This window comes from Ptychodera flava (assembly GCF_041260155.1).
Source record: "Ptychodera flava strain L36383 chromosome 23 unlocalized genomic scaffold, AS_Pfla_20210202 Scaffold_23__1_contigs__length_28996876_pilon, whole genome shotgun sequence".
In the NCBI taxonomy this organism is placed as follows: Eukaryota; Metazoa; Hemichordata; class Enteropneusta; family Ptychoderidae; genus Ptychodera; species Ptychodera flava.
Window position 1 is genome coordinate 12,032,035 of NW_027248277.1, and position 72,089 is coordinate 12,104,123.

Consider the following 72,089-nt stretch of genomic DNA (forward strand, 5'->3'; position numbering starts at 1 on the left):
AAATTAATATGATTTGATTTGGACGCCTTATTTGTCTGTGATGGGGCCGAGTTGTTCTATCGAATTAAGCAGAAAACAATGAAATTATATACACTTTACATTACTGTACAATTGCAATTTCGTATAGAATATGTACTCATTAATTCAACACTTGATTCATAAAAGGTACACCAAGTTGACGTTGCTGAGTTCTGGTCGATTGTCTGCCTTAATTTATCGACAACACACTGTAGCAAAATGTGATGAGTGGCGACTCAGATGTTCCTTATTAACCTCTCTCTCTCTCTCTCTCTCTCTCTCTCTCTCTCTCTCTCTCTCTCTCTCTCTCTCTCTCTCTCTCTCGTTCTCTCTGTAACTAGCTCCAATTGCTTTTGACCAGTATGATCAAGTATAGAGCCAAAATTAAATATTAACCGCTCCAAGATTGCAATATGAGCCCCATAAGCAGTCGTGTTTTGTACCTGTTGCCATGTTGTCTGTAGACATGTACACATCAAGTTAAAATACCTTGCAACCTGCGTCTCGACTTTGAGGAACTGTGGAACAACAACGAAAGCTTCATTCAAGGCAATGTTTACCAGTCATAGTTAACTGTTCTTTCAATAATCATTGCACACTTAAGAATTTGACTTTAACCATGTATTTGCGGCAGTGTAGGACATATAGCACTTTCGTCCACTCAAGTTCAAGTTCTATAGTCTAAGTCTCTTGTTTTACCTGACCAAGCCGATGTGAATTTGTGAAGCAATATTGCACAGAGTCACAACGTTTCAAATAAGTTAATCAGATTTTGATCCCTTAATTCAACTTACTGAGCCAACCACTCTAAGACTCGCCATGGAACGAAATGTGCAATAGCTTAACAGATCTTAGGATAACTTGAAATGTTTTATTCTGAGTGTATCTAGGCATTTGCAAGTGTGAGGTTTCAGAGGTCAACATGATCATCAGGCGACGCGCTTTTGTCCTTTTCTTATTATGCGCTGCTGAAAGGAATGACAAGGTCAATCTCCGGTCACATACTTTGTGAAAAGAGAACGGTAAAATAGGACGCTACAAAATACAGTAACCGTGCCCTTGTAGTGAAATATGAAGCGATCAGCAAAGGAAAATATAAGGAGCTTGGACTCGGACACTGAATAAATAGCTCAAGAGAAGCAATCATATACACTCATCAGCCGACACGTTTTTGTCCTGTGCTTATTATGTGCTGCGGAAAGGAATGACTAGGTCAATCTGCGATCATATACTTTGCTTTATTTGTGAAAATAGAAAGGTAAAATAGGACGCTACGGTAACTATGCCCTTGTAATGAAATGTGAAGTGATCAACAAAGGATAAAATTATGAGCTTGGACTCGGACACTGAAAAAATAGCTCAAAATAAAAGTAGCAATCCTATGAACTGCATTTCCCCTAGTTTAAATTTCAGAGAAAGTCACTTAATTAAGAGAAAGGTCAACATTGTTGAAAGCTCTACTTAGGACGCAAATTTAAGTAAGCATTTACTTATTTGCAAGAACGCTGAATTATGAAACGATGTTAGATATTAAGCCACCGTGATACATGGATTTTGCGATATTTTAATGGATCGACCAAAGATATGACTCGTTGTGAAAAGAGTCGACAAAGACCAAAAAGTGCCTTGATTGAAAAACCAGACCCACGTGTCACATATCTAGTTGTTCTAGCAGCTAACATAAATAGGTGTCTGATCGGCGTTCCCTGATATCGGTCACATGCTACTGGTTGCTGAGTAATAGTCGCGAGGCTATTTAGGTCGTATTTAAATACTCACAATAAACGACTACGAAGGCAAGAGTCAGACACAGAATACAGTGTCAGGTCACGACATGGGACAATGAAGTCCCCTTTCTTTCGACATTTCAACGGGACGGGCAAAATAGCTGTTTGAGCGACGGTACAGTGCCTATGAATAGACTACCGACATCATGCGCCCTGGCGTAATTTAAAATAGAGTCGTATTGAGTGCACCGCCATTACTTCCGGCACAAGAACGTTTTAATATAGTTTGCGACTCAAAAGTGAACAACTTGAACTGTGAACTGTTACTAAAACTTTATTCAAGGAAACCTCAAATTATTGTCTTAGCTATATCAAGAAAAAAAAATCAAGTGTTACCATTCAAAGTTTGGTGCAAGAGGAACATATCCCTAACATTTTCCGATTTTTGAAACATGGGATGGTCGCCGTATCTGTGATTACTCTATGGACAATGAAAAAAGATTTAGGGAAACCCAAGACAGTGACATTTATTTTCAACTCTTCGAGTTTTAAAAATGGGCATCAAAAATGGTGCATTAGGAAGGAATGGCATCAATTTGCGAGTGCAGAGACCTGTGATATAGACGCATTCCGCCATTAATTAAAAATGAGATCGGAATCGGTACTCATCGGATTATTACACACCATCCAACCCTAAACGCGTTGGTTTATTCCTTGCATTTCAATACAAATCCCGCAGGTTGCAATACTGCCGCCTGTGGCATGCTCTTAAGTCAGGCGTGTGTTTTGTTACAGAATTCACGCCAAACCATAAACCTTGTGACAAGTAATGAAGTAGTGAAATTCAAAAATATGACATAAATTTATCCATTCTTTTTATACTCTGGGGTATGTTATCGCATTAGAGGATCCCGCAACGTTTACATATATGGAAAGCGGCACGTGTTGTCTACCCGCAGTGTAAAGTACAGTTGTATCTAAAGAACGTCCATGCTTCAATAGCAGCGTCACGCTCGGTGCCACCACGTTTCAACCTGTGGAGCTACAAATCCGCAGGCATGAAGTGTCACCCTGTAATCGAATATATCAAAGCTGCAGCAGGCTATACTTGCCTTGGTGGGTTATTTAAGAAGAGGCAATGGGTAATGTGGACAACGGCTTCTACAATCACTCGTTCGTGGTGCAGTCACACGAGTGAGAAATAAGGGAGCTTATATATTTATCGCGTGCGCTGACCAAGTTTTCCGTAAATAAGCCTTTCAGGCATGTTATCTCAAACTGACACAGGCAAAGAACTATAGGACTATTCGACAGGAATTCATGCACTTGTGTTATGAAGTCATGGCTAGGTCACAGCTGACATGGCTGTGCTCACCTGTGTATGGTCTTACGCACCAAACATCGAAACTGCGATTGCGCCAGATCGGCCGAAGTGCGACACAAGCGGCGAAGCCGCGAGCTGCGAGGGAGCGTCTAATTGCTCCTGACAGGAATGTGATGACGTCAAAAAATAGGCGGTCTTTTCTATGCTAATAAGTATATCTTCTGCCTGTATTTTACACATATAGTTTAATACTCCACATTCCCTTATGCTTCATTACCCTCCCACTTTTGTTGGAGCATTTTTGGCGATGGAAAAAAAGGTGTGTGGCAATGAAGTGACATCCCTTGGGTAAAGTTAGGCTGTATTGAATTTTGCAGCACATATGTCTGGTTCGGCTGTATTGAATTTTGCAGCGCATACTTTGTTCTTTTCGGAAAATAATATCAACAACAACAATAATAACAAAACAACAACAACAAATTTACAGAATCCAAATATATATTTATTTTTCTCCATTTTTAAATATTTAATCATCATCATCATCATCATCATCATCATCATCATCAATATCATCGGAGACTGAGGACCCTATGATATTAACAACGCGGTTCATCTCTGAGTCGTGTTTCTTCTGAGTTGTGTTTCTTTATACCAATTGCAAATCTGACAAAGAAAAATTAATAAGTAAAACGGTAGGTAATGTTTAGAGTGTCGGTGTGTACAAAAAGTGTAAATCGGCAATCAAATGACAAATTTCACCTTTGGTTGACCTTTGGAATGAAAAATCCAATAATTGGATTGTTGACTCGGATATATGTGTAGAACACATTGTATAAAAAGATTTAGTGTTGTTTGATATACCGTCTTATCAAGGCCATAAAATAATTTATCAGAACATTATTCAATGAATAAAGGGATGGTAAATTAATTAATTAATCAATTACGAGCTTTTTAATTAATTAAGAGCTTACGGTTATGTTTAGGCAATAGAAATAATCACATTCAGGATCATTACAGCCAGTATCAGCATGACACTGCACACATGGTGACATCCATCGTCGCAAGGGTCAGCTACAGAAAGAAAAACATATGATATAATCATAAATATTTCGTTTCTTAATCGTTTTTAGCAACGCAAGCACCTTCTTCATGTCTTGTATAAACATTGTTTAGCGATGTTAGCGTAAGGATATGTCATTGTGCGAATTTAAGCAAAACAATTCTGGTATGTTATCAGGACAATGACAGTGAATTTGCTACGGATGACGTAAATAAGGTTTTTCACCGCTCTTGGCGGAGGCAGTTTGCAGAATGACTCCGTACCCGAGATTTACTGATTGATGGTTCTGTTTCAAATATTGCATTTTTCCAGCACACATTCACTTATAATTTTTAAGATCATGAAAAACGTCCCTAGTCAATTGCAACTTCAGTAGAATTACAAATATTTCACTTACATGTCGTTTCCATATCAGCTTGGCTTGTGTCTGGTGATTCTGAAGCTGATGGAAAAGTCAAACTTATTAAAATGTCAGAGAATAATCAGAAGAAAGCCATTATTACAGGCATACACAGTTGCAAGAATCCACATCAAGGGAGTGAAACGGAACTTGAGATACGGGCTATCTCTAAGAATAAGCTGGCATAAGATGATGTAGCTATTTTGCTATTTAAAAACTCATAATTGCTAATTTACAAGCTTCCTACAACTAATACGTATTTTTGTTTATGTAGGGTGGTTTCCCGTAATTTCGAACTCATCAAATAACATAATATTTTGTATCTTACGTGGTGCTGGTGTTGGGCAATCTGTCTTTCCTGTAATGTCAATAGCTTGAGTATCATCCCCAGGTGAGATCTGAGCAACGAGTTGGACAAAGTCTGGACAATCTGCTGCACTGGGAATGGTGATAGTTGCTTTAGCGCCTGTTTCAGCCTTTTCTCCCTTTTCAATTGGAGGGGCATCTCTTGCGACGGGTACTGTGGCAGGAAACGTAATACCAGTGATTGCGTCTTTGTCAGCCACCTCAACCATTTTTGTGGCAGCGCTTAAATCGGCATTATCCGATAGAAACAGCTTTAAGTCTGTAACATCGTCAGTTCCACCGGTGTCATCATTCTCGAAGGTGATGTCAAAAGTTATTTCAGTGCCTTCTGACACCTTTAGTGTGTAGGGAGATGGCCCTGTCACACTGAATGATGCCGCCTTGATGGTCAGTGCTGAAACAAAGAGACAATTTGTCGTTATATTTGGTTAGTCAACGAATGAAGACAAAGAAATGTTTGTTCAGTCGATCGTTTCAAGAAAACTAGAAATTAAATGTACGAGTATGTAAATACGAAAGTGAGTGAGCTCAATTCCCCAGTAAGTACACAGGTGAAAGGTATGCAAGTGAAGAAAGAATAAACAAACTTCAAGTAACGCAACATGTCTTTTGTTGGTTATAATACAGGTCTTGTACTTTTAAATAAAAGGAATATCAAGTTGACATACTCGTAAGGGAAAAACAAAAAAACAAACCTTATAATAATCTATAAAAATGTGCCCATTTCTTAAGATGAGAGTTCAACTTATTCTTTTGTTAGGAATATGAAATTCAAAGTTTTTTTATGACCTCTAACTACTGTTACTACAAGATAACCATGTGACATGTAAAATACACTCTTGTTACAATTGGTTAACGACCTTTCTGTAAACCTCAAGTAACCCAATAATATGTTAAATACAAAAAACAAACAAACAAAAAAGCAACACAATTTGTTTTACTGGCTGTTGACTATATCCTGGACGGTAGCATGTAATGAAAAGCTGATACGTTGTCTTGACATTCATTGATCTTTTACTATGACATTCGTACAAGTTTAGAATTATCGTCACCTATTTACGCGACAAAATGAATGATGTCATTGGCATACATAGTTGTCAAGTGAATTTTTAGAGAAACTGTGGACCTACCAGCTTGAGACAATCTAGCAAAGACCAGAGTAAATAACAGCACGGAAAGGCCGACGGTCTTCATTCTCTGTGATGTTATAGTACTCTGAAAATGAATGGAATTCCACGTAAACTGTCAATATTCATGGGATGATCATGATTGGAATATAATTTGTAAAATATTATTCTATCTGTGATTTAAAAAATTCGCCATCACTCTGTCTACTTTGATCAAATATGACAAGCTATGTAAGTTAACAAATCTAATATCATCAAACTGAATACCTATATTAGATGATGACGGACTTGTAAAAACAAGCTAAACTAAATGCCTGTAGACTTTGGCCCCAAGAATGCAATTGAAAGAAAAGAGGAATACCCTCCCTTTTATAGGCAGTACAGAGCAACAGCAAAATACGTCATTGTCCGCCATTGGATCTTTGCTACGGAAAGTAGTGTTCAAGATGCAAAAACACTTTTGGTCATAAAAACGTAGATTGGTTACTTCGCTCTAAGTCAAAGTACAGGCGGACTATGAAACATTGATAATCCATATGCTAGGATTATCATTGGTAAAATTAAATCCCGGTAATGACGTATTTAAACTCGCAAAGCCCCAGCTCCAGTAATATAATGATATATGTTACCGACAACTTAGTCATGTGTTAAAGTTGCAATATAAATCAGCATTGACCTTCATATTTCGGCCATTTAACTTTATAGAAAATCCGTAGCAATTATCATTTGCAGATTCGTTTATTAACAGGAACACGGGGATGACTCTAATTTGAGTAAATTGATTTAATTACCAAATAAATTGCTGTTTTGATACGTAGGCTGTTTGCGAGAGTAAAGCACATAATTAGAAACGTCATTTCTACTATTTGAATATGTACACATGCGTATTTGGTGCATGGTAACTGTTGCGAAATCGCAACATCGTGTCGATACATGCCGAGCCTTCCCACGGGCAAGCGGTCAGGAAGGCCTCTGCCCGCGCCCTGGGTCTCTGCTGACTTACTCAGTCTAGTAAAAACGGAAGAAATCAGCCAAAAAATGTCGGCGAAATAAACATTATTTGGTCAGATTGAAAGATGAAACCAGAAAAAGAGTGACAAGCGACTAGTGCAGCACGTGAGGGAGGCAGACTGTGTCTACAGTTTCTCGCGAAAACACCAGCGTTACCACTGTGTATTATGCTTTCCCCGCCGAGCCACTGGCCGAATACTCGAGGGAGAGTGCGAAAGCACGAGTTAATTTTTTAGATGCACTGACAACAACTGACGCGGGTGCCGGCAATCTGCGTCGATGTAGGGCCCAGCGAGGTTTTTAATCGATTGATACTGGCAAGAAGTCGAATCATAGACCCTCGAGAAGACGAAGGTCTGTTGAATCTGCCAGTGCAGTTTCAATAATAATATCAGCATGGCTTTTTTGCTAACCCAGCCATTTCACCTCGTCTCAGTGTAGTCTCAATGATATCCTGAGCAAGCATTTCGGGCATTAAATGCGATTTTGATGACTACTCAATCTAAAGTTTTAAGTCCATTTCTAATCGGAGTTAGCAGACGAATTCAAACTTAATATATGGCGAGTGCAGGTGGCGTTTATAACGGCAGTTCCGTTTGATGATCAACTTCGCTTGCCAGTGGCATGAGTGGTGTTTCCTCGGGCAAGGACCCTATAGTCTCCCGGAACGACTAATATGCAACGCCGACCTACCAACACCGTGCGGACCCGACGATCTGTAATGTGAACCGGGCCATAGTCCTTCCGCAAGGAAATAGTTGATTATTCAATAGAGCTAACAAATCACTTAGATCCGTTAGCATTCATTTAAAATGTGTAATCCTTCAGGTTACAGAGGCATTTTTTCGGAAACAAAGAACAACTGCAGTCTCCATCATCAATGGTCTCATTTACGACGCGTCGACACGCTGACATGGCTATGCAAGACCAGACTGAGGGCAAGACAGTCAGTTGCCGATCTTCTGCAGTGGCGGGTGATACTGAACTGTACAGAGCTGACAAATAAATATACAGTGCAGATAACTCGCCTTTTACATTGTAATATGAAAAATGTAACAGCATGCATAGAGGACAGGATTGCCGAAACGCTGTCAGGCACGCGGTGAACACAACAGAAAGGCGTACGTGGACGCTCGATCGAACATACACAGTACTGTGCATACGGGCGCGGCGCTGATGTATCGGTGAGAAAAATCGATCACACAATCATTTGTAGAGCTGTACTTTATCATATCGATATACGTGCATTTCCGAAACATTATAACGCTACCAAAGTTAGGCAAACGCAAAATTTTCAATGATTTATTCATTATATATGTCAAGTTCTGTTATTGTGTCAACATCGCCCTTCCAATGTGCACTCTATGGAGACGTCATCAATCTTGGTAGTACTTGTCATGTACACAGCAGAAAACGCCAATGGTTTTGTTTTGAGAGAAAAAAACAGCTTCTCTCAACATATCTAAATGAACGTGTGTACGGCACCTATCTGACAAAACGTTCTTATCTGACAAAACTCTTTTCACCAATAGCTCAGGGAGTCACATAGCCAGCGCACTTCTTCGCCGCCATTTAGTGAATCAATACGGTACATGTTGCCCTGCGTACCATGCAGTGTGCTCCCGCCGGCAACACAGCATCGTACCCAGTGCTACAGTACATGTACACGGAGTGTGCCGATTTAACCTTAATGCGAAGTATCTGTAAACTATTCTCAAATTGTTTACATGCTATGGTTGTTCTTGCTTCGGCCGGGATCGCTCACTGTCGTGAGTTAGCTTCATGTTGAGAATGAGACACTACATGTAGGTGCTTTTCTTATCATCCACTTTCATGTTTATTGAGTATAATTTATGTACTCAAATGTCAAAATTAGCGATCGAAGAAGGTGATGAAAAACAAAAGCAAGAAGAACTCTGCTTGCCAATGTGATGATTTTGATACTCGCGCCACCGTGACGGCAGGCGACCTCATGTGACCGTGGGGCGCTCTCCCCTACCCTTGTGTTAATCGTGGGATACATACGAGGGGCTTGGTAATTTTACGCAATCATCGCAATTTACTGTATTTTATAACTATTATATGGTCATTTTGTGATGTTAGCTATTTTATACTGCTTTAATTACGATTTCATTCGTGTGTTATGACAGGTGAAGTATTGTGTGAAGGATTACTTTCCACAAATGAGTAAGGCTACAAGCAGTAATTAGTTATTTCGTCAGATAATCACGTTTTGTCAGATAAGCACCGCACAAACGTGTTTGTGTGCCGGGATTGGTCAGAGGCTTAGCGAGGAAGAGTGCTTAAACGTAGTATGGTCTATTTGCTTTAGTTTTACGAAAAACAATCGACAATTTTGATCCATATTGCAACTTTAAAATAACGCAGTATGTCTAAAAATGAATGAATCGACGCAGATCAGCTTCTACACTATTAATTGATTTTGATGGACGTAAGCAGTTCGCGAAATGGTAAAATGTATTCGCAGAACATTTTGGTTGAAATTTTACTTTTCGTAATGACTGAAAATGTGTTTGAAGTCCAAAAATGACCAGGTGCAAATGCGAAAATCTAGCTGTGACCGAACTTTTATGGCCCTGTTATACCTTGACGATTAAGCCATCGTATGCCAACGTAACGAAAATTTGGCGAATACGCAGGGCGTACGTTGAATACGTTATGGGTAAGTTTTGTATAAGTTAAGCGCATGCTGAAGCGGACAGGTATACATCGTGTAAGGAAAGGTCGAAAGTTTTCGACGTCACCGTATGCCAGCGTGTGGCCCATACGTCCCGCACGCGTACACGGGTCATAAGTTGTAGGGAGGTTATGCGTTCGTCGACACACGTTACCTGTAAGTTAAGTTTACTCATAAGTCGAAATGCGTCCTGATAATTGTCTAGCGCTCCCAAGACGTATTTTAGCCTATGATTACGTTATGAATACGCTATAAATACGCCCTAAATTGAAAAATACATCGTTAGCCAGCGTTTTGGAGAATTTTGATTTTTATACGCTGGATAAATCGACAGGGTGTGACAGGGCCCTTATCAATATACAAATCTAGTGCAACAGCACTTGATGAAATGTGATGTCAAAGCAGAGCTCGTTTCGTGTATTACAAATGCAGCAAGTTCAGATTTTATCTTAAATAAGCCTGATCGCAATTTGCCCTCATTTAAAGGACAGGGACAGAAAGAGACAGACAGAAACCAATAGATAGACAGCAATTGTGACAGAGAGATAGACTAATAAGAGAGTCAAATAGAAAGCAACTGACAAGAGACGAAGCTGTTGTGAAGATAGATGCACCGGAAGGTATATAAGATAGGAAAACTGAAGACTACTATCATTACGGTGATAGCAGGTAGAAAGAACGGGGAAATGGAAATCTAGATAAAGAAGTGCAGAGAATTAGAGAGAAACGCGGGAAGTCAGAGTCACACATAACCTGGAAGATATACCCGGGAAAAATCTGAAATGAATACGACACTTCAGTTAATACACAGGAAAAACTAAAGTAAAGACAATAAAACTATTACAATGACATGGCGAGAATGGAGGAGGGAAAAGCGACATTGCAACTATATGACGTTATTTCCGTTCAAATCATTTACGACTCATTTCTAATAACTAAAATAAGTAAAATTACTGATAACTGGTCACATGTATGACAATAAAATTTTCGGAGCCAAAAAGTAAAAATATAATCAATTTTGGAGATTTTCCCTGAAAAGCGGTTTTATTCATCGATGCCTTTGGTCGGTTGAAACGACATTTGTCTCGTACTTTTTAGTTGAAATTGCCAGCAAACTGTTATTTCTCGCTCCGTGTTGCAATTTTGTGTCGATGTGTTATGTATCGTTGGGCATATCCGTCACTGGATTCGGCGACTATAGCGACCGCGCGTTGAGCTCAAGAGAAAGAACCGTCGTCCACGGCACTCGTTACATCTGTTGTCGAAAATTTGTGCCAAGAGTCAGTGCACAGTGTTCAGACATCTATTTCAAATGCCAACTGAATCTGCACCTTGACATTTTATTAAATTTGATTCTACGTTAACCCGTGATTATTGTTGGATAGTGTCATCGTAGTCAGCTTAGCAATTGTAATAACGTATGATTGCACATATCTAGAGATACGCTTCAAGTTCACGTTAAACTGCAAGACGTATGTATTTACAGACACACTGAAGGGTTCAAAGTATTGAATGACTAACAAATACCTTTGAATATATTATTCTAATTTCGATCACAAAAGTTGTCTTAATTATTATATCTACCATATGTACCTCCCTTACAGTGTGGTGGTTTTAAAATTCGATTGAATAAACAGCGAGAAAACAAGCTCGCAATTCTTGTAAACTTTAGGTATTCTTGATAAAACCATTACTTTTCTAGAGTTTTATGATTAAGATATTTATTTAAAGCTTCAATCGCATGACGCTAAGACGGTATCATAACCTGTAATTTAAAGGCTTACCTGAAAGTTTCTGTTACAACTGAAGTTTTCTTGAGTAGCCTATGACACTGTCGGCTTTGTCCTATGCGCCAGTGGTACAAACATTGATGTGAGACATGCTTTATACATTTTGCATGGCAACGACTGAAGCTTTCAATTGACTTGCAGCCATTGGTCAAAACGAGTATGTAGTCATATACGGACGACTTTCATTGGCTATGGGTTTAGGTACACAGTTAGGGAGTCCACTTTGGCTGTCTACCAGATTAGGTCATTGTTCTATTCAAACAATATAAGGAGAGGCGTTGGCGTCACTTCCTTTGAATGTCGCTACTCGTCGCTCTTCGGCGATGTCCTTTGCCTCATAAGAATATTCCAAAGCGTCAATTTAAGGCAAAAAAAATGCACTGTTCCGATAACATGGTTTTCAAAAATAGGGTAGATATGTTGGCAGGAATTTTGCCAAAGTATTTCTATTTTTAAATATGCATTTTCAGGGCTTCAGGGTGGTCAAACACTGGCCACAACAATTCCTGAAAAATGTATCATACTATCAAAAGGAAAAAAAAAACGTAAATTAAAAAGACATTCTCGTTCAAGCAAAATTCAAATCCCAAGTAACTAACGCGTGATTTTACGGGTTTTCTTTCTTATTTTTTAATCCCGTGTTTAAGTAGCTCTAAAAAGTTTAGGGTCGGCAGGTAAAGAAAAAGGGTAGGTCCGGTTATCGGAACAGCACAATTTATTTTGTTAGGCCTCAACGACTGATCCAAGTAAGTGTTTGTTTACTGAACATTCCAAACAATCTGAGGTCAGAATAACCAATCAAAGCATAGCTACGCCCCTCTCTCCAGGGATGTGTTTGCTGTATGGGAAAACAGAATGTTGACGAAAAACCGTACAGTCACATATTATGGTCTTTGAATGGTTGCGTAAATATTCTCGCCTAATAACTACTCAAAGAACAATTTATCTTTCATGAAACCCACGCACGACTTACTTTTAGAATGTCAATTCGTGTTTGAATATGTTTGAGGTCATTGGTGTCGTGAGAATCGTCTCGGAATCGTCCCAGATGAATTGCCTTGGGTACCGCAGTTCGTCAACCAGCAGAATGCAGATAAACGAAAATACAACTGAATAATAACCATGAAATTTAGTTATTCACATTCTTTCAGATTATTGCAGATAACAGATAGAAAGTTCTCCAAAATCATATGTTGCTTTTCATGTTTCCAAATTATCAAAATGATGTAGCAACACTTATTTAGAATGAAGTTTGATCAGTATTTGTATTTATACAGTAACGTTTAAAAAATGTGAGAGAAATTTCGATGTCGGTGGAATTGTATATGCCTTGGAAGCTCAGGCAAACTTAAATTCATGATTCATCGGCGATACGTATTTTGTTAAACGGGTATGCTAAAACGCATTATCAGCCTTTAATATGTTTTATCAGGGTGGATACTACAAACCGGACAAGGTGACAAAGGAATCCATATTTGTGTTGTAGCCTACAATCGCTTTTGCCATTTCTTTGCCAAAAGATTTTGACAGAGTAGTTTTCTGATCACATCAGCAGACTTATGTTAATAAGCAAAGTGTCAAAATAAGTCATATATCAACCGGTATATGTGACAATTTCTGGTCCCATGTTGAGTCAATTTTGCTAACAGCAACCCTCTAGCCCTCGTAGGTAGCCGACAAATGGCTGTTAGGATAATAAATAACGGGAACACAATGACGTATGCCTACTGTGGCCGAACCACTCGACATATCATTTATTAACTCGCAAACTGAGAAGTTAATGCATAACAAATTACACTGTAAAAATCGTTCGTTAAAGAAAGAACAGTTTTAAAGATTTCAAGGATATGCCAACGCCAAGTATGAAGAAAGCAGTGAAATCAAGCACTATCACAAAACGCTGAGTTAGATTGTTACGCTACTTGCAAACTGAAAAAGTATTTAAGTAGCTGATGTCATGTGAAAATTTTAAAGTTCATATGAAATCTCATTTTGAGAAGATGTTTTAAGTTTCAACAGAATTCAAGACAAGTGCCTGGTAACGTGACCTATAAAACGTCAGGGTATGGTGCAGGGATAAATATGGACGCTAGAAAGAGTTGTTAATAGAGCTTTGCACGTCACTTAGAAACATTATAATCATTTAATATTATTTCTAAATGGTTGTTAACTCATCCTCACATGACAGTTGGAAAGAACGTTTTTGTAAATTCACTGTAAACCCATACTTGAATACATTTTGAATTTCTAAAATCTTGACGTGTTTAGGGTTTCTTAGCCTAGGAGTGAGTAGTGCTTGCATATATGATTTAATCAGGGGTCTATCAGGGTTTTGCAACTGCAACTTTCGAAAATCAACAAAACGTTACCCTGTGTAGTTAGTCAATGTAACTTGCAGTTTTTAAGGTCTCGGTGTTTGGTTTAATGTTTTGTTGTTAATTTTTTTTAAACATGATTTAATAATACTCTTATCTAGTTAAGAAATAATCACTACAGCGTTGAATTGAATCTTAAAAATCACGTTGTGTCTGTTGCCCTAATTACAGTTTACCTTTAGCCTTTTTTACCGTTCAAAAGTCGCTTTATCGAAACAATGTATTTTCAAAGGAATGTACCATTCATCTACCTATCTGTACTGTACGGAATTAAATATGTTGGCTCCCTAAGAGGCACACAGTGTGCTATTTAAGGTAGTACGAACAAGTTTCAAACTTTTGCTCAAGCTTTCCTTAATGAAACTTTCACCCATTCTCTTACCAAATAAAGAACAAATTTTAGGGGTCATTGTTATGTAGGTCATTTTCCCCCACACTCATCGTGACCTGAGTTTAATTAGTCTGGAACATTCTCAAGGTCACTGTCCTTCATGACCTCACAACCTTTAATTCAATTAGTCATGTTTTGAATGTTCTGAAAATTTAATTAGAGATAAGAGAGAGATGTAAGTGAGATAATTTTAGAACAGTAATTAGCATTTCAATGAAAGTTCTAGATTGTTCTTATATGCTGTTATATATGCACATGGGTATAAATAGGGGGCGGGGCACAGCTTGCAGTCAGACATTTTGGGATCGTGTCTCTTGCGTGTTACTTCAAGTCTTTGGAAACTCCAGCAGTATTAATTTCAAGAGTTTTCAAAACCTTCACTGCCACGCTGGATTTATACTGTGGACTTTGTGCAACTTCAAGCCTGCAAGCCAAAGGACTGTTCATCATCCGACAGACTGATAAAACTCTGAGACTGAAGGTTAGCCGTCCTAGCTGAGATAAGTAGCCTGGACACTTTTACAGTTTGTGTTATATACCTTGACTAGGCGATTAGTTCTATTTTTCGAAATAAATTTCGTTTTATACGGAAACTGCAGAGTTCACCTTTCGTTCGTTTTCTTTCACGTAACAGTCATCATACCAAGTTTGGTATTAGAGAAACAAATTAACCAATAATTAATGATATTTGACATCAATAGCCGCCATCTCTGTGTTAACTATATGGGAAAAATTAAGTTGTCGAATTTCGAAATCTAACGATTTCTCTAATCTTAGAGCTTTAAAATGAGCCCCATCAGGCGGCAGATCATAAAGCAATAATGTGAAACATCGAACATATGTCAAAGAAGTGCCGCTCAAGGATAAAAAGCGACCTAACGGCGGATAGAGCCCTGCTGTGCTAAATAAAGAATAATTATTTGTGACACATGTGTTGATGAAGTTCGAAGTCTTTGATAGCTTATTTAAGGATGATCTGACCAAAACTGGCAAAAACACCTGAAAAATCCAAAATTTTAGATTTCATTATAATTTAAACATGCAACATTATGATCATCGCTAACAACACGTCTACCAAATAATTAAGCTATCAGATGAGTAGTTTTTGAGAAACAATTTTTTGACCAAAAATGGCAAATAGTGCCCCAAAATACAAAATCGCAGATTTCATCATAAATTTAAATATATCACATTCAGATAACCCCTGGGAGCCTACAAACCGTATATGAAAGCAATCAGAGTGGTACGTTTGAGAATTTAATATTTTGACCAAAATTACAAAAATTGCCTTAAAATAAAAATTTACATATTTCATCACGACTTGAACAAATTTAAATAAGGTCATCCTTTGGAATCTGTATACAAAATATAAAAAGCTGTTAACAAGCCGTTTATCAGAAGATGACTTTCGACAAATAGTGACAAAATACCTTACTAATATAAATGTCCATATTTCACCACAGCTTGGCCACTTCTAACTCAAGTCATCAGTGGGGACCTGTCAACCAAATATTAAAGGAATCTCACCTCCGTTTTAAGAAGAAACTTGTGTAAAAAGTTCATTGATGCTAGACACTGGATGCCAGACGCCGCCACATATCCGCCTATCATATAAGCGCCACATTGCTCATGGTAGTCTGATATTTTATTGATGCGTTTTGATTTTCAGTCTTCAGTTTTTAATAAACCATCTCATTCTATATTGTATGACTATTAAGGACCAGTTTCATTTACTGTTTTTTGACGGTTTCGTTTATAAGTACTGTTTCTTGGCTGACTGACAACCATATTGTTTGGCACCTGGTTAAACTTATAAACGCTAACTATGGAATCATACATGCATATGTGCGTAATAGCTGGCAAGGCAGGCCGTCGAAGAAAGCTGCAAGCCACTCACTGACAAGGGTGTGTCAGTAGAGTAGGATAAGAACAAATTCTTTACAGCATGGTTGTTGTCATTGCAATACCTTTATTCTTTTTGATTACGTCATTATGTATAATGGCAAGCCCTAAAAGTTTTCATTTCGAGCAAAATTTCCAAGCCTTAAAATACTAAAGTTACTTAATTATCTGAAAATGGAAAATCATGTAAAGCACTAATACATTGACATTTTGGATAAAACATATAACGCCATTCGGGAGCATCCAGTAGTGGACGCGCTGCTGATGCTGGCAGCTTTTTGAGTCATGGGTCAATTCTGTGGCACGTACTACACCAACGCACAAGTAGCAAGCGAGGCTGTCAACACCTGTGACAAAGGTGAGTATCTTTAAAATACATTCATCCTAAATCGATGATCTACCAACAGTGAACTGTCACTTTACTGAAATTACATAGCTTATGGTCTCGACCCTGGTGTGATATTAGCTCGTGCAGTAGTATGCCAAATGCGGCAACAAGTTGCTCACTAATACACTTACTTACGATAAGAATGAGGTTTTAGACGGCAAGTTTGCCACCATTGCATTTTCATAATTTTTATGATTACATCATCGTATGTCATGTCAAAGCTTCAATAGATTTTGAGAGAGATTTGCAAGCAACAGAGTTAAAAAAACTACTAAATTAACTGAAAAGAAATTAGAATACCTTAAAAAGCATCATAGATATATAGTCGTTTTTCAGAAACTCTCACAGAGTTTAGTCAGATAGCATCAGCCATTGCTCCTCAATGATAGACGTAATGTACATCAGTCCTTTGGATTGCAATCTGGCGTCCGTCTTCTGTAAAGGGTCATCGTCATCGCACAAAATACTCTGCGGCAGCAGGGAGAGTCAAATGGACTATTTATTCTCTAAAACATGCTCCACGCAATGTTTATGGTAGGGATAAATGCACTTTTATCCTCCCAGCACACCCCTGTTCCCTGCTTTCTTATGTACCCCACGCCTGTCTCTTGCAGGGGGGGGGGGGTGCTAGTGGACCTTTGATACCCGCTGCAAAAACGCTCCCTACAACGCTCCTAGAAATTTGACCATGCAAGCATATTGGGAGTTCCGGGAGGGCCAAACAACTTTCACCTGCCAGGGCTCTAAGAGCACGTGTTCAAGCTGGAACGCAGTATCCATGGCAAACAAATCATCGTAGCAATGGTGTCATATTGTTGGCTGGACTGTCCTTTATATAAGCCTGTCGGCTAAAGTATTCATCAGGTAAACATGTTGCAATATGCATGACCATAACAAGTGTAAGTGGTTGAAAGTCGGGAAGACCAAGGCTTTGGCGAACAGCGGCTGCAAAAAATATCACAAGATTCACTTTGCCAGGATCCATAAAGAAAGCAAAATTCCATTGCCTTGTAGGTCTTGTGAGAAGGGTGTTTAGAGCGTAATACATGTTTGCCTGGCCTGTAGTCAAGATAACATTTATTACAAGCATGTAGTTTTTGAGAAAGCTGTCAAAAAGAAATGTAGTCTGGTAGAGGCTAAGCCTCCTGTAGTCCAGACGTTCATTTAAAATATCCGTAGCTTCTCATATTCCGACCCCATGTAAAGAAAGCCTTGCAACATGCATACCAAATCGATAGCTTCTTGTAGTCTGAGCACTCATATAGAGATATCCTTGCTACTGTATACTAAACAAATAGCCACTTATAGCCAAACCCATTTTGAAAAATCCGTACATTCTTGTAGTCCAAAAACCCATTTAGTTAGAGAAAATAAGTGCAACTGATATACCCCATTGACAATATGGCCACTATTGAAGACCTAATGGAAGATATTCTTGCAGAAATGCCTGGCCTGGTGCCAGAGGGACAGCAGTTTATCGACCTCGGTAGCAAGGTCTTCCATCCATCGAGGCATATAACCGACAAGTGGGTTGAGGTCCTTGCGAATTTGAGGTCGATGACGCCACCATTATCTTCTCTTCCTGGGGGGTTAAAACGAGGACCCACTTGACATTGGTATCCTTGAAATCGCTTATGGTATGTATATTAGGGATGGTCGACACTCCCTTGATGCTCGCATGATAGACAAAAGGGCAGTTTGGCTACTTGCCGCTCCTCAAGTGGGTAAGTTCATTCTGAAAATCAAGTTCCTCTGTTAGAACAACCAAGACGATTGGGTTGTCCAAGACAAGTTCTACCCAGTTCTTGCTGACGTACAGACATTGTTTATGATATTCTCTGTATTGGCAAAAAACATGGAATTCTCCACAAAAGCATACATCTTGTCAAGAAAGGATTGGCCGTCGCCTTCTTCTGCCTGTTTAGCTCTGGAGAGCATGGATCCATAGTATCTCATGCACGTCTTCAGTTTCTACTTCTGAGTGAGTTTGTGGGCTGGAAAAATCAGAGGGACCACTTTCGGCATGCTCAATAGCCCTACAAAGGCTGCTGATGTGAGCTCCATAGCGACGTAGATTATGATAAGACTGGTGATCAATGTTCCCTTGCTGTACATATGCTGTACAGCACCCTGACTTGTATGATTACTTATACTCCTCCAGTCCGTCTTCCAAGCATGAGATGAGCTTGTCTTTGTCCAGTGCCCTATAATGATGGATGCATATTTTAGGGCAAACAATGAAACATCCCTCCCACAGCCACTGTAACAGCCAAATCTCTGCTCATTTTTGCTTCATGTTCATCGTCGGGTTCTGCTATTGACTTGCTCCCCTCAACCAGTGCCCCTGCAAACATAGGGGAAGGCTATGGCTGTGTGAACGAGGGACTTTCCTTTTCCCTAGCAGGGGTTCTTGCATCATACATGGCATCAGAAGCATGCCATCCTGCAAACGATGGTTCTCCATATGCAGGCTTGGATCCCTGGAACATAGTAAACATACATGTACACAACGATGCTTTCATCCAGTCTTGACTTGCCTGCCTGCATCAATCCTCTTCGTGCTTCCTCACTGCCTGGTGCAGGGACAAACAAGTTGCACTGCGCTTCTGTCCCATCATTTCTGAAAAAAATAGTACGGGGCTGACTTGCTATCCGAGTCGGAAATTAGAGTTTCTGGCCACAGAGGTTTTTGGTGTATAAATGTTTGTCATGGCTGATAAAAATGTCCTGCCCGTCGATCTTTGGGCCTTCGCTCAGCAATGAGCCTATTTAGGAGACATATATGTAGCCACTACCAAGGCCCCGTTTTGCTTTCTTCTTGCTATTGAAGTCTCTGTTGTCACTGATGCCAAACTCCTGGCAGAGGGCTTCGTAAGGCTGCGTTCACAAAAAAAAAGGTGGGGGGAGGGAGGGCTTTGAAATTTTTGGGGTAGTTGAGGGGGACTTGAACATTTTTTGGATCCCTTTTATGTTTGACATTTTCCAATTCCAAGTATTTGTAAGTAACTCAATGAAAAATGAATACCATTTTTATGCCATCCACATTTTGTAATGTTAGGAAAAAATTAACTAAATCTAGTACAATTTTGTCGCATTTCATGACTTTTATCTCGAAAAACTCTAACCATGTATGATTTGTCGTAAAAAACAAACTTGAGCCTAGTACCAGGGCAGAAGCTGCAACTGTTGATGAGTTTTGCAATATTTCTATGCAATATATCAGCTGCAGTTTCTTGCTGTCTCTCTACAGCATGCTGAAAGACAATATTCAGTTTTTCGAGAAAGCCTGTATACATAAATATGTATAAGGTGATGATTTAATTAGAGTCAAGACTGTCAGTCAGTTGTCAGTGATAAAAATGCATGGGACACATACACAGACTGTGATAGCAAGATGAATGCTGTAGTGAGTAGAACAAAAACGCAGTTGCATGAAGTGAACAAAAATATTGCCAAAATTATCAAAGTTAATACAGCTACTCCCTGCGGGCAGTGTCACTGTCACTGCATACCTGAGCAGTGACAGAGATAGTTCTGACTCCGATGTAAATGGTAGTTGAAGAAGAGTTTGGATCAAATGAAGCTCATGACAGTGAAAGATACTTGTATACAAGATCAAGCCAGAGAGCAACACATGGAAGAACAGATGGAACGTGTTGAATTCTGGCATATGAAAATAATCAAATATTAAAGAAAGAAGATGGGGTCACCATGCTTGATTTTCTAATTTTAACATTCTTTTTATAAAATAATACAAAATTATAAACTTTGAACAGTAAAGACTAAATGAAGAAAAATATGTGACTAAACGGAATTATTTACTTTTTAACCAAATTTGCAATTATTAAAACAAAAATTTCTGAGATAAAAACATTTATTTGATGGAATATTTTAACTTTTCAGTATTGTCAATTTTGAGTAGTATCTAATTTATATTTGTCTTGTACTTTTGAAAAAAAGGTAGGTCACTGTGCTCAGTTTTTTACAATATTGCAATTAGCCTTAACTCACAATTTGCCCACTCTCTCATGATTGTCATTTTGTGTGCTCTTCGGCAGGAGCAATTGACCTCGCAAGAGTTGGGTTTACTGAAGTTGGCTTCGACCAATAAATCCAAAAAGTTCACTGATGCATTTAAAGAACTTGCCTTGGGAATATGACTATACAATGTGCTGATAGTAGGTAGTGTTGAACGCCTATGAGTGGAACGGCACAATATGTGTTTATTTTTCTGCGGCTCGGGCATCATCAATATTTCGATCATGACCACCATCCCATGGGCAGGCAATAAATCGTGATATTGCCCTCGCTTCCATGTGTTATTTTTTAACTGTCATCGCCAAACACCGTATATAACTAGAATTTTATCTTCTGAGTGTACATAGACATTTACCAGTATTAGGGCTTAGGGGTAAAAACGCTCATTACGCTGGACTCTTTTGCCATGTGCTCTTTGCTATTAAATGGATAAGTGGGTCAATCTTAGGTCACAACTTGTCCTTATTTGTGAAAGCAGGACAGGATAATAGGACGTCAGGGTTCCCGTGCACTGAGTTATAACATGTGCAGCAATTTAAAAAGTACAAACTGCAATAAGACTCTACTATTGAAAAATGGATAAGAAAGAGCATGACACTTAATACAGATGACTATCTCATGGCTCGAGTTTTCCGAGATGGAACTTTGTGGGATCCAGCAAATAGATGCATGAGTATGTATTACTGATCGGGACGCAAACGTGCCTCGATTGACAGACCAAGCCCATACCGTTCATATTAATGTTCCCTATGGACTGGTTTTGTCCTCTTATATCGATGCGTAATAATTCAAACTCGCTTGATGGTACAAAGCATTTCGCATTTTCTTTTAGGTCTGACATCAATGGATCATTTGAATAAAAACCTTAGGCTACTTAATAGCTTCAACACACCCTTGTTCAACCAGAAAGAAAAGGCAAGACACTCAGCGCTTTTTCAGGTCACGGTGGTGCATTCCTTTTCGAGATATGTTTAAGCGCTTTTTAAGCGCTTTTTGGGTAAAACCATCAGTACTCAGACATGTTGACACGAGGACACTCTGCTCATTAAAGGGGATTTCTTATGGCTTATGTTTGCTTGTGTTCTGGATCTGACGTGGCGTCGATGGCCTTTTTAGAGTGCTTTGTATACTGTCAATGTTTTTTTAACTAGATCATTCTGTACAGCACTGACTGCAGCAAACTTATGTGCAGTTTAAGATGTCACATCCCCTGAGCAAGATTAAAGTCAAAGTAACAAAATGACACGACCAATGAATGACGCCTTATGATCCCTTACTGTGAACGTTCAAAGCAACAGAAGCACCTGGATATGAGCATATTTAATGAGCTTTCACAGTATGGCATATACAGCTTGAAGGGCATGACAAATGCCAATTTTTCTTACTATGTCAAGCGGTGATACAATGACAACAATTGAAAAAATAGTGGTTTCATTTCAGCTAATTACCTATTTGTATTCTTAATGATTTTCGAAATTACTTTATTTTTACTATTGTTCGTGATGTATATTCTAGCAGTTTCAAGTAAGTTGCAAACTTAGGGCAGAAGTTTCAACTTACGGACAACTGCAATATACTGAAACTCAGGAGCATTTTCAGCTCATATCAAGTTGTTCAATTTGACTTTTTCAATCAAACAATCAAGAATAAATTTTTGTTTTATGTATTTAGTATAAACACTTTTAAAGTCAATGTGTGTTTGATGTGATATCAACTCGTGAGTGGTGCATGAGTTCATGAGTGTAAACAATGTCAAGAATAATGTGTGAGGGAAATTCAGTTTGGTTTCACCAACATGTAACTGATTAGGTTTGGTTAATGTGCCTTGCATATTAATGAAGTTATGAATTATCATTTTTTATATTATGTTTTCCCATGGAGACAGTAATCATATTGTGGACATATATCAGAAAATACCGCACACAATTTCATGAAATTTTTCACATATGACAATGGCAGAACAAATGATGAGACTGTCACTGTGATGTCAATTATCTACTAATACGCATATTAACTGAATCGTTTTGTTGCTTTTATAATCCCGAAATCCCTACACCATACTTGATGATACCTGCTACAAATAACAATCTTATAGATATGTAAATGTCGCGTGAACCATTGAGCGGTGTCAAGTTAATAAATGACTCATTTAAATATTTCAGGAACTTGTGCAATTAGTCATATAACTCCAAAATAACTGATGAAATTTGCTGAAGATACTGATCCTACAGATATCTGACTGTGTTGTAAAATAATTTAGTAGTATGAAGTTAATTAAGGGTTCATTTGCATATTAATGAATTTTGTTATAAATCATATAACTCTGATTAAGATATCAATATTATTCCCTTTGGAATTCGCTACACTTTTAACTCTTTATAAGTTTCAATTTTTTTTCTTTCGTGACAAATGACTCGTGTGATCAATCAATGCAAAGAAACGCGAATAGTTGGCGAAAAAGAGAAAGGGGCGAAGGGGATACACAAACATACAGAAAGTCAGTCAGTCGGTAAGTAGACAGATAGACAGACAGACAGACAGACTAGTCGAATAGTCGAAGAAAACAGAAAACGAGGCAAAGGGGGATACACAAGCATATAGACAGTCAGTCAGACAAAAAAGACATAAAGACAGATAGACACCAATTTAATAAAAAAAGAAAGACAAACATAAAGGCGGAGAGAGTATGACAAAACTGGAAATACTGTGATTGACGGAGAAGTAACAGAGAAGGGGCATCATTGAAAAGTAGACGCATGTCAGACCTACACAAGGGCAAAGTATGCTAATTATAGGAGGAGGACAAAAAAGTGTGCCTAGGGAAGAGCACTGACATAAACTTCAGACTGGAATTGAAGATTAGTTCTGAATGTTGTGTTCAGTGGTAGATCAGGCCCATCAGCCTTGTGCTTTGAATAAATTACAAGAATCATCTTAGGCTTGTGAAGTACCTCTTATTTCATGGCATACTTATCAATCGAATGATTCGCCAGGGCTCTCTTTGTTAAATACTAGTTTATTAGCATTGTCAGCTATGATGAGAATTCAAGATAATGGTAGTGCCCATCCAATAGCTGTACAATGGTGACACTGCAAGGCCGCCCTAAATTTTTCTGTACCATTAAACAAAGTTAAACACTGCCTGAAACAACTTGTCACAGCATCAGGGCATGATGGTAAAATAATTCAAATTCAAATTTCCCATTCAGCTGCTTTTCATGCTAAAAGGTGAAACAAACCTATATTTTAATCTTAGATTAACAAATTTATATAAAATTTAAGTGAATCGTTGTAAAAAAAGTGATTTTGAGCAAAATAGGCTGTGTTAAGTTCAACACCATTTAATGTATTTCATAACTCAGAATACTCGGCCGTTCCAACTAATGGGCCATTTCCATACCTGGGGGCTAGTCTCTCGTTTTGTTTCTTTGCTTCTGTTACGGGAGGGGGGGGGGGTAATCAAGGTCAAAGGTGTTTCCCTAATTATCAATCCATCGAACTTTTCGAGGTGGGGAACATGAAAAAAGGAAGGCTGATAATCCGTTCATGACATAAAATTCAAGCTGACAAGTACATAGCCACATTTCGTTTTACAGGCTGCATTTTGCCGCAGTCTCCTTTCTGACTTAGCATGAAGTTAAAGAATATATATATTATTTAAGGATAAAGCAACCCTATACGTTCAAATTATTATATAAATAAGCACTGTGAATATAGTCGATCTCGTAGACATGTGAATAATTATAAAAGTTCAACAAATGGAGAAATGGAAACACAGAACAATCCTCAGCCATGTCTTTTTGACCTACACGGGACAACACGTTCAGAAAAATGTTTGATTGGTCGTGTACTTTGGCTCTACTCTAACATTGCTCTATGTAAGCGTCATTGAATGCACACCCTTTGTCCATAGGGGCTGCACAAAATGTCCCGTCCCAGGGGCAGGATAGAGGTGTCTTAGGCTCAGCACAGGGTTCTTCTTGCTATGGTTTGTTTTATTTTAAAACGGTTGACTATGGTTTGTTTTATTTCAAAACGGTTGACTATGATATGCATTGCCAATAAAGAATATTGCCAACCTTTGGTGTCTTGGTCTTATGTAAGCACTGGTTTTGTACCTTCCTTTTTTTCTCCTTCCCCTTGTCACGAATTTGTCCTTTGACAATCTTACGCGAAATTTTGTCACTGTGTTGCGTCCTTATCTGGTGTATTTGATTGACTAATGCACCAAGGCAAGCACGGGTAAATTACTAATCTGTGGACGCTGTCACCAGATTATCACCGGATTAACTTTGACAAAGTCAACAACGAACGCACCAGCAAGGTATCTTCTGTTATGCCTTGCTGGCGCGTTCGTTGTTGACTTTGTCAAAGTTAATCCGGTGATAATCTGGTGACAGCGTCCACAGATTAGTAACTTAACCTTGCTTGCTTTGGCGCATTAGGCGATCAAACTCTTCAGATAATGCAGCATGTTGACAAAAGATGTCAAGGTCGGTAGAATAAATCTTTATTAGCAATACAATGAAACACTTACTCACCCTAAAGGGACGGACATGTAGGCAGCCCCCAAGCTATTATTTGTCTAAACTACGTGTAGGGTCGCAGGTTGGCAATGAAGAGCAATGTCCCATGTCCAAAATGTAATAAAGGTGTGCATTTATATGCAAATCGCCAAACGCCTGAATGAATAGCTTTTCACAATACAACAGCGATAAACTTGGGACAATTGTGTTGATCCTCTGCAATTACAAAAATAGGACAACATGACGGTGCACTGTGTAAACTTTCCTCACATTTAGGGGGGCCAAAATTTTTCTGCCAGAGTCCTATTTGTCATTTGAGTGGTAAAATATCAACAAAGATCTCTTATTCATTGAGAGTTTAAGAACATAGGATCCAGTAATTATCCTGTTTACAGGGCGCTTAAATTTCCATTGCTTATGTCTAGTAGAGTGTGAAGAGTCACCACTCTGCCTTCAAGTTGTTAAGTGGCTGCACAATTGTTGCATTACTATTCTTTCAGTTCGGCGAGGGAAGATATATCAAAGAGCTTTCCCACGGGCAACAAAGTGTCTGATGAAAACATTCAGTGCATCTCGACAATAAGGTAGCTATTGACATTGTCCTGCGGCGCTCCATTGTCTTCATTCAAAGTCCGACTAATGTACTTTTAATGGTTTCAGATAAATTTATATTTCCCCACGACGATAATACTCCCACGGTCGCACAGGTCTGATTTTTTTATAATTGGAGTACCTTTTTAAAAAAATCTCAGCAACGAAGGTGTCGTGCAGCACACTGTCTTCTTTTTTCGACAGCCACGTGACTTTGAACTCGGTGTGGAACGGTCAAAAGGATGTTAAATATCGTCAGTTAGCACGAAGCAGACATCCGTTCTATCTATGTCTCAGATTATGCATCCTTAGAATTGATATCAAATTGAACTAACATTCAGATTAACAAAAATTGCTGTAATTATATCTTGCATATATACCATAAGCTAACAGATCAGGTCAGACACAGACGGTGATTTGTAGCGAATGTAGAGACATACTATAAAGATTCATTCTAGCAAAACTTCTGGATTCGCCTTTCTGTTAGAGAAAACGTGTTGATAAAACGCTATGTATTGAAATACATAACGTGCATATAAATCAAAATTGCCAATCATGGAAAATGTGTTAATAGAAACTTAGAAAATTTTGAGGGGATAGCTGTTGAATCACACTACAATTTCAGCAACTGTACAGGAAATTGACATCCAATATCTTTTCAGTTCAGAGTTTACGAGGATTAAATCCAGAAAGCATACCGCATATCGTGCTGACATGTCTCGTTAATTCGCACTGTTTGTGACTAGAATAAAATAATAACTCTCCTGAGCTGTCATACAACAACAGACAGCCGTCAAATCTCATGACTAGATTTCAAAATCGTCCAGCGAAAATCTTTGCAAAGATACCAGGGAAGCATTAAACATTAATGAGAATGCAACACTTCGACACAAACCATCTATGAGGAATGTGTAGAAAATACACATCGACTCAAGCCAAATAAAGACATATTTCTGAATTGGCTGTCCTGCTTTTCACTTTGCAGTGAGCAATCCAAAATGTCTTCAAAATACAGAATTATGGCAGTTGATTCATGAAGGAAAGACACACACATGATAGATATATGTTATCTTAACAAGTACACCCAAGGCCTAGCCTAAGTCATTCACTTTCACCGAGTAAAGTTTAATGAACAAGTAAATATTAATTCGTGTAAATTAATAACACAATCAATATGTTGTTTTGGCATACTGATTAGACCATTTGAATCTATCTTCATATTCCGGCGGGAAAATTTTACTCATCAATAGCCAAGTCGTCGTCGTCGGCGTAGCCGAGTGTTCTCTACTCATACCGGCCGTCGGACTAATAGCTGACCATTGCACATTGGTTGGTACCGTGGTAGAAAATTACTTGAAGTAAATACAAGTAGTAAACTCTTTGGTTTTATTTTTCGGTCACGCGTATGTTAGTCAATGGAGGTAAAAGAAGTTCTCTTGTACCTCCGTGGTCAGTCGTTCGCTACGATCATGGAGCCAGGAGCGAAGTTGGTACCTCCACGCTCCATGCTCACTGTGTTTCGTCTGTCATTACACACGCTTACTAGGTCTGCATTGTTTTCCCTCTTTGATGAACGTTAGTGTTGTGTTTGTAGATAAATTTGTGAAGCCAACAAATTTGTCTTGCTTTATCGGAATTGTAGCTGTCTTACAAAGAGTATATTACTTCACTGCCCACATGTGGGGGTTATCAATCTGATGTAATAACCATTCCCCATATTTCCAATGGATTTTGAGTCTGTGCGGAAACAAGAAAGTAACTCATTAATTTATAGACGTGGTTGGTATGGCCGATTTACCACAAATCACCACGTCTAAATCTGTGTGGGGAAAAAGTGTCATGTATATCCGAATGACAATCATCAAAAAGTGAAATAATCTATATCGTGGCTAACCTTTAACAATATGCGGGTGGTTTCATCACTTATTTCATCGATTACAAAAAAAATATTATCTCACATACAGTAAACAAGCGGGTAATTGGAAGATTACGGTAGATAGTCCCTGGCACTTACAACACAATTGAATATGGGTCACTGATCTGCCACCACATGCGAAACCGCTCAGTGTCATACACAACGAAAAATTGTACTTACCTATTAATGAGGTAGATTTTATCTGCATAAATCCTTTCATTCCTCTAGGCTGCTGTTGTCTACTAAGATCCTATAATTAGGGAGGATTTGTTAAGATAATATCCGGGAAACTAAACACGTATGGTGTAGTATCGCTTTGATTTATACTAGCCATGTATCGACTAGCATAAAGATTCACTTTTAAGAACAGTCACACGACCGTCACGTCTCATTACTAGATTTCAAAATCGTCGCAGAGAAGACGTGTGTTTAAGTTTAAGTACCGCCAAATCCGTATACGCCAATAAAAATTCACGCAGCTGACATCCGGTGACGTGTGCACTCCATTACTCAAATTGTTCACTGCGACCAAACTGGTCTCAATGGAAAGATTAAAGACACGTGTTTTCAATAGTTATTTATCCCTGAGGCCTTGTTCAAGGAATCGTTCACGCCAGAGTGACATTTTCTTTGATATTTCCAACTAGAACACGAGTGACTTAAGTGTCGTAAAAGACTGCTTCTCTGTTGGACAGTTTTACAGACACTGGCAGACCGATTCAGTGACTTGTAAGCTAGCTGACAGATAATGAGAAGAGGACTAGAACAAGCCCACAGGGACTGATTAGGAAAGGAATCAGGGTAAAGAGTGTTAATGAAATGAGTCAGTGTTAATGAAATATCAAATTATATAATAAAGTTTCAAGATATAAAAATACAAAGAACGATATGATTTTGTAAAAATGGCTATCCCGCCCTCTGTGACGAAACAATCCAAAATTAAAAAATCCTACATTGCATTTTGAAAATATGCAGGAGAGTTTACAGGGTACTCTGAATGGCGCGCTCTTCTCTCTCTCTCTCTCTCTCTCTCTCTCTCTCTCTCTCTCTCTCTCTCTCTCTCTCTCTCTCTCTCTCTCTCTCTCTCTCTCTCTCTCTCTCTCTCTCTCTCTCTGGGAAAGCTTTCGTATGACAGAGCAGTCTCAGCGACACGAAATGAACAAAGAAAATGACTGAGTGACATTGACTGTCCGTTGTCTGACCTCTCTTTAAGCCATGTGAGCCATGTTATCTAACATACAGAGTGTGGAAACATCCCAACAAACACAAAATAGGACATCGATGCTATCAACGTTGAAGTTGTTTGCACGGCTTCACTTGTAAGTCTCCGCTCCGACTCTGTTCTTCAGCGATGGTATTTAGAGTTGAAATGACGATTATTATCTATGTTTGTTTTGTTTTTTTCAGACGTGACCTGGTGACCGTGGTGACAGACTATGTATCCCTCCTTTAGCATGTACGGCAAGGACTTAAAATTAAATGTTTTTTCGTTGTTCATTCAATGTCGACATGGGATGCTTGGTTCGGGAAACCATGGAGGTAAAATTACACAATGGGCATACAAAATCTAAATTCGAAGGCAGCTCTACGTTGGAAATGAATTCAGCGTTATCACTGCACTATGCCTACAATAGCCCATACCTGACTCTAAATCCTGAGCAGCGCAGCCAGCGGTAGAAATGGGGCAGGGGACCAGACAAGCATTGATAAGAGCGCCCCACTGCTCAGAATGTGAACTCTGCATAGTGCATGTTGACTTTTGATTCGTCGCACGGATGACGTCACGTTTAGTCTGGTGCCGAAGCACAAAACCCAAAAATGTCGGCCCCACAATGGTTCTCGGTGGTTTCTGTATCTTCAAAGCCTACTGAATCAGGATCTGCATGATGCCACCCTGGCACCCTTGGGCATTTTAATATATTCAAGATGGCCGCCGAGATGGCCGCCAAATATGTAAATAGTGATATCTCAGCTCTCTGAAATGTTATCAAAATGATTGTAGTGTCGCATGCCAGGTAAACAATGCCAAGGAATTCATTTCTTTCATTGCTGAACATGTGCAACCCTTAATTTGCATAACAATCCAAGATGGTTGCCAAAATGACCTCAAAAACAGGTAAAATGCCATATCTCAGCTCCATGAGAAGCTGTTGGAGTCATTTTAGTATATCCTTTGCCAGGTATATTGGGTCAAGTAATTCATATCTTTCATTAGCAGACATTTGAAACCCTTCATTTGCATAAAAATCCAAGATGTCAGTATGTCACAAGTCATATCTCAATACACTATGCCACTGATCTTGGTGTCTTTCGGCATGTTTTACGAGTCAAAGAATTGGTATATTTTGTTATATTTGCTGTAAAATCAACCATGAAAATCTGAAATTGATACTTACAATCCAAGATGGCAGCTAAGCTGGTTTCCACAACAAATATCAATTTATATCTTAGCTGAAATTGCATCCTAGAGACTAATACATTAAGGGTTCAAGGCTGAAGGATAAGTTTCTTTCGTTGTATAAAATGTAAAATATTTCATTGAAAGCCAAAATGACAACCCAATATCAACTATGGCCACACAAATTGATGCCACAAAAACATTGAGTCGCATCTTAACCAACCAAGCATTCTTTGGACCTATCTTGTTTTGTTTCCACAACAAATATCAAGGTATATCTTAGCTGAAATTGCATCTTAGAGACTAATACATTACAATATTGGTCGCAGTTTTCATTTCTTGTTTTCTGAGCTGGAAAAATCTTACTTCTAATTTAGGGATTTTATCCCGCATAGCTGCTATAATGGTTGCCTAAAACATTACACCATATCTTAATTTATCTAGCATTTTCGACACAAAGAGTTGTATTTGTTTGAGTCCGTTTGTCAGGCCATTGAATTCACATATCCACTCAAATAAATTGTTGAGCTATCCATTTACATGAATTAAATTATTCTTTTTTGACAATATAGATACTTGTCATTTGCTACTTTTGACGAAAAGATTTCATGTTATCCCTTTACAGTTGTACTCTTAGCTTTGCAATCATCATGCTGCAAACAATTTTATTGTTTCTGCGATAGGGTCATCAAGAATATGAATGTTTTTCGCTTGACACCCATCCGAAGCACTTTTACCAGTTTAATAGCAGTACAATTATCCAATCTTTCATTGAATTGTTGTTGTTTTAATAATTAAACATATTGACACCTTGCTCCTCCGAAAGCAATCTTCATCACTAGTTCAAATCCACTACCTGACATCAAAAGGTCTATGCATGTGCATTTTTCCTTGTGTCTCGGAATGAAACCAAAAGTATATAACAGTGCTGATGTGTTTCCTATCACATCACTTCTCCAATAGATGGATTGCAGACTAACCTGTACTGTTTTGATGGCTTGTGCCAGTTTTTATTGGACTCTGATAAGAAACATATCAACAACCAAAATGTATGCAGACAAAGAGCCACAACTGCTAGGTGCCCATGCTGTGTCTTGTTATGGTGCAGTGGCCTACATGCTAGCCATGGGAGCCGCAACACACTAAAACTGCTTCTACAAATAACAGGCATAACAACTGGCACACACATACATACAAACGTAGAAGAGAAAAAATGAAAAACGTAAAATATTGATGAACATGTACAGATATTTATATTTATCTCTTATCTAATATTATTTTGTTGTTGATTTTGCAAAACCTTTATTCTACTTTATGATCACAATCCAAATTGGTATGGACTTCAAACGGATTTCTGTGAGTTTGGTCGGCTGAAAGATGAATCAGTCAAATCACTTTGCATTTAACTTTTAGTCAAGGCTAACCCGCTCCCCAGAAGTGCATACATTCATTTCTAATGGATATGCAGATGACCCTCCACATTCCACAGGAAGTTACAGATGCTCTTTAAATCAACTGGCTGTGACATCTGTATTTTCTGCGAGTATAGTATAACAAGCAACTGTCAATATAAATGGCCCTGCTAATAACAAAAGCGATGAAGGATGATTTTGTGCAAGAATCTTACCGAATCTTACAGTTCTGGTCGAAAAATTGTAAATTAGTATTTTGGTACATTGTTACAGGTAAGTATTATAAACGCGCCACCAAATGCCACCAAAATCAATTTCATTAAATACTCAGTCAGCTGAAGTATTACATATTATATGATATGGCAGCTTTTCCTGAGATCATATTTTCATTTAATTTATAAATGTTACGTAAACGTTTCATGTAATGGGAAAAGTGAGTTCCTCGATACCTAGCATGCTGCCAAATATTAAAAATCAATCTCAAAGATGATCAATGATAAGATAAGTTAAGGCTATATGCCTCTTTTGCAACTCTTTTTAGGGCATCGGTGATGTTTTGACTTCACTTTTGATATATATGTTGCATTGTACAGTATTATATACAATTGACCCATCAAATGTATCCAAAGACGCAAAAATTGGTCTCGCAAGTTACTTAGTAAATAGAGACATGATGTAATATTTTGACACCATTATAAGCATTAGAAGATAAACTCCCTCTGTTTGCAATGTTCTTGAAAGTTTTTTTCTCAGGTCAGATAACTAGAGATTCAAATTCTGCGACTAATAAAACATGACCATACTCATCAAAATAGGTCTTAAGAATGCTTGATTTGCAAAGATGCAACTCACACCTCACTAAATCTAACATTGGTGTTTTTAATGCAATTAAACTTCTTACCAAGTGCTCTGAATTGGTGCCAAATGCAAGAGGTTGGTATTCCTGCTGCCTATGAATGACACTTTAGCAGAAACTAGACACTTGTTTGCAGCATGACGGTTGCAAAGCTTAGGGTACAACGTCTGACGAATGACATGAAACCTGATCGTCAAAAGTGGCAAAAGACAAATATCTTCATTGTCAAATCAGAAAACTATACCCATAATGATAAAGGTATTTATAGAAGGACTCTGCCACACCCACTTGCGGTCATATATTTAAAGGGCAGCAATATTCAAGATCCTACTGAAATTGATCTGAGTGACTAAATTGGTGCAAAGATAAACAAGACAGATGACTCAGGATGGCTCAAAGATGACCAAACAAGTCACTTTTCTGCAAGTGCAAATGCATGCTCAGCAAATTCGCCTCGAATAACTGAAGCTCATTTATTGTGGTTGATTGACAAATGATAAAATGACCCTTCACGTTTCAAGGAAAGGTACAGTTCATTATAATTTACTTTAAATGGATGGTTTGACAATTTATCTATTTGTGTAATGTTTTATGAAACCATTATTGCGGCAATGTGGGATAAAATCCTTCCATTAGAAGTAAGATTTTTTAAGCTCAGAAAACAAGTAATGAAAAACCTGCGACCAATAAAACCTGACCAAAAACAACAAAGTAGGTCTCAAGATTGCTTGGTTGGTTAAGATAAGACTCAATGTTTTTGTGGCAATGTTTTTTTTCTGTTTTTGTGGCATCAATTTGTGTGGCCATAGTTGATATCTCCTTCATATATACTGCCGTATATATGAAGGAGAAAAAACGCCAAGAACGCTGGGATTTAATAGTTGAACACCCCCCCCCCATTCGCAAATGCTCACAGACGTATGTGTATCACCATAAGCGTCAGTACCAATGTTGACTTGTTTTTACAGCCATCAGTGATCTCAGGGACGTTTGTCTGTAGCACGTCTCCATAAAACTGAGATTCAGTTCGATGACACACATTGCATGTTTGTTTGTGGCCACACCGCTGCCGTCACCGGTCTCCGCCAGTGTCAACTCGGATCCCGATCTCTCGTCAATGTTTTCTTGTGACGGACTGTTGTGTTTGCAGTGACACATTTCTCGCCCATAGATACATCCTAACATTTTTACTTTACGGAAACTCTGTTCTGTTGTGAGTGACATTTTGTGTGATGAAGGACATTTATCGTTGTTAGTTGAGTGACTTTATGTTTTTGCCTCCTATGTCATTTTCATAAGATTATGCTTTACTCATTTATTCAATTGAACTTACGTTGAGGTGTAGGTTTTTGGTTTCTCCAGGTGCAGCCAACGGAGCTATTCATCGAAAAAGCTATTCTACGAGCAATTTTTGAGGGCAGGGAAATTTTAATTTTGCTAGGGCAGGGGACATGTTTTTAGGTGGCAGGGGAGCAAATTTTAGTTTTATTTGTAGGACAGGGCGGATATCGGTTGATTGTCCTGGGGACAGGGCTTGGCGAAAAACTTTTTGAGGGAAATTGTTTCCAGGGCACGGGAAATTGGCAATTTTTTTCCGCCACAGGGTGAGGGAGATTCAAAAATTCACAGTGAGGGGGGGGGGGAACAGGCAAAAATAAGTGGAGAGTGGGTAAAAATGAAGTTTGAGTGTGGGAGAGTAAGTCGAAACATTTTCTGTGGGAGGGCAAATTATGAACAGCTTATTAATTACCCTCTTGACTTAAAATTAGTCAGTTCACATTATTTGTCATGCACAATATATCTAATCATAGTAAGGACCTTATGAAAAGTGCATTGTTCGTTGGCTGCACCTGTTTCTCGCCAACCGGAATCGCCAGGTACGACGTCCACATTAAGCCTTGCCTTACATGACGACTCGACTGAAGCCTAGCCGCGACGTTACTGAGCCATTAAAATAAAACGATCGACGGTATCCCCATTCGATTCTCGGGAATAGCTATAGTTTTAGCGACTCAAAATTTCGTTGGACATGCCTTATATGTTTCCATGTGTGGTGGTTTGGTTTATTACCATGAAAAGTAGTAGAACACTTCACAAGTCATAACAAGCAAATACAAAATTTACATTTCAGTGGTAATGTGGAGCCAGAAAATATAGCTGTTCGCTAGTCGAGCCTGGCCCATTTACAAAATAAAATATTAGGTTAACACGTACGCTGTTATACAAAGAGTTCTACAAACATTATTTTATATTTATATGATACAAGTTCGATATCAGAGCGAGGTATTCCTGAAAATTCTTACACATTGATTTGACGACTATTATGATTTAACTAGTTCACTGTAGGTATTCCTGTAACAGATACTCTCTCAGTGCTTTTGTAAAGCTATGCCTGGAAGTATGAACTTTAATTACATTAGGTAACGAGTTCCATAATTGAGCACCCGTATACGAAATTGCCGATTGACCTTTACATGTGTACATTTTCGGCAATGTTAAATTCATCCCTACTTTTTGACGGGTGTCATAACAATGATCCACAACTTGGAAATAGTCTATCATGGGATGTGGTACATTTTGCTGATATAAATCAAATACAAAATTACCAACAAGCAGCTTGTAAAGCTTATAAACATCTAAGATGCGTAATTTAAAAAATAAAGGTAATGACGGCGTTCTTAATCCGGAAAAAGTCATTGTTCGCATACACATTTTCTGCGTGATAAGAATGGAATTTAAATAGGATGAATACGTATTTCCCCATACTTCTAAACCATATGTAATGTATGGTTGTATAAATGATTTATAAAGTAATACTAATACATTTTGTGGTACAAAATTTCTTATTCTAAAAATTCTAATTAGTGCGTTGACTCTAGTAATATGTTGTTTCCAAGCTAGGTTCTCATCTATATTTACACCAACAATGACGCTTGATCAGACTGAATTAAAGGCACACTTTTAACACAAATATTACCATGTAAATACACCGATTTACGTTTCTGGTGAAAAAATACATAGGTGGTTTTCTTAATATTTATAGTGAGCTTGTTTGCATCACACCAACAGGTTACATCTCTCAACTGGCTTTCTACTAGTGAAAGGTCTATACATTTCGTATCACTCGAGTATGTGTGGAAAAGATTCGAATCATCTGCAAACAATCGAAATCAAAGTAGTCAGATGAATTAGGTAGGTCATTTATGTAAATCAAAAACAGGGTCGGTCCAAGTATTGATCCCTGAGGCACTCCACACGTAACTGGCAATTTCATAGAACTAATACCATCTGCTGACACATATTGGAATCTCTGATTTAAATAATCAGTAAACCAACGAATGGGTTTCCTCTGACACCATAATTATGGAGCTTTGATAAAAGAATAGAGTGGTCAATGGTGTCAAACGCTTTGGCGAAGTCTAGAAAAATTCCTATTGTAGTATTTCCCTTGTCAATTTGTTGCGTCAAATTGTTCAGTAAATTAATTAATGACAGTTTTGCACTGTGTTTCTCTCGAAATCCATACTGATGTTTGTAGAGGAGATTATACTTATTTAAAAACGTAACTAATCGATTATTTACAATCCTCTCCAAGATTTTGCTAAGAAGTGGTAGCACAGAGATAGGTCGATAATTTCCAGGAATGTCTCTTGACCCTTTCTTAAAAATTGGAACTACTCGGGCTACTTTTAGGGCATTTGGGACTCGACAACTTGTAAAAGATAGATTGAAAATATAACAAAGAGGTCCAGAAATGTGTTCTGCAGCATTGACTAACAGTTTTGCAGACACATTGTCATAACCAACAGCTTTTTCATGTCAAGCCTGTTCAGTTGACTAACAATTTCAGCTTCACATGTAGGAAATAGAAAAAAGACTGATTTGAGGGGTGTGAGAGAAACTCCTCATATGAAGAACTAGAGCTACAAATTTTACTCGCCAAGCTTGGACCAATACCCGTAAAAAACTTGTTAAAACCATCTACAATATCTTGAGGGTTATTGTAAGTTAACGGAGTACCCTCATCTGCATTTACAATGAGCTGGTCAGGCAAACAAGTACATGGCTTTCTGTTACGAGAGCCAAGCACTTCATTGATGGTATTCCAAGTTGCTTTTGAATTTCCATGATTTTCCCTGAAAAGAGTAGCGTAGTAATCTCTTTTTGCAAACCTTAAAACTGTTGTCAGTGCATTTCTATAACGTTTATACTTTGAGACTTTGCTCATTTCATGACCTGATTTAATAACCTCAGCATATAAAGAGTGTTTTTTGTTAATCGACTTTCTTATTGATTTAGTAATCCATGGTTTACGTTTTAAGACCGATTTAAGTGACCGTGATACTATTGGAGCATGTCTATTACAGCATTCAATAAAAATTGAAAGAAAATTATTATAAGCTTCATTTACATCATTATGCATGTAAACCTTGTTCCAAGTTTGTCTTGACAGCTCTTGTCTGAAATTATCTGGAGAAAAATTCTTATAACTTCTATAAAATACTGTATCGGTCTGAGATACACCACTATTGGTGTGGATATTCTCAAAGATTGTGAACACTGGTAGATGGTCGGAGATATCTCCAACTAAAGTACCAGAGTAGACTGGACAATGGTTTATATTGGTAAAAATATGGTCAATAATAGTTTTGGAGGTATTTGTAATTCGTGTTGGCGTTAAAATGAGCTGTTTAAGATCTAAACATGTCAATTTCGTATAAAACTGTTCTACACTATCTTGTTTTGAGAAGTCCATATTTAGATCACCAATTAGAATGCAATGTGTTTTGTCAAGTTTGATACTATCCAGTACTTCTAAAACACTATTTTCAAATTTTCTTATGCTTGTATTTGGTGTCCTATACGTAATACATATAATGAAAGAGTAATTTTTATCACAAACTTCTAGCCACAGTGACTCCGAGTGCAAAACTCGAAAAGATAATACTCTATATTTTAGAGAACTATGGATGTAAGCAGCAACACCACCTCCCCTTCCCATTTCTCGACAGTTGTATTCCAATGCATAAGAGTTCAGATTGAACATGTCACTGTTAGTCATATTCCAGGTTTCAGAGACTCCTATAATTTTAAACTTCTCATTCAATAAGTCCTCGTACAAAAGTTTGAAATCTTCGAAATTTCTATTCAGTGAGCGTACATTTACATGGGAAATTGCTAAAGACTGATCGAGTTTGGAATTAAAAGTGTCATTGAAATAGGAGGGAGTAATGGGAGCGTCCATACATTCAACTCTCTGGATATTCTCATTTACAAAAGTATCCATACTAAACTTAAATCACTCAAAAATTTTAGATAACTATTTCAATTTTTTTTTTTGACAAATTTCAAGTCTAAACTATCTTCATCAGGTCCCTCTCGTTACGAATCACTATTGACCGCATACCTTGATCTTTTTTCACATATACAATACCGTTGTGTGACCATAAGAATTTATATCTCAAAGCTTTCCGCTTTTCATTAGATTGTCTGAGTAAATTGCGTCTATATGTTGTCAAATTCTCATTAACAAAAATATTATTCTTAACTGTGTAACCCAGCATGTCCGTTGTCGTGTTTTTTATCTTCTTTCTGTCCTTATATATCTTGTCACGTTTCTGTCGCCTTGTAAATCGTACAATAATCGGTCTTGGTCTTGGTCTTCGTTGTTCTGTGTCGCCTCTTTCTTGAGCTTGTGCATCTTGTCGTCCAACTCGATGTATTACTTCTATGTCTTCTTGTACAATGTCTCCGTCGATTTTTTTCAGTACTTGCATCGCCACGTTTCGATATTCTATGTTTCCATGTGTGGAATTGTCGGATCAACTTTTTGTAAAAATGTCATGAGCAGGGCATCGATCACGACGAATCGGTCTGTGTCCATCGCGATGTGCATGTATAAACGGTACAATGCAGGAAAAAAGCTCCGGTTGGGGGTAATATGTATGTATGTATACAGACATACAAACACACATAACTTTGGCCATACATATATATGCATACATATACTGAGAACGCGCCTTATATGACACAAAATTTACGATAATCGGTCGAGGGACATCTTTTCCTGTTTTAATATTCAGTCTATGAGCTCTTTCAATTTGAATTTCTTTTTCATCTTCAGCATTTTACACACCTAGTTTCGTTTGTGATGTTTCTCTTATTGCTTTCTCACAATCATCCCACGTCTCACCTTTTGATTCTTTTACTCCCCTGAATATTAAATTGTTCCGAGATGATTGAGAGCGTTGTCCTGTAACTTCACGTTCGAGTTGTTCGACTCTTTTTTTCAATTTTCTGTTTTCTTCTATCAATTCATCTTGTCTCGACTGAATATCATTAACTGTTGTTGTAACACTCCTCATATCTTTTCTCAAACTTTTCATGTCCGTACGGATAGCTTTTAGGATTGGTAGCAACGACTCACTTGTTTCGTCTTCCGTGTCGCCCTCTTCAAAGTCTGTGTCTACCAATTCCCCTCTAGCTGAGAGTTTCATCTGACGAGTTGTAGGCCCGGGATTTAGTTCATTATCACCGGCTTGTTGTAGAAAGCGAGAGAGGTACGGAAGGACTGCCACGTCCCCGGCTTCACCAGTTTGAAAGTTCAATGTCCAGGTGCATGTTATGTAATGGTGGACATGGCCACGTAGCACACTTTCAGTAGAACATGATTTCAAATGTTCAAAGTACTCTCTTTCTCCAAATTATCCGTGGAAAGTTTGCCACTATTTTCAAGCCAGGAATGAAATTGCTCTTGAGCGTGTACAATTAAAGCAGCTCCTGTAACAGTCAGACTGATGACAAAGAGACAGCAAAACCACCTGCAGCTCTGCTCATTGATTGAAGACCATACAGTGAACGGAGTATATATGATATTTGCATGCTAGCCACGCTTAGCTACGCTCGTCTGGCTCTCATGAAAACGTCAACATTTTGTGTTCAATTTCCTGCCTGTTTGTGGATTTACCGAACCAAATGATCCGTTAATGGTCCGAGGCTGTTGTGTTGGTGTCAAAACCGTAATACTTTCGTCCTCTACGTGAGAATTTGGTTCAACTTCTTTCTCTCTTGGTGAAGGGCTGAAACGCTGAAAGCTCGTCGGACGAAGCTATTTTGTTTATGAAAAGGTATTACGTAACGGACTGAGGTACATGGTAGTGTCTCCAGCTGAAATTGCTCAGTATGACGCTAACCTGCGAGACTGTGGAGAGTACTCCTGCAAAGTGAAGTTGTGCCAAGGTGACATGCATCTCTGCCAGTGTTGTAACAAGAAACGCTTTGGTGGTAGTAACAGCAGCAAAGCTGGTGGTGCAAATACACGAACAACAAACGATGGCGTGGTAATTAACGAACTTTTATGTTTTTTACGAACAAAATTGATATTCTTACAACTGACATTCTGGTGAAGCTGTGTTGCGACCATTTCAGTGATAGTGAAGTGGAGTCTGCTAAGAGAATCCTGTTTGAACTATGCTGCAATGATCCTGGAAGACTGATAAAACGACAGGGACAAAATAAACGTCATAAAATATGTTAGACATGGTTAAATTGGTTCACGAAATCGATGACGAAGACCTCCCGTGCTTCGCTGCCAAAGATTTGTCTAGGTTGCCTGCAATAGATACCACTCATGTTGATGTCAGTACTCTGATGTCAGAACTTAAATCTTTACGGTGCGAAATGGCACAACTGAGAGACACTACATTACGTTCTGAGATGTCTAACTTAGCGAGTGAAGTTCAATTGATACGCCAAGAAATGTGTGATATGAAAAGTGCCGTTGTAAATTTTCAGAAAGGCGAGGTTTCAGGTGCCATGTTCAACAGGTGGAGAATTCCGAAGCCCAATTGCAGCTGTGGAAAAACCGCCGAATTCTCATTGTTCCTCAGACAAAGATCTTCAGACGCATAGAATTTCGTATGCCGGTGTGGTCCAATCGCATGTGTCTGGCGTTGATATTCCGAAAACCCGCCACCCTGAACAGCATCCCCAGATACAACCAAAGAATCGTGAGGCAGAATTTACGTTGGTTTCTCGCCGACCTAGACGTCGCCCTCAGCCTGTTATTGGGACAGCGAAACTTGATGAGGGTGCCGCCATCAAGTCCGTTCGCCCAAACCCACCTTTCAAGTTCTTCGTTACAAGGTTTGCGCCAAATACGACCCCGAATGACGTCATCCGCTACATCAACGGCCGTTGCCAAGTCGACATTAAATGTGAACAGCTGAAGACGAAGTTTGATACCTACTCGTCATTCCTTGTTGAAACCACGCGCGAGTCAGCTGTCAAAGTACGTAACCCTGCGATTTGGCCCGATGGTATACTCATCCGCAGATTCTATTAACTTTTTTAGTCCATGACTTTACGTCTTATCTCTTATAACTGTCGCGGTTTAAAATCATCCATTGACACTTTAAATTCTCTGTGTTGTAATCATGATATTATTCTTGTCCAAGAACATTGGCTGACCAAAGCAGAGCTTCCAATGCTTTCAAATATTCATGAGGACTTCGATGCCGTCGGTGTTACTGCCATCGATGATACATGTGGAATTCGTATTGGGCGTCCATTTGGTGGGGTTGCTATCATGTGGCGTAAGTCCATTGGTCAATTCGTCAATATCAAATTTGTAAATGACACAAGGCTCTTAGGCGCTGAGATATTAACTTCCTCAGGGAAACTTTTTGTCTTATGTACTTATCTTCCCACTTGTTCGAATGACAATTTTGACAGTTATATGCATTATCTGGCGAAAATCAATGACATTGTCAGTGAGATTGATACTGCAAATGTGATTATTTTAGGCGATTTTAATGCAAACCCAGGCACTTTATTTGCAAATGAGCTTTTTGACTTCTGTATCGATAATAATTTGCATGTTTCTGATGTCGAAAAGCTGGGTAGAAGCAGTGATAATTTTACTTTCATTAGTGAAGCTCATGGTAGCACTTGTTGGTTAGACCATATCTTGAGTACCCATGCAGTGCACAAGGCTATTTCTAGTATTCGCATTCTGTACGACTATGTTTCCTCGGATCATTTTCCGCTTTCCGTTAATATTGACGTTGTAGATCTTGTTCATACTGATCCTCTTGGTCTTGATAACAACAATGTTAAGAAGAATTTTAATTGGATCAAAGCGACTCCACAGAATTTGTCCACTTACAAGCACATTTCAGATCGGTTACTTCGTGTTATAGATATGCTAGTAGATGCTTTAAAGTGTCGTGACTGTAATTGTAAGAATATCGACCATATTGACGGTTTGCACTCTCTGTACTCAAATATTGTTACTGGTCTCACTACAGCAGCTCACAATAATATTACTACTACGTCTGCTGGAACGGTTTCAACACAGTTCCAGGGTGGAATGAGCATGTGCGTAACTTTCATAATGCCGCTCGCGATGCGTTTAAATTATGGACCGCTAATGGTAGACCAAGAACTGGTCCGCTGTTTGGTCTCATGCGTAAAACTCGTGCTAAGTTTAAGTCTGTACTCAGGGCATGTAAAAGGGATGAAGGTCAAGCTAAGGCGGATGCATTAGCTAACAATTTGACGCAGGGAGGTTCGCGCAAATTTTGGAAATCTGTTACCGCCAATCGGAGCTGTCCCCTTCCAACTAGCGTAGGTGGTTGCTGTGGGCATGACAACATTGCTGACATGTGGAAAAATCACTATGAGAAGCTGCTTAACTCAGTCTCTAACTGCAATGACAAGCCTTTTGTGTTGTCGTCATTGAAAGAAATTGATTTTAACAAAGATATGGTGGTTACTGTAGACGAAATTACTCGCTGTGTTAAAATGCTTGAAAAGGGGAAAGCAAGTGGTAAAGACGGCATTGCCGCAGAGCATTTGATTTATGCTAGCTCAATTTTATACATTCTATTGAGTTTGTGTTTTACCAGTTTCTTTATACATGGTTATTTACCCGACACATTTATGTATGCTACGATATGCCCTATTGTGAAAGACAAGTCAAAAGATCTTACATCCGTTGACAACTATAGGCCCATTGCAATTGTAACAGCTATTTCGAAGACTTTGGAATTATGTATCTTACACAGGATTGATTCATTTATAGAAACTAGTGCTCTTCAATTCGGCTTTAAAAGCAAACATTCTACTGACATGTGTATCTTTGTGCTTAAGGAAATTGTTGATTTTTATAAAAGGCCTGTTTTTCTGTGTTTCATGGATGCCACGAAAGCATTTGACAGGGTCAACCACTGGACTTTGTTTAGAAAATTGATTAGTCGCAACATTCCATTGTTTATTATTCGTATTTTGCAGTACTGGTATAGTAATCAGCTGTTTTACGTCCACTGGGCATCAGCTGATTCCAATCCTTTTCACGTTTCTAATGGCGTACGACAAGGAAGTATTCTCTCACCAAAACTTTTTGCTATTTATGTAGACCAGTTAAGTAGAAGCTACAGTCTGCTAGCGTAGGATGTTATTTAGCGAATCATATTATGAATCACTTATTTTATGCTGACGATCTGGCCTTGATTTGTCCATCTGTGAAAGCTTTACGAAAATTGATCAACATTGTGAACACTATGGTAACGAGCATGATATTCTCTTTCATACCGAGAAACTGAGTGTATGGCTATTTTTCCGAAATCTTGGAAGCAGGATAGAATTCCTCATGTATATTTGTATGGTAATTCTCTTAAATTTGTAAGTTCGAAGAAATCTTGGCTACATTATGTCCTCCACTGGGATGGACGATGCAGATATGCAAAGACAGCTTCGTAGTTTTTATGCGAGAGCCAATTTTATTGTTCGTAACTTTGGCCAGTGCTCTCAGAAAGTAAAATGTGTCCTTTTTAAAAGTTTTTTGTATAGTGTTTATTGTTTGAACGTGTGGTGTAATTTTAGTGCTAAACTAATGTCAAAACTGAGGATAGCTTATAATAATGCCTTGAGGTTGATTTTTGATCTGAAGCGTGACGTCAGTATTAGTCACAATTTTGTGACCAAGAACATCTTTAATTTTGCTTCCCTTCACCGAAGACTGCTGTTCGCATTTTGTAAGCGTCTGTCCGTGAGTGAAAACCCAGTTATCCGTACCTGTGTAGAGTCTGATTCGTATTTTCATTCAGCTTTTTGGAAACATTGTAGAAAGGTTCTTTATTAAGTGTTTTGCTCTTTTTAACTTCTATATATTTTTTTTGCTTCTATTATTTAATTTTATGGGCATTCATGGCCTGAAATAAAGATTAATAATAATAATAATAATACGCTACCATACGCACCACTTTCCAACTTCTTGGGTGTGAAAAACAGCCAATTTGGGCCCTTCAAAGCTCAATTCCGACTCCCATGGCGTTGATTGGCTTCTGGTCGTTGTAGATATAGCGTTTGGAGAATTTATGTCATTCAATGAGGGAAAAAAAGCAAAAAGTATCGGAGCTCCGACGGAGCACTGTTACTCCAAGTTATGATGATAAAAACGTTTTACGGAAACCCAAGACAGTGATATTTATTTCCAGCCCCTCGGGGTTAAAAACGGGCCACCACAAATAGTGCATTCGTAAAGAATTCAATCAATTTGCGAGTGCAGAGGTCTGTGATTTAGACGCATTCCGCAATAAATTAAATATGAGATTGGAATCGGTACTCATCGGATTATTACACACAATCTTACCCTAAACGCATGGAAAAGACCGCCCATTTTTTGACGTCATCACATTCCTGTCAGGAGCAGTTAGACGCTCCCTCGCAGCTCGCGGCTTCGCCGCTTGTGTCGCACTTCGGCCGATCTAGCGCAATCGCAGTTTCGATGTTTGGTGTGTAAGACCATATACAGGTGAGCACAGTCATGTCAGCTGTGACCTAGCCATGACTTCATAACACAAGTGCATGAATTCCTGTCGAATAGTCCCTATAGTTCTTTGCCTGTGCCAGTTTGAAATAACATGCCTGAAAGGCTTATTTACGGAAAACTTGGTCAGCGCACGCGATAAATATATAAGCCCCCTTATTTCTCACTCGTGTGACTGCATCACGAACGAGTGATTGTAGAGGCCGTTGTCCACATTACCCATTGCCTCTTCTTAAATAACCCAACAAGGCAAGTATAGCCTGCTGCAGCTTTGATATATTCGATTACAGGGTGACACTTCATGCCTGCGGATTTGTAGCTCCACAGGCTGAAACGTGGTGGCACCGAGAGTGACGCTGCTATTCTCCGTAGGCGATGTTCAAGGGCGCTAATGAAGCATGGAAGTTCTTAGATACAACTATACTTTACACTGCGGGCAGAGAGCGTGCCGCTTTCCATCTGTGTAAACTTTGAGGGAGCATCTAATGCGAGAACATAATTGTATTTTTTCTCAAAAGCTCCAGAGTATAAAAAGAATGGTTAACTTTTATGTCATATTTTTGAATATCACTGCTTTCTTACTTGTCACAAGGTTAAAGGTTTGGCATGAATTTTGTAACAAACACATGCCTGACTTAAAAGCATAGTCACCTGACAATATCATGTTATCAGCACATCTGTATAGTAGCAAGCGTGGAAATTAGACATAGAAACACGGAACATGTAAGTTCTTTGCGCGGCTTCACATTAAAGTCTCTGAATCTGTACTTTTGTGATGGTATTTAGTGGTGAAATGACGATTGTCATGTGAGTCTTCTTTCAGACGTAACAGACTATACCACTTTCGCATGTTCGGCAGTGACTCAAATATAAGTGTTGTCCCATTTTTAACTCAATCACGACATAGGATGCTTGTTTTGGGATATATGGAGGTAAAATCAATCCATTGACAAAAGAAATATAAATTTGGAGATAGCGCTAAGTTGGATATAAATGCAATGCAATCACTGCGCTCGTTGTGTAGGCAAATGACAGCCATGCTTGCAATACCCATACTTGACCATATTTTCGTGAACAACGCAGCCAGCGGTAGAAATGAGGCAGGGGACAAGACAACACCTGACATCTCTCTGCGCCGAGACTTTTACTATAGCCTCCTTTCGTTTTTACAAGTGAAAGAACTATCGTTATGAACTTTGTGATTAATGTAGCCCGCTTTCAAGTAGGATAACTACATATGAGTGTACACTCATAGATACGATGTGTTACTATGAAAGAAATAAAAAGTCACTTTAACCTTTACCATCACGACATGTACACAACAACCAATTCATTGCATTCAACTGAATTTTTTGAACCTTTAACGTCTTACAATTGAAAAGAATGCAGTATCAACATGCCTATTTCATTTCGTCAGTGTTAACTTTTACAAAACACACAAGATTAGTGTTTCATTGAATGTTATATGGATGCTCCAATCAGGGTTTTTTTTCAGAGAGAGAGAGAGAGAGAGAGAGAGAGAGAGAGAGAGAGAGAGGGAGAGAGAGAGAGAGAGAGAGAGAGAGAGAGAGAGAGAGAGAGAGGGAGAGGGGTGAAACTTTTGCAGAATTGCAGACATCCCATTCTTCAGAGGACAACTTTATCTGAGAACTAAAGTTCATCACTATAATTATCGATGATAGCATTTGCTGCCCTCCATTATCATACGTTAAAATACGACGCAAGTCCTTTGATTGTATGATGACCTGATGAAGCAGAGGCTGCAAATCTGTCTATCTATCTATCTACCTACCTACCTACCTACCTACCTACCTACCTACCTACCTACCTATCTATCTATCTATCTATCTATCTATCTATCTATCTATCTATCTATCTATCTATCTATCTATCTATCTATCTATCTATCTATCTTTGTCTCCAGATCATTTCTATGCTAGTCTCGTTTCTCTCCGGAGTCATGAAATTTCCTTTTTTTTCTTACTTGAAAAAGGGACGATGGAAGATATTCAAGTGAACGCGGTGTACTTTAGCACACTAATGGAAAACCTATATAACATTTGAATATTAAAATTAGGGAAAACGACAAGATATATCATATAATTCTTCGTTTCATTGCTTCAAATCTAAAATGCACATATCCTGAGCAAACACACAATATGTGTAGTTAAGCAAGCCATCAATATAAGAGAACATTTTACGGGCCTTGCTCTTTCCTTTAAATGGATGTGTGCTGGAAAATGTAATATGTGAAACAAAGACATCAATCAGTAAATCTCGAGTACGGAGTCATTCGGCAAACTGCCTCCACCAAGAGCGGTGAAATCCTTATTTTACGTCATCCATAGCACTGTAATAAATTTACTTAATTTGTTGTCCTGATGACCTGCCAGAGTTGTAATAATAATAATAATAATAATATAACATTGAGAAAGTAAATATAAACAGTGCTATTTATCTCTTAATCGTATATCTTCTCCATCATCATACCAATTTGAAATCTGGCAAAGAAAAACAAATAAGTGAAACGTTAGGTGATTTCTCGTTATTTGTTCACTTATCTCATGAATTACGCTCACTTTGGTTTATTTTGCCGTTCAAAGTCCCGACCCAAGTTAGGTCGCTGAAATTGACCCCTTTTTACTACGAGGTGGCCTGCAGCTATCCATGGCGAGGTTGACCTTTTGGTGACCCGCATAGACGCTCGGTACCCTGCCACATCCACAGATAGCTGCGTTTCCACAGCCGGAACTGTAAGTAAGGGTGATAGGGAGTAACTCCCTCGGAGTACAGAAACGGGTACAATAGCCCTCATGTTCAGGTACTAGGTGTTAACAATATTTTGGGCAGTGGTGTTCTAAAAGTCATTTTATAGCAGTGATTATGGATGCGCTACAAATGTCTGATGTAGCATGCGAGGAGACAAAAGAATCATTCGCTCTGTCCACCGTTGTGAATGTGACGTGCTTTTATTCAAAGTAACCAAGGGACCTCGTTGTCTTACATGTAGTCGTGAAAGGGCTGAAACAAGGCGTTAATATTTAGTTACTGCAATGATATTTCGATTATTTCAAGCAACTCGATTTAGGTCGGTCTTACCGAACGAAACTGACAAGAGCACTGTCTCGCAATGTATTCACTACTTGTTCATCCATACTAGTAGTGAATAAACACGCCACCGATGAAGTGTACCACGCATTTTTGAAAAAAGGGTACTGCTTTCTGAAACCATTTGCATATGCATGTATTAACGCTTCTCGAAAAAGTGTAAAAATTCTACAAAAAAAAACTTGCAGTCAAGAAGCAGTTGTTGGCAGTGGTGAACATATCTGCACAGATGTGCTTTTAAGTGTACAAATGAAGTCAACTGTACAGTATGAAGAAAATACGGTTGGCATGAGTGATGGCGCTATTGCAGGCCTCGTGCCGTGTCAACGTGCCGTGGTAACCGTAAGGGGCAAAACAGAATAAAAACACGTCACAGACCAAGAATGGCGATACATAAAAAGTATGTTTTTGATGATTTCATCGTCGCTTGCCGGAATTTAATCGTGTCATTAACGTAACGAAACTGCAGAAAATAAGAATGCCTTTTGTCTGACGCTCTTAATCTGACTGCCTCTGTTTCAGCCAATTGCTGTTTTCTGGTCTCTCTGTCTTTAGCCGTCTCTCTGTTTATCTCTTTCGCTTTCTTTTTAGTTTCTCTGACCATCTTTGTGTCTCAATGAAATAATGTCGTTAGGTGCACTGTCCATAAGAAGATGAAGTTTTACCCCTAGATAGTTAATATCATGCCTTTACTCCAGTGTGAATTTCAAGTATATATGCTAGTTAAGTAAATGTGTTATCACAAGTTGAAAAATACAAATGTGGCAAAGTACGTTTGCTAGGATATGTTAGCCTCGGTAACGCAAAAACATGGGAAATCAATAAGACAAGACCTGTTTGGTATTTGAATTAATTCACACACTATTTATTCGGTTAGATAAAATAATCACAAAGGAAAATGATTTGTTGCTAAAGGCTGTCTGACGAATGTATTCCTCTCAGCTACAAGTGATTTTCTCCTTCAACTGAAGAACACAAGTAAATATTCAGAATACAATGATTTGCCTCAGCCTCTGACATGTGTTTTGTTCACATATCGGTTCATAGAAAGAATAATTGGAGAGAATCTCGCATCAAGCTGACAGAACAGCGACAATATCAGCGTACAACGACGGTGATATTTTGTATTTGTTCCTCGTGTGAATCTCGAGTACGGAGTCGTTCTACAAACGGGACCAGCGATCGTACACACTTCGTTTGAAGTCATCCATAGCACCGTCATAAATCCACACAATATCCTGAGAGAGAGAGAGAGAGAGAGAGAGAGAGAGAGAGAGAGAGAGAGAGAGAGATTATTGAGTGAAAGCGCGGGTTTAGCAGTTGTTTCTGATCAATATATACACCTGTCCAAGTGAGACATGTTTTATGAAAAAAAGTCACATAACCAATGCATATATTTGTGTACATGACGTCAACATGTATAACACACCTAAATCTTTTTGGTAAATGTCATTCTACTTTCTCCATAAAATATTCTGTATGTCCAGAAACGAGGTTCTCTAAGTTATCTACTCGGACATTTCCGTTCGTAATTTTAAATCTGAGAACAAAGGCAGTTTGGCTAAATATTAAGGGTTAATGTGTCAGTAAAAATTACACATACCTGTTATTTAACCCTGGCGAAATAGCAGAGTTGAAAGGAGGAGAATCAACATCACCGATACACTGGGCCAGTAATGTGCTGATCCCGATTCATCATCACCTGGCGAAAAAAGGACGGGAATTACAACACATTTCCAAGATTATTGCATTCTGCACAACGGTGGAGAGTCGTAAATGAAAACCTATTTGCATGAGAGAGAGAGAGAGAGAGAGAGAGAGAGAGAGAGAGAGAGAGAGAGAGAGAAGAGAGAGAGAGAGAGAGAGAGAGAGAGAGAGAGAGAGAGAGAGAGAGAGAGATTTCCATGGTAAAAGTTATTCAAATGTGCTTGTGTAGGAAAGAAAGAAAGTGACAGCGTTATGAAAAAATAGAGAGAGCGAAAGAGTTTTGGCAAAGGTATCCAAACAGATTTGCAATGACGACGGAGAAAGTGCTAGACAGAGTCAGAAACACAGTAAGAGCGATGACATACGTGACATATGGTAACAGTTACACTTGCAAATGGGGAGGTGGATGGAGAAACACAAAGATGGATTAAGATTAAATGGAGCTTAAGTCAAAAAGGGGCAGTAGGAATCAGCTGAGACAGACAGTAATATAAACTAATACACTTTTTACACCGAAACTTATTTCCGTACGGTAAAAATATGCTACCTTGTGTAGTCATGTCTGGTGCATCTGAGGCATCAGGCGCTGGCGTAGTGTCATCATCTGCAGACAGTTATAGGTAAATAATGAGAAATGCATCATGAATTACATAATATATAGGAAATATAATCGATGTAGTGTATTACATTTGAAAATCATACTTATTCCGTGCTAACTCAAAATTACAAATCATTTCTTATTTTTTGTGTATTTGACAAAGCATCAGGTAAATTATTGAAAAAATATATATATTTCCAATATTTAAATTGTCACCCAGGGAGAAAATGAGAAATTGTTAACCTTGCAAAGAACCATACTCCCATTATTTTATAAAGTTGCATAACGACTTAGCCATGATTTACAGCTTCAGACGTCGACACATGTCCAATACCCGTTTAACAATTTTTTTTGTTAGCTTGGTGTTCTTCTGTTTTATGCCTTCATAAGAGGCAATCTCTTGGATTGGTCGCAATGGGGTAATACGCTGGACTAAATAATTGAAAATAACGTTTGAAATATACCGTATCCAGAGAGCTATAGCACAGTAGATTTTAATGAATCCCTACAATACACAATAGAATCCACAACGTATCTATTAACATCCAGAAGATGGAATCCAGCACTAGAATATAAATTGAATTCTCTCAGGAATCCAAATTATTCCAATCAAATTCAAAAATAGAATCAAGCATAATCATTTCATCTCTTTGTCACAGTGAAAGATATCCCCATATGCTGACAGAATGACAATAAATAATGTACATTTACAAAACGTCAATTGAAAGTAATTATCGTAAGCGCTTATCCAAGTTACAATTTTCAAGTGGAATACAAGGGCATGAAAAATCCAACATCAGATTCAGGAAATACAATAAATAACAATAATGCCAGATTTGTGTGAACTGTAATTTTAAGTATTTTGTGTAGATAAATTGTCCACTAGAATCACATAAATGCAGACTATTGTAAATGGTGGCTGTAGCATTCTGTGTTAATATAAGAAGTTATAAGACCTATCGAAACCATACCAATGAACGTGAATTTCTGCTAAAAATCCACAAGACGCTATTTTATCACTAACTCAAAATTTCCAGAAAATTTAGCTCAATGCTACTAAGGTGGTTGTGGGAAATTAAATTCTACATTGTCTCAGATACAGGCCAAGGGAGATTCATTGAAAGAAACGAATCAATACGCTCACCAACACAGTTAGTGGTGACATCAACACAGTCAACAGCATCATCCGGCACCACTTTGATACACAACTTGTTGTAGGCAGCACAATTGGTGGCGTCGGCTTGGACATTCGCAGTCATACCGTTAGTCCGACCCTGGCCAGAAGTGCCATCATCATCACCGGCAACAGAGGAAGGGGCTCCAGTGACTGTTATTGCTGTTGACACCTTTGCTCCTGCTGCGGCCAGGTTTGTGTTGTCCGACAAGTACAGTTCAACTGAAGTTAGAGTGACTGCCGTGGAATCATCGTTTGCCAAGCCAACATCAAAAGTGACTGCAGTAGCTGTTGCTTCATTGATTGTTATCGGAGCAGATGGATTAGTTACGGAGAAAGTTCCAGAGGCGATGGTAATAGCTTGAAAATGAAAAAAAAGTGTAAACTATACTCAGATCCATCCGAACAAACATGAAAACATAGCAATTGAGACAGCATCATTTAAAGCTATAATGTTGTTTACGATGCTTATGGCGTTCAAAGTCTGACAGGGACTTTTTAAAATCATTCGCACAAAATTGAGAAAACAAAAATAATTATCATTCAACGCAGAATAGAGATGGTGATGGGTGTTATACTCACTGCCTGCTTGAGCACAGACTGCAAAACTGAGAAGTACTGATAATATTATTATTTTCATGCTGATTGAACTTTCGTTTCTGAAATGTAATACAACAAAAAAAACCCTTGTAATTACATAATACACAATTCAGTTAATTCATTCCATTATCACGTTGTTGAAATAAGAAGGTAAATCAAATACAGCTAAAAATTGTATTCCATTTTTATGATGGATTGCATAATTAAGTGACAAAGATACAATATCTGTCTGCCTGTCTGTCTGTCTGGCTGGCTCCTCTGTCTGTCTTCTCTCACACACATACACACAAACACCTAATTCACAAGTGCCCTGCATTTGTATCGATATGCAGGTAATAACAATAGTTGCATCAAGGACATCTACATCTCTTGCAATGTCTAATTTTTCTTGTTCCATCGCATTCATGCATCCTGGAGTGGACAGTCAAAATCGAAACACTGGTTAACTTTAAATAATTTCAAAAAAACAAACAAAAAAACCCAACCAAACAAACCAAAACAGTTATTTTCATACCATTTTAAGGCTCACCTGTGAGTCCGTATGAGATTAATTTTTCAAAGAAGTATCTTCGGTCAGCTTCGCCCAACGAGCTAATGGTAAAAACACAACATGAAGAAATGCTTTATAGACAGTGCATGGCAACGACTGAAGTTTGGGCTGTTTGTCATTGGTTGACAACAAATAGATTATGAACCCTGATTTTCATTGGCTGAGCGGTTATGTACACAAGTGGGTCATCCAGTAGGATCGTGTTCCGTTGTAACATGTCGAACTGTTTGAATTCTTGAATACTAAGTGTGAGACGCCTTCATCACATTCCTAAAAAAATGAAAGCGGGAATTCATTCGACGCCAGTCAGTGCCTTGTAAATCAAACATTCAGAACAAAACCACCATTAAAAGGCACGCCCCTCTCTCAAGGGATAAGTTTGGTGATAAACAGTCCACGTTGCTTGGAAACTGTGCAGCCATACAATTTGAATGCTGAATGGTTGCATATCCATCCACTACTAACAAGTGTTCAAAGCACAATCGATCTTTTTTATGAGGCCCACGCATCGCTCATTCGCTTATTTATAGAATACCAATTCGTGATTGGAAAGTAAACCGTTCTTGAGGTCATCGGTGCCGTGAGAATGCTCTGGCACCAATCATCCGAGGTTACCTTAGTTTGTCGCCTAAATTGGATAATCTTACAGCAAACAATTTATGTTTGACTGCTAAGTGCGGATTCATATAACAATAAACCAGAGTGATACCGTATTTCTCGAATTTTCATACTATAGTAGAAATACAAAATGCTATAACAGTTTTCCGAAATTACCTGTTGCGATCTTGTTTTTTTTCGATTTCGTAAAGCAAAATAAAGAGTTAGAAATTACACAGTCAGAATTAACTTCAAAAGTAGTGAATTAATGATTACCTTTGAAAGGAATTCAACGTCTGTGTACTATCTATGTTTGAAGTTATTTTATGAGAATTATTGGAGACACTTTGATGATAGTTTGCATTGCATGAGTGTTGAAGGTTCTTGGTCAAGTTGAACACTACACACAGACTGCTGAAAGTGTTGTGTTAAAAAAATGTGACATTAAATATACGTATTGTCCCTTAAAGGACATGACTGTGTCATGTTTCCCGTTTTTAGAGTTTACACATTTCGAAGAGAGAGAGAGAGAGAGAGAGAGAGAGAGAGAGAGAGAGAGAGAGAGAGAGAGAGAGAGAGAGAGAGAGAGAGAGAGAGAGAGAGAGAGAGAGAGAGAACCAGTCATACACCGGGAGACTGGAGGAACAAACACAAGCAGATAAATAAACAAACTTTAGATACAGAAATATACGGAAACAAAGAAAAAATATTCCAACAAGCTGCAAGTGATGAATGGAAGTATAGTTTGATGAACAAAGATATGACAAAATGCAGGGATATAGAGTGACCAAGAAGTAAGCTCAAGAGAATTAAAGAACAAGTAGGATTTTAACCTTGAAGAACAGAGATATAGAAGCAGAGAGAAACGGACGAGTGGCGGGGAAGTTAGTGTTTTCAATGGGAAATTTGATTAGTTGTATTGCAATAACGTCAACGGTCGAATATAATTCATAATGCTCTTGGTTACTTGTGTCGGGACCACAACATTACACATTTTGCTTTGCAGATAACGAGGTAGTTAAAGTATATAAGTCACCTATCGTCTAAATTCCGAGTGGAAAATTAAACTTTTTTAATTTCAGCACCACCTGTCGACTTATACCAAGGACATGCATACAATGTTTGACTCTTCCTAAACATCGTCTTGCAAGCTGTTGCTGTACATATGCAATTTGAAGCTCAAAAAAGTTAAGTTTGTCAAACTCTCAGCAGTTTTTCTTACTAACCTTGGGAAATTCGGGTGGCTCATCAACATACATTGAGTAAGCTGACATCACAAAACAGCCAACCGAGGAGCGCCGAGTAACTTGTCGACGCAGGTATTTTTTAGGCAGAGTTAGCTTTGTTCCAAACAGCATTTAGACAGAGTTGGCTTTGTTCCAAAAAGCATGGCTGGAATTTGTCTTAGGGTGAAAGTTTCCATTAAGAATACCTACTGTATGTTTTTGATATGCGTGTCGATTTACCACAGTTAAACAAAATATGTTGATAATGTTATGCTAAGATTGCAAGCATTGGATTAGGCATAGGAGAAGACCGCACTTAAAGAAACCAAAACAAGTAGGCAATGTCTGAAAAAATGGGTAGTGGGCTTTTCGAGCTCTACATAAAAAAGAAAACTGAATATACTTTCATAATGCAATATGGTGTTGAATCTGTCCCGATTGATGTCTGCGATTTTTCCCCCTTTTCCAAAAAAGGCTTCAGTTATATCATTTTCAAAAGAGTTTAAGCTATGGCTACCAACTTGCTTCTCTGATATAAAAATATTGCGTCGATTGTTTATGTTAGAGTCACTCGATGTGCTGGCAATAAGTGACCATGATACATCAAAGTCCCGATTATGAGACCACACAAACTTGCAAAGTTTAAGTTTTTTATTGTGCAGACTACGAACAATTTTTTTCCTATACAAAACTAGCTATGTCTCTGTGCATTTATAGCTATTTGACAATTGATACGAACGGACTTCACCAGAATATAGTGATTTGAAGTGATATATGGACAATAAATTTAAAATTTCACTTAAGCGTCATTTCACTGATCATGGCTGCCTATGGCGAAAACATTGAACTATTTCTTTCTAATACAAAAGTGGCAATATCTGTGCATCCATGTATGTTCAAAAACTGATTTGAATGTACGTCACTAGAACATAATGATTGAGAGAGCGATTACATACAAGAAATTTGATTTTGGAGTTTCTCATTACAACACTGTCCAGTCAACATTACAGCGATCACAAGCACAAATTGTAAATGGTCCCCAGTCATTGAAACACAGCTGTTTCATTGGATAGCCTCAGAAAATCTGTTAATGAAAGAAATGTTTTATTTCCTGCTCAGAGTGATTTATGGTATAATTTGCATTGAAATAGACATCAAATCAGGTCCAATAATCGTTATCATTCAAGGTAAACTATGAAATTTACCAGGTCCAAGGAACATATAGATGATGACAAATTTAAAGGCAATGGGGCCATCTTGAACCACGAAATAGTGGTGGTACCAGGTGTCCGAATGGGTAAGCGTACCCTGCCAGCTAGCCGCACCCGTCAAGATTGACCAAAAGCGACAAATTCATTGTTATTTGGTGAATTCACCAAATTACTTTTGTGAGTCAAAATTTGGTATGCTGTCACTCATCATTTGAGAAACAGACAGGTCATATTTGGATACAACATCTCCGTATCTACCGTAGAACTTCTTAAATGATTTCACTAATCTACTTTCTGAGAATCCTTGCCTTACTAACTTTTGAGCTAATAGGCTGTGTCTAACTCGAAAGTCTTCATATGAATGGTATGCTCTACTGTATCTGAGAAGTTGTGAAATATACACACCATAAGCTGGAGATGATGGTATATTGCTCGACAAAAAGGGAAAGTTTATGATTTCAAATTGAAATCGTCTCTTTTGTCATACAGCTTAGTATATAGAGTATTATGTCTAATTTCAAACAATACATCTAGGTATGATGCCGAGTCCACACTTCAGTTGTTTCTTTTCAGTTGTTTCTTTTATTTCTAAATCATCTGGGTAGATGTGGTGTAGATAATTGGATATACCAGGATTGTTTAAACTGATGAGATCATCAATATATCTGTGGGTGTTGTTAAATCGCTTGGCAATCCTTTTACACCCAGATTTCTGAAGTGATTGCATGAACTCTGCTTCATACGAATATAAAAATAAGTCTGCAAGAAGTGGGACGCAGTTTGTGCCCATGGGAATGCCTATGGTTTGCCTGAATGTCATGCCAGCAAACTTGATAAATATGTTGTCAATTAGGAAATATAGCATTTGAATCACCTCAACATCACTGAGTTGGGATCACTGTTGTTGGTGAAATAGCCTAAGTTGCGCTTGATGGCAATGTATTCATACCTACGACTACCATTCTTGTAAAAGAAGGCTTTCTTCACGAGAGATGATAGCCTGTCTTTAAGTTTGTTATGTGGGATGGTTGTGTACAACGTTGAAAAATCAGATGTGTGGATTGAATTGTACATTTTTTTGTTATTTTGTAAAATATGTAACAATTCTTTGGAGTTCTTTAATATCCACATTTGATTGACCCCACTAGTTTCATAAACTTTGTCACAATACGGTACCAAATCAGATTTAATGGTTGATAAAATGATGGTTAAAAGTTGTGACAAGCGTTTTGTTGTACACTTACTGGAACCAGCTATGAAACGTTGTTTATAGGGATTCTTATGGATCTTAGGAATCCAATATAGATTAGGTAATACCTTGTCATCTTGCGCTAACTCGATGCCAAACTCACTCAAAACTGTTGAATGGTTCTGCAATATTTCCTTTTCAGATAAGGTTGAAAGAGAGTATGTTGTGCTACTCTCATCATCTGAGTTAATCTGAAGTTCGTTCTTTAAACATTGAATGTAATATTGCTTGCAGACAAAAATGATGTTGTTTGATGCTTTGTCTGCAGGCACAACAACATATTTATCGTGTAAAGCATCTAGACATTCCCGTACAGAAGGGTCATCGAAGGCAGATGTAGTGTTGATGACAGTGTGTAAAGAACGAAGACGTGAAATGCGAGATTTTACCTTGTCACGGACTGTGCGAAGATGTAGTGTTGATGACAGTGTGTAAAGAACGAAGACGTGAATGCGAGATTTTACCTTGTCACGGACTGTGCGAAGCCAGTCCGAAAGACATCCAACATCTTCGTCTTCAAGGGCAGCCCACTTCTTAGCATAAGCCTCAGCAGCATCCATGATTAACTTAAAGTTAAAGTTCCAGTTTACTTTGGGTGGCTCGCGATATTTTGGGCCAAACTGGAACAGCTGCCGAAGCTTAGGATGTGGAACTATTTTCATGTCACCTGTTATTATATGACCGTGAGGTTTGTAACAAAAGGGAGATGACATACAATCACAAGTACCATCATGAACATTGTTCCTAATATCAATTTCTTTCAAGACCCTATTGTAATTAAACAATTTCCTACCTATGGTCTTAGAATAGGTATAGGACACTATAGGAGGGTCTTGAAATGTAAAATAAGGTGGTACTTTGTCCATAACGTCCTTGTTGTGTAAGATATTACTGATGTTAATCATGTCAATCCCTTTGTTAACAAACCTCAAGGGGAAAAATAATCTCTGCTGACTGTTGATGCTTTCTGTCCGAACAGGTTTGAATAGGCGATATTTGCCTATATCCATAATATTGGAGTTCTCATGATGGTAATCTAAAAATTTCAAGCCCCCAACACGCTGCTTTTTGTTGTTCCCCTATTTATTCCCCCTCTGCTCTTAAGTATGCCAAATTCCTTGCCTGTCGCCGAACAGTGTGAATCGAATATACTAAAATCCCAATATAAAGCTATCAAGCAACTGATGAAAATGTCAGTAGTGACTAAGGATTTAATTGACGTTTAACTTCAGGAGGGAGCTCAAGTAGTGCAAGAAGATAATTTACCAGTGCTACGGACATTGTCGCGAGTTGACTCCCGACTCCTCGACCCAAGCTGCGGGCTCAAAGTAGGTTGAGACGAAGTGTATTTACATGTACGTTTGACACAAGTGGTTGCTTCACTGAATTTTAAACGGCAAATATTAAATTTCATTTGTTCTGCTATATTTAATGTTAGTCTCATGTTTTTGTTAAATTCATAATCACGGCAAAGTTCAAGGCATGCAACATCCCCTCAGTTTCAAGCAGAGTTATGATTATTTGCTGAGATTGAAAACACGATCAATCCACCGACCTTAACACTGCATCGTACTTCACGCACCTATATTTTCCTGGTGCACTAACGTTTCACAGATAATCAACAACGACGAAGTGCTTTTATTCATATGTTAAATACAAAGTCAAGAGTCGAAACTATTTTGAAAAAAAAACGCCTGTTAACAACCTCGTTGGACAGTGTTCGATTATACAGTGCAGTTACAGTATAACATGGAGGAGCAAATCGCGGCTGTTCAGCACGGACATTATATTTCGAAGCATTTTGACTGTCACTTTATCTTCATATAAATGTCTAATCGGTTAATACTACATCATCTGTCCTCGATGGTGTTGCCTATATCCATTCAAATGTTACGGGAATATCTGTCTGAGAAACACCGTTTGGAAATACCACTTCAGCACTCTGACCAGAACTGTCAGTCAGTGACCCGAATCAGCTCTAACCGAACAACTTTATCTGCCACGCTGACATAAATATGGTGCCAATTAGAGAGTCAGTTGATTTGATGAAGATATTATCTCCAAGTAACACGATTGGAACTATTTTGGGAAAATTGGATGAGAGTAATTATTAGGAAAATGTAACGAAATCGAAATTTTTACAGCTGAAATTTTACAAAATGATAGAAAAGTGTAAAATTTGAAATATTGTTCTCATCGAACAAAACAACGAAAACACAATGATTATCGCATACCTCTTTCATCGGATTCATTTTTATGAAAAAATGTTGATTTTTGTGTAAATGTACTGAAAAAACGAGACAAAATGCTTAAAATTTCTCTTATTGGCGACTTTTGAGTCAGGGCACTTTTGAAATGCCCCTGCCTTTTTCGTGAATTTAAGGCTTTATAAACATTTAATTGAGTCAGGGCACATTTTAAATGACCCTGACTGACTTGACTGTAAATCAATCAAAAGACTTCATTTTGGTCGAGGCAAAGTGACAAACTGAGATTAGTACTAGTATTTCAGTAATGAAGAAACTATAGACAAGCTCACACATTTTCATTCAAATATAAATATTGTTCCTATGTTTTGAACAATATTGCATTAGACACTATCATGCACTGATACTTACTCATAACATTTCAACAGCATTGTAAATTTTGAATAAAATTTTAAAGGTGGTGAGCAAATCAGGTGTAATATTAGACAAATTTCTAAAATTCTTGAGAAATTGTGCCTATCCAATTATCCCAAATTAGTTCCAATCGTGTTAAGTATTCCACACTCACTGAAGACGTCGGTTTCCCGAACATAGCGGCAGTATCCCTCAGAGTCGATAGACTAGGAGGTTACTGTTGAGGGGAAACAAGGAATATTAATTTGAAATTCACTTAAAAGCTACTTTGGGTGTGCCCGTATGAGACGACGTAGTTTGCAATTCACGCACCTCTGTCCAATGACGTGTCTAGTGAATATTAGCAAAACTCCGAGCGGTACCTAGAAACCATGTAATAATTAGCCATGATTTCAAAATGGTTGCATATTCGCTGACCTTAAATTCACCGTAAAGCCACATGGTTACGAGACGAAGCAAATATTACTTTGCCTCTCCACTTGAAAGCCGTGCATGAGCAATTTTACGTCATCAATTCAGGGACAGGTCTTGGTGAAAAAACTAGTGAATGGTAATAAGACTCCGCACCTTACATGGAAACCATACAAACATCTACTATGATTTCTCAATGGTTGCATTCCTATCCTCGCATACCTATTGCACAAAGAACATTGATTTTGAATTCAATGGAAACCCACGCATGAGTAACTTTTAGATCATCAATTCATCAGGTCATGCCTAAAAATTCGCACAAAACCTCTGCGGTCATCAGTGTCGTGAGAATCGCCTCGGAATTATTTTGGGTGACTTGCCCATGGTTACCCTACTCTTTGATCTAAATCACGTAGGTTAGGGTTGAAAGCAAGTTACCTGTTGCATCCTAACATGTTTAATCAGGTTTATCATATTTTTCTTAAGATCAGCTTGAAAAGATGCATTTATAATTGATGTCGAAATGAACCGGGATGGTAACAGTTGTGATAACTATGCAATCAGATTTTTTAAAGTTGTTTGGAAGATAGTGAATACAGGGGAAAAGGTGACCACTAAGCAGCTAAAAGTATCTTATTGCATACGTGTGCTTACAGGTCTTGGTAAAGCCGTGCTTCATCTAATCACTTTCTTAAGGGAAAAAAAAACAGGAGACCAATATCATGAAAACTCTGTAGTACTGGTCCCAGTGCACAGACGAACAAGTCAAAAGACGCACTCTAGTAATGGAGTGATTGTCAATTGAGTTTTTACCGGGTATTTTCTGGGAAATGAAATGAGAGAGAGGCATGCACAACCATAGAGATGGACGGAGAGAGCGGACTGGCGGAGAGAAGAGAGGGGGAAGAGAGAAACTTACAAAAAGAGCAAAAGCGAGTACGGGGAGAGACTTACACACGTCGAATAGACGGATGCATCAACTAGACAGAGCCGCCAACACACACAGACTGATAATTAGATAGATATACAAATGAGAGAGAGAGAGAGAGAGAGAGAGAGAGAGAGAGAGAGAGAGAGAGAGAGAGAGAGAGAGAGAGAGAGAGAGAGAGAGAGAGAGAGAGAGAGAGAGAGATTGGAGGGAGGTTAGGGAGGCAAAGAAAACGTGGACAAAAAGAAGGGCGTCAACGGAGGTTGAAAGAAATAGTGAAATCATTCAATATATGGCATACTTTATCAGGTAGCTGCTTATGTTGTTTTCTTGCCTTTAGCGACCACCAATACGAGGTTTTAAGGCAGAAAGCGCCTTGGAGACTGATTGTCGGACTGTCATTTTTGTACAATTTGTTTTCTGATCTACCATTTGTTTGGGCTCATTTTAAGTGTCTTGGAGAAAGAAAAACTTTCACTGTCTTAGTTTTTTCAAAAATCCAAAATTGATTTGGTAAGAGAATGGTTCAGGAAAGTTTGAAAAAAATTGTCTTTAACTTTCGAGGCGCGTACTACCTTAATACGAGCTATAAACATTGGCACCTGACCTGAAAGCAGTTAATAATTAGAGGCCCAAGCCCACAGGGGCTTGGGCCCCTATTATTTGAACGGGAGTTCAGCTTTCTTCTTCTTTTTTTTTCTTTTTCTATTTCTTCTTCCGTATATTCTTTGCCCCCTTGGTTGTGCGTAAATCTTTCAAACTTACAGGGATTATCGGCCCTTATTAATACTCTTGCATTTAACATTTTCTGTTACATGGATCAAGTGACTTGGCTGCCATCTTGAGTTGAAATTATGTATGCCACCCAATTTGCAACGTTTTTAGGCAAATAACTAAGATGTCATATGCCAAATTTCAAGGTCATTGACCTTGTCTTTTTTAGAAGAAGATTTTTAAGTGATTGATATTTTTCAATAATTAATATGCAAAATCAATGTATCTCAAAAACTACAGTGGCTAAAGGTCTGGTTCCTGGCTCAAAAGAGTTTGTACGGAACAAAAACTTTTTTAAAAAAACTTTGGTTGACCTTAAATGACGTTTGACCTACTTTAATGTATCATGACTCCCATTTGAAGATTTGTCACAACATTGCAATATGACATACGGGTAAAAACTCAATGACAAGATTTGCCCATTTTGTTACCATGCCGACTGGTCACAATACCCAGCACCAATCTTTATATGAAACTTGTAAATCCATCTCATTTGCATAGAAATTATTTATTCAACATTATGTTAAAATCATTTGTAGACCACATGGCAAGGCTCGTTCGTGCAAAATTTCAAGGTCACAGGCCATATCAATTTTGAGAATATCTTTAAAGTATTATTTTTAACATTTTTCAATAACCCTAGACCTGCCCTGTACCCGTGCAGCTATTAACGCTATGGCCTTATCTCATTCCAGCCTATATGAGAGTCCAAGAGGGCTTGTGTCAATCGAACAATGTCAGGTATGAGTCCGAATTACACTTCTAAATTTTAAGGTTGATTTTTGGTTCACAGGGATAACTACAGAAGGAAAGTTTTTTGACAAAATGTTACGTATTCTCGATGACCCTTGACCACAAAAATATCTCTATATATGTAATCGCAAGTGCTATACCCTTCATATTTAGTATGATTTGGGACCTTATGACGCTACAACCTGTACCTCATTAATTATGTACATATCTAATTTTTGGCCGGCCAATAGTGCTCAAGGTGTGATTTTTTGTACGCAGGGATAACTACGGGATTTTTTTTTTGCCAGAATGTCATGTGACAAAGGTGACCTTTGAATCTCAGTTTCACTAATAGGTTTATAAATCAGTAAACACAAATGCTATTGCTTCCGTATTTGATAGTATAAACCAGCTAAAGGCACAAAATCATGTACCTCATTTAACCTGTGCATGTGTAATCCTGGGATAACCAATAGATCTGGAGGTCTGATTGTTTGTATACATGGATAAATTTTGGGAACAAATTTATTTGCAAATATCTTCAAGAGACCAAGACGATCTTTGAGCTCGATTTCACGAAAGTATATCTATAAATCAGTTACCACAAGTGCTACACCCTTTAAATTGGATGGGATGGAGCACCTTACGGCATTAGATCGAGTGTCATTCTGGTACCTTTTGCCAGTGTTTGCAAGTGCTTGGGCCCCGCGCCCGTGAAGCTTTAACTAATTTTGGTCATCTTAGTTGCCTAAGCCCTTGGCATACCATTAGACATTTTGCTCGCAGATGACAGAATATCAACAATGCGTTTGGCACAGGTCATCATATATTAAGAATGTCAAAAATTTATTGTCTTCAAAATAGTCATTAGGGGGAGGTAAATAAATAATAACGCTTTAAAAATAAACAAGGCATTATATTTTTCAATTCTTGACGTTTCAAGGTTTCTTAGCCAAGGAATTCGCAATTTTTGCAAACCTGAGTTAATTTGGCGTCAATCCGAGTTTTGTAACTACAACTATCGAAAAAAAAAAAAATAATGTCATCAACTGAAAATTTCACATCAGTTGTTAAAGAATCGGAGTCCAGATTGATGTTTATCGGTTATGCAATATTTCACTGTTATTTTCAACAGGCAATTTTACATTTTAAAACAAATACTCCAGCTGAAGAAAGAGCTGTTAAAAGTTGAATCACACGCATGTTTAACATATGGTTGGTATTTTCATCTGCATGTTTGGATAAAATATCCTTTACCTGAACCAATATAGTTAAAAAGAGACAACTTTGGGTCTTTCTGGTCGAGTGACTGTAAACTTACAAGAACACAGAAATGCTCTCTCAGTATTATTTCAATATAGTCTGAGTTAGTAATTTAATTCATAGCTACTTCTTCTAAGATTCTTTTTAGTCCAGTCAAAGTAGGGTAAAACAAACCACAAATTGCAAGATATTTTTTTTCTTAAGAGTGCATTTTGGACAGGTACCCAGAACAACATATTAAAAGTATACAGGAATCTACCTTGGGATAATACGTCTTATTTGCATACATCAAATATGGCTGTCAGTAGTCCAACAAAATAATACAATTTACTGCGTATCATATGCTAAATAGCTATTTCAGCGATTTAAAAGTCTAACACTATTTATTCAGCATGAGGAATCATTTTGGAGATATAATGTTTAACATACTCACTTTGATAATTTGCATAATTCCAACGTGGCTGCCAACATTCCTACAAAATAACATTCTAACCTATACATCACATAATAAACAGGCTATCTCAATGATTTTAAAGTAAAGGGATACTTTGTTTAACACAGAAAAACGAATTCGGAGGTACGATATTTTTGGATAAGCACTTTTTAATTTGCATAAATCGTGTATGATGGCTAACACTCCTACAATTTGCATTTTTAGTCATATATAATGCATTAAACAAATTATTTCGGTGATTCTAAAGTTCAATATATTTCTTGAGCATGAAGAAACACTTTATAGTGGTCAAATATTTCACAAAAGCAATTAGTTAACTTGCATATATCAAACATGGCTGCCAATACTGTTCTGTGTACCAAAGTACATTCTGAAGAAAAAAATCTGTTTCATTTTGAGGTAGGTTGGGAGACAAAATCTCGTACATTGACTGAACTATTTATTGGCCACAGAGTTTTAGAATGTCATATTCCTAATGCGAGTCTTAGAGTGATTTGATTTGAAGTCTTTTGCATTCTCTCATATTTTGGTTCAATGAAGTTGATACACACCGTGTTTTCATTAAAAACAGACTCGCCATGAACTCAAGGACCAGGTGAGTCTAGCATCGCCCTTCATTTAACACTTACTAACAAACAATGAAACTTAAAAAAGCAAAAAAACAAAAACAAACAAACAAACACACTTTAACTAACATAAAAAGAAAAGAGCCCGTGAAGAAGTTGTGACAACTTTCATAAAATGTTCTCCTCATGATAGGTACTTCTGTGGTGCTTTTACGACTCTTTAAATTAAAATACCCCTTGAGATAACGTTGAATTGCACTATAGCTTAGCATGGGTCCGACATTATTCATTTCCACCAAAAAGAAATGTCTTCAAAGGTTTTCTTTGTACTGACCACAAAGACTAGGGCAAAAGGTTAGTGGTATATTAAAACACGGTGGACATTTCCCATGACCTAGGTATTCCACCATCGCAAATGTCACTAAAGGTTGAAAGTTCAGCAATGTTTGTCGGTAAACAGGAACGAGGATTTCTAACATGCCGCTTCATATTTAAATTTCCATAGAATTCATCAGAAGCAACCTCTCATCACAATGGTTGTCTTTCTAAACAAAAAACAAACAATGATACCCATAGAAGGATGACTACGGCCAAGTGACAGGCTGAGTCTGTTTCTCTGGACACAGAACCACTCAGACACTCAGCGGTTGCCAGGGTAAACTCGGGACATAAACATGATAAAAGTAGTTGATAAAAGTAGCATGTAAATAGCAGTGCTCACATAATTGTAGTTAAAAGTCATCGTCAGTATAGAAAAATATCGAGTTTCAATGAATTTTGTGTTAGATTAACAGCTTACATTCAGTAAGACGACCGCGACAACATATAGCTATGAAAAATGTTATTTGTAGGACTTTATCATCTCTCTAAAATTAGTTTAATAAACCTGTATTTAATGCCAACTAATTCCGCACAAATATTTTTGTAATATTGTTATCTCAACTGTTTGTTTTATTTTGTTCGCTTGTAAAGCCTTATATATATACAAACTTAATATTATCATGTTATAATATGTGTCGGAAAGAAAGTGACCATTCTCTAGAGAGCGTAACAATTAAAACATTTAAACCATCGCCATTCTTTGTTAAATTCTTGCAGTTGTTCCTTCTAAGTAATAACAGGGGCATGTGAATGGCATAAATAATGTTACTGAGAGACTACAAGTATATTAAACTGGCACAACACGATAACACGTAATTGGTATTTTAGGGTGTTAATATTAATCAAACCTTGAAGAGAATAGTATGAATTTTATTATAATAATATTATTATGCGGTAAAATATATCCATTGGCTGTAATGCCTTCAGAAAATGTAAACATGTTATAAACCAAATTGTTATAATAAGAACTCACTTACATAACCTGAATTTCCACTTTCTGTCGATTATATATATTCTGTTTACACATATGTTTATAGTAGTTCTGATGTGAATCAAATTGAAATGATTAGTAACGCTACAAGTTTTTATTTATTTCGACCCGAAGACAGTTGATGAGCTTAATTCCCTGGGACTGCTGGTAGGATACGGAACAAGCATTTCTGGTGGCATCTCCGATGTTCCCTGCCTTTAAATTTGGCAAATACTTGGGTGCCACTTGTTGAAATATTTAGTGAATTGCAAATGCATTTTGCCTTGATATATTGAAAACACACTCTTTGCTTGAGTTACGTTAGAATAACGACAGCACACATAGAATGTGTTTGAGTTCTTATCTGAAATTATTGATGAGCGTCATTCGTCGTGGGAGAGTGCTGTGATTGTGTGCCATAAACATTGCTGACGGGCATGTCTGTTGTTACCTAGTAACATCAGACTGGTGGCACCTAGACTGGTGGCATGTCCATTCTTGCCTCTCTATACTATTTAGAGCACTGTATTATATGTCGTTTGACAAATGGGCAGTGAAGCATGCATACATGGTGTTTATTTAAGCAAGGAATGCATACACCTTAGTGTTCCTTGGGTCATAAGAACCTTTTTTGAGTTATTTTATTTACAACAAACCGTCTGTTACCTTGACGACTACTCGGTGAAAGTTGAAGACCCTGCTGTAACCTGTCGCTACATTTTCACTCATTTCACAAATTTATCATCCAAAAGATATCACTGCAGAAAGAAATGTGTCACATTATGTATTGTTGTTGTGTGGCCGGATAATCAAGAAGTTCAGGATGTAAATATAACTTACATAAATATTATTTGTAATTTTATAGGGTTGGCTATTTTCTTTCTCGACATATGTATGGCAATGAGTTTTGACCATATCTATTGTTGAACGTTATTTGCTCTGGAGAGAGAGAGAGAGAGAGAGAGAGAGAGAGAGAGAGAGAGGAGAGAGAGAGAGAGAGAGAGAGAGAGAGAGAGAGAGAGAGAGAGAGAGAGAGAGAGAGAGAGAGAGAGAGAGAGAGAGAGAGAGAGAGAGAGAGAGAGAGACAGACAGACAGACAGACAGACAGACAGACAGACAGACAGACAGACAGACAGACAGACAGACAGACAGACAGACAGACAGCGATTTAAGATACAGAGACAGACTGATGAGCGAAATCACCGTCGAAGGAGACACACATAATAACAAAAGGATATAGACAGACAAATATAAATGAACAGAAAATATAATCGTACTGACATCTGAGTGATAATTATATAACCAGACACAGTAAGAAGTATCACTTGTACAGTATATCAGTCCTAACGCTTACTGGGCTTAGGCCATATGCCCACTACTCAGCTCAAATGACAAGGATCCAGTGATTAACCTTAGATTTGTGTGTATTTGACAAGCTACCAAAGGGTAAAATTCTCTGAATAAAAATATTTTGTCAATTTAGTACTTGCAAGCTCAAACCATAACCGTTAGTCTTGACGTGACACATGCAAATAACATTTCCTGTGTTGCAAAATGAGATGTGACAGTTTAGATTTTATGACCCGTTACATATTAGTTTAATATTATTATGTTGAATAGAGCATGTAAATATTTTGCAGGTATCTGAAGAGAAAATTGTTGCAATCATGTTGTTGAGGCGCCACTTATGTTACATTTCATTATAGTTTATATGAAAATCACAGTCCTGACTCACAAATCGCTGTCAGTCACCTTACCATGCGAATGGAATAGCACTTTTACATCTTAACGTTAATGCTTCTCATGAATTAAAATCGAACCTATATTTCAGAATCAAGCTCACATAACGCCATTTGACTCGCTCTACTGCAGCACTGCAACCGAAACGGGTCACTCAATATTCTTGTCTTGCATGCATTTTCACCCGTTATCTCCCCGAAAACATTAAAACTATTGTTTTGAATATATACTATGAAAGGCATGCTAAATAATCATCAGGAATAAGATCACCGGCAAATGCAAGAGGCAAAGGAAATGGTACTAATAGAACGTGTGTGTCTGCTCACCGACAACGCTCAACATTAAACTAACAGTTCCTTAGCAACAGGTTTTGCCTTTAGTTCAATGTCTGGAGAGAACCGCTAGGGCCGTTCACTTACTCACAACCTGTCAAATTGTGGCCAACTTCAACTTGCACTTGCGCGTACACATTTGTTATATATTACTCAAAACTCAGGGGAGAGCTGCAAGTAGATTTTCCCGATTACAATTAAAGAGAATAATTTTCAATGTTGACAGTTCCGGCTCCATTCAACCGCAAACAAGTGTCCTGTTTGTGCATGCACTCCAAAGATTTTTTTTTGTCCATATCATATACTTTTAGTAAAGCTATTTTGATTGGCTACAGGCCGAAAAATGAATGTGCGGTGTCCAATCAAAGACAGCATACTATATTGCACCGAATAAAAGCCTTTCTGGTTAGCATGTTCAGAGGACAGGCGCAAAGCGAAGTATAACTACCGAATACACTTACTAGAATGAATAAATTAAGACGATGAACTGTCGAATGTTGTCGTCTCACTTGAATTTTAGAGGCAAGGCTTCCAGCACATTTTTGTTTCATTTTAAATGATAAGAGGTGTTTATTTTACTCATTGCCTTTACGATCTATTTTTCAATCAAAATAACACATAGTGAAGTCGAAATCTGTCGTTATAGGGCCCCATTGCAAAACCATTCATATAGTTAGTCTAATTCATACTTTAAAAAAAAAACAATTTAATCTTGTTGAAATATCAAATCGTGAATAAAGTGTGAATCCAAATGTCAATAATGTCTTCAACAATTTATGAGCAAAATTCAGTGTGGTTTTACCGACATGTAGGCAAGATCATTTGTATCGAAGGGGTAGTAATACGCTGGTAGTTACAGCTACTCAAAGGCCATATACATGGTTCTCTACTGTCAACAGTCTGAGCTTCAGCGGCAGCTTAAAACTAGCGATGATTGACAGTGGGGTTGTACAGTCGCCGCATGCTTTATATGACTGGAATTTTGTTTTCGAAGTGTAGCTGGACAAATACGCGCGTGATAGGTCAGAGGTCATAACACTCATTGAGGCGATAGACTTTGTCCGTCGTTCTAACAGTAGAAAGAGACGGCTAGGTCAATTTTCGCTAAAACTCCGTCCTATAGTGAAACACAGATTGGGATAAAGAATGTTATGTGCGATCAGCACTTATAAAAATGTGCAGCAATAGCAACATACAAACATATAACTTAATAGGAGTGAACGCACATATACCATTTCTAGGCATCAAATTCCAGTCATTCCTAGAGAATAGCTAATATTTTTTGATTCATTATTTAACCAGTTTCGTGTTTTGACAGCTGCATTTATTTGCTAGTAGGCTGAATTAATACACGGTATAAACTGATCAGGGGGGTTAGGTGATCTTAAGAGCGGGACTTTGCCGCGCGTGTGCATGTTGAAGGTGCAGACTTTAATGTATCAAGAGATGAATAGATATGTAAATTATCGGTTGAATGCCAAAATGTGCCTCTATTGAAAGAACCAGCACGTGCGTTGCATTTATAAGTTATCACGTGGACTGGTTTTACCCCAGCGCATCGGTGTGTAAGACACAAAACCTACGGTGGTTCAACTCACTTTGTCATGAATGCATCCCCCTCTCACAAAATAATTAAAGCTCAATCGTAAACAAACATTTCGAATTTGCATAGAATATCCAATCACATTATGAGCTTTATTTACATATTTAGAGGAAATACTTTGAAAATTCAGTAATTCTTTCCCACAACGTCTGGTAAATGGACACCTAGCGAAGATATCATATACAATACCACGTGACTAATCCTCAACCAGAGTGGTTCAATAACCGAGGAAGATATCACAAGTATTTTAACGGGATACCTTTACATGCCGTAGCATTCATGAGACTTTACTGAAACAATGAATACAAGGCTATACTGGCTCATTGACTATTTACTCAAAACACGTTTCGCTGAAAACTAAAACACTGCAGTGCAAGTCAGACAGGAAACTAGGAAGTAGGTATTTTGTGTTTTTCCTTTAAGTACTCACACTCCCTAATGTTTTGATGTCGTGAAAAACGCTTGGAGTTCTCTTATTTTGACCAAAAAGTCAGTTGCCTTGACAACCACTAGGTTTAAGTTGAAGATACTAGTGACACAAATCACTGTATATATTTAGTTTCAATAGCAAACAAACTCTCACGATGATCTGGTCGTCGAAAACGACAATACGCACGAAATTTTTTTTCATAGTTTTTGTATGAGTTGGAGCACATGTTCCTCGGTCACACTTAGGTGGGGGAATGATTTGAACTTTCGCTCATCACTCTTAAAAACAATGGGCATCGCAGGACGACTGTAAACTTTGACACCTAATCCTCCAACAATTATGTGTGTACTTAGTTGAACTATAGCTTTAATTAAATCAATCACCATGGCCCCATAGGGCCAAAACGTAAAAATACGCATTTAGTTACGTGCTTCCCCGGTTGTGTCTACCCACGAGTCGGTTGTTACGCACACAGCCTTCCCTAGTCGCGAGGGAAGGTCATTACGCGGGTAAAGCAGTAGATTGCTTGGTCTTTAAAACATCTTTACTCATTTTACATAATGAAAGCAGTGTGCTTAACTTTGAATTGTGAAGTTAAATGGTGTGTTAAGGGAATATATTCCTACACCTCGTTCGGGCAAAAATAAAGGCAAAATTGTATGACTTTTAAATGAACGAGTCATGTCAAGTATTTTTACTTTTCAAACAATTGTCAAAAGAGAAGGCTGATGTCAGATAAAGTAACGCATTGTTTGTGGAGAGCAAATAGGGCTTTGTATAGTATGCCGGGTTACACATCAGTGCACTTCAGCAATGCGCTGCCATCAAGTATTAAAATTCAACTGACCAGTGAGGTTAATGGTTTCAATGTTTTAAAATGGCAGGTAAAGTACAAGCAAATATACTTGTGAAGCACGTGCTCTAAACCACATCACCTAGAAAAACCTGTAAACACATGTACATGAACACGAACGTGGGCCAACTACCCAACCCAGCGTCAGCATTTTGCTTTAAGGTATTGGTCCCTGTGTGTAAGGGGATTTGGTGGTATCTGTAAATGTCCCCACATAGGGGTTCATCATTGCCTTGCCCGTTATTAGCTAGAGGAATTTGTACATTTCTCGATACTGACTCAATATCCCAAAGAATGTTACTACGAGCTATCAATTTTAGAAGAGTTATATGAGAGAAACCTGATGCAGATGAAAGCGCACATCAGCTCGCTTCTTCCGGCCAAATCGCAATGATAAACACTGACATCTTGATATATTTGTAACTGTTTACTGAACTGTGAACAAACTTTATGTCTTACCGAAACAGTCATTCAACAAATTTATTTAAGAAAGGAATCTTTCCTTCTTGAGGTTTTCATTTAAATAGCAGTAATATCACCAAATGATTCTGATTATGAAATACGGTCAAAAGTAGTTAATGTTTAAGGTAAGAGAACAGATTTCCTAAATTTCGTGCAATTTATAAATTCGTCATTAACCTTACTGCATAAATTTATAAAGACAACTGTTAATCATTGTTTTCGTTGGTAACCCGTGGCTATAGACTGACCGGTGCAACATATGATCAACATGTTTTAAATATAATTGTTTTCTAAGAAGATATTAAAGTGTAAACAGTGTCAAAAGTAATTTGTAACCGACCTTTAGTGTAGTTTTACCAATAAGTAGACAAGACCATTTGCATCGAATGAGTAATACGCTGTAGTCAAACTACTCCTAGGCCATATACATGGCTGTCTACTTTCAACATTCAAAACTTTACAAGCAGTCTGAGACTGGCAATGATTGACAGTTGGGCAATGTTGTACAGTCTTCGCATGCCTTCAAATACTTGAATTTTGTTTTCAAAGTGTAGCTAGACAAAAGCGCGCGTGATAGGTTAGAGGTCATAACACTCATTGAGGCAAGGGGCATTTTACATCGTTCTAGCACTATAAAGAGACAGCCAGGTTACTTTTCGCTAAATACTTGTCATAGAGTTAAACAGAGAAGAGGGTAAAGGACGCATTGCTCCTTTCGTACTGATAAAAATGTACAGCAAATGCAACATACAAACTAATGACTCAGGAGTTGTGATCATATACATACCGTTCCGGGCGTTGAATTGAAGTTATTATCAGAGGAACACCACAATATCTATCTAACGTGTTCACATGTGAGCTAAGTCGTAGCAATGTCTGTCTGTTTGTCTGTCACGAACATCTAAACAGATTCAAGTCAGATTTCGTAGACAGGTACAACATGTTGATTGCAACATTTATACGATTTTGGTCAGTGTGGCTTGTATATTTATGAAGTTATAGTAAATCATTTTTTTAATATAATGGTTTCCTATGGAGACAGTCAAGACAATGTCATCATATGTCAAGAAATACAGAACGAAGTTTCATGAAACTTTTAGCTGTTGACAAACTCTGAACATTGTCATGATACTGTGAGTGTCAAGTCAATTATCTACTCATTCGAATACTAAATATACTTTTGTAATTAGAGACATTACTCCGGAATTCCCACACCGAATTTGATACCTGACATAAATATTGATCTAACTGATATCTAATTGTGTGTCCACGGAATACGTCACAATTTTATGGTGAATTTTTTTTGTTGACATTTCTTGGGTTTGATCACATTAAGTAATGTGCACAAAAATAGATTAAATTTCCAATATAACTTAATCTGTTCCTGCGACTGTTTTCTTCAAGGT

The 72,089-nt window shown here is 38.0% G+C and overlaps 2 protein-coding genes across 3 annotated transcripts; both read right to left on the minus strand.

Moving 5' to 3' along the window:
• Positions 1–3,585: 3,585 nt before the first annotated feature.
• Positions 3,586–28,063, minus strand: LOC139123939 (uncharacterized). 2 transcript variants are annotated; one of them, XM_070690088.1, is made up of 6 exons: positions 27,828–28,063; positions 6,026–6,110; positions 4,858–5,289; positions 4,527–4,571; positions 4,041–4,140; positions 3,586–3,732 (listed from the first exon to the last, which is right to left on the minus strand). In XM_070690088.1, exons 2-5 carry the CDS (start codon positions 6,087–6,089, stop codon positions 4,049–4,051), a joined length of 633 nt encoding a protein of 210 aa, XP_070546189.1. In that variant the 5' UTR covers positions 6,090–6,110; positions 27,828–28,063; the 3' UTR covers positions 3,586–3,732; positions 4,041–4,048. The 2 variants fall into 2 exon arrangements, with proteins under 2 accessions (XP_070546189.1, XP_070546188.1); XM_070690087.1 differs by lacking the exon at positions 27,828–28,063 and adding an exon at positions 11,516–11,591.
• A 20,024-nt stretch (positions 28,064–48,087) lies between these two features.
• LOC139124251 (uncharacterized) lies at positions 48,088–51,386 on the minus strand. Its single transcript, XM_070690388.1, has 5 exons — positions 51,313–51,386; positions 50,701–51,090; positions 49,506–49,562; positions 48,855–48,953; positions 48,088–48,489 (listed from the first exon to the last, which is right to left on the minus strand). The coding sequence occupies exons 1-4, from the start codon at positions 51,368–51,370 to the stop codon at positions 48,862–48,864; spliced, it is 597 nt and encodes a 198-aa protein (XP_070546489.1). The 5' UTR covers positions 51,371–51,386; the 3' UTR covers positions 48,088–48,489; positions 48,855–48,861.
• Positions 51,387–72,089: the final 20,703 nt, after the last annotated feature.

What these genes read in the sequence shown, in the direction of transcription:
- LOC139123939 (XM_070690088.1), bottom strand. Translation starts at nt 6,089, where the DNA reads ATGAAGACCGTCGGCCTTTCCGTGCTGTTATTTACTCTGGTCTTTGCT. An exon ending in TGCTAGATTGTCTCAAGCTG is followed by an intron (nt 5,290 to 6,025) that starts GTAGGTCCACAG and finishes TCTTTGTTTCAG; the next exon opens with CACTGACCATCAAGGCGGCA. An exon ending in TTGCCCAACACCAGCACCAC is followed by an intron (nt 4,572 to 4,857) that starts GTAAGATACAAA and finishes CTTTTCCATCAG; the next exon opens with CTTCAGAATCACCAGACACA.
- LOC139124251 (XM_070690388.1), bottom strand. Translation starts at nt 51,370, where the DNA reads ATGAAAATAATAATATTATCAGTACTTCTCAGTTTTGCAGTCTGTGCT. An exon ending in TGTCACCACTAACTGTGTTG is followed by an intron (nt 49,563 to 50,700) that starts GTGAGCGTATTG and finishes AACTGTCTGCAG; the next exon opens with ATGATGACACTACGCCAGCG. An exon ending in ACCAGACATGACTACACAAG is followed by an intron (nt 48,954 to 49,505) that starts GTAGCATATTTT and finishes TTTTTTCGCCAG; the next exon opens with GTGATGATGAATCGGGATCA.